Source organism: Lepisma saccharinum, chromosome 29 (assembly GCF_977018435.1).
Source record: "Lepisma saccharinum chromosome 29, izLepSacc3.1, whole genome shotgun sequence".
NCBI classification, from domain to species: Eukaryota; Metazoa; Arthropoda; class Insecta; order Zygentoma; family Lepismatidae; genus Lepisma; species Lepisma saccharinum.
Genome location: NC_139257.1, coordinates 25,514,165 through 25,586,253, shown reverse-complemented (window position 1 = coordinate 25,586,253; position 72,089 = coordinate 25,514,165). Strand labels below are relative to the sequence as shown.

At 38.3% G+C, this 72,089-nt stretch overlaps 2 long non-coding RNA genes across 2 annotated transcripts; both read left to right on the top strand.

The window, feature by feature from the left end:
- The first annotated feature begins 12,831 nt into the window (after positions 1 to 12,831).
- Positions 12,832 to 18,500, top strand: LOC145981212 (uncharacterized). Its single transcript, XR_014440937.1, has 4 exons — positions 12,832 to 12,926; positions 17,271 to 17,292; positions 17,987 to 18,004; positions 18,396 to 18,500. It is a non-coding gene; the product is annotated as an uncharacterized LOC145981212 (long non-coding RNA).
- A 31,822-nt stretch (positions 18,501 to 50,322) lies between these two features.
- Positions 50,323 to 59,228, top strand: LOC145981285 (uncharacterized). Its single transcript, XR_014440948.1, has 4 exons — positions 50,323 to 50,454; positions 57,993 to 58,014; positions 58,698 to 58,715; positions 59,093 to 59,228. It is a non-coding gene; the product is annotated as an uncharacterized LOC145981285 (long non-coding RNA).
- Positions 59,229 to 72,089: the final 12,861 nt, after the last annotated feature.

Here is a 72,089-nt window from a genome sequence, read left to right as displayed (position 1 = left end):
ATCGGTTCCTTGCTATCTTCGTCCGCTCCTGCCATCCAGTGCACGTAGTATGCGAAACTGCAAGGTATGTGATCGTGGTAGGCAGTAGTTGATGATTTCGCTGGATCTGGGTCGCAGATCCCCATGAGCTTCAAGAATGCCTCGAAGTTCGCAACGATGACAACGGGGACCTCCAGCTGGGACTTGTACTTTCTGAAGAAATGAGAACCACCAGGGAACACGCACCTGGATGGTTGATGCTGCAGGCATTCTCTGAGGTGCTCCTGCAGCCTCTCCTTGGCGGTTCTTGAACCTAGATTGCTGAAAAATGCCATACATCGATAACAGATTTCGATTTGTTGTTTATGTTTCGTTATCCCTCTCCTGACTAGCTTCGAAATATCACGGATGAGGCAATAATGATGCTGTTTCACATTTTTTATCAACAACATGAGCACTACATTCACCTCATCACCTACAATTTTGCTGATCCGAAGCGGAAAAATATCTACTTTTTTGTTGCTGATTGTATATCCGTACACATTTACACCGATTGGAATCTCGTTTTTTTGTTTATAGGCTTTTTCGAATTTTTCGATTTTCGTCAGCTGCACAGGAAATGGAACGTCTTCGAAATATTCATCCAATTCATTCTCGTACTGGCTGTAACTTCCAACGCGCGCAGCGTTTTTTGTTTTATGATGCAAATGGGCCAGGAGGCACCATTTGAAACACTGGTTGTCGTTGTTTTCAATGTTACGAACGGCTTTCTTGTTTTCGATCACCTGCGGGAGCTTCACGTAAGTCGATCCCGAAAGAGGCTTGTATTTGCTTATGTTGATGTTGATGATGTGTGTAGTGTTGCAAACACTCCAACCCGATCCTTTGCCTTGAAACTCTTCCTGCTTTGGGACGATCTCATTCACTAGCTCGTCGTAAAGTTCGCTTATCACCTCCCTCTCACTTTCCAGCAGAAGTTGTTGCTTTGTTCTACTGGAGAACACGTGAGTTTGTTCCGACGAATGCTTCTGGAACAACGAATCCAAAACCATGTCGAATTTGAAGGGGCCCTTGTCGAGAGTGGAAACCAAAATCTTAACCGCTTCTGCTTTCTTCTCCTCCAGGAAAATTTCGGCACTACAGGGCAAACCCCTATTCTCACTGCTGAGGCTGTAATTTGCCAACATATTCCTAAAGGCCGTTCTATTTGGCTTAATGCATTCTGGATCGCGTGCTTCAGCCGATTCTATGATCTTCGTTCTCTTTCCATGGCTAAACTGGTCATCGTTTGAAGACTGCTTTCGCTTTACCCCACTCTTCTGATTGACGGTCAAATTTTCTGTTGTTATCACTTTCCTGGATGTTGGGGAAGGATTGGTGATGCTGGCGGGTTCTTTCGACGAACCAGGCCGTTGAATACATCTTTGTTTATGTCGACTTAGGTTGGACTTGATTTGCGGGATATTACAGAAGGGGCAGGAAACTTGGGGTTGTTTCGTCTTCGGAACTGACGACGCAGTGGATGTGTCTTGTGGCTGCGACATTTTTCTGCTACAGAGAAAGCCAACTTTTCAGGGATAAGCAATAGACTATTATATACACATTGGGGCCATTGATTTGATTCAAATCTGTAAGTAAACAGTAAGACGCATCAAGATGCCGAACAATATCTTCGGTCACTCCAGAGGCGACACGGATACCGAGCCACTCGACAACACTGAAATTCTAAAACTCGACCAACGAGTGAAGAAACTTCGCAGCGACCTGCTGACTCTCCAGAACACTCTGTCCTCGAGCCTACAAGATGAGATCGCAAGTCTGCAGAAAACATTAGTGGATCCGATCCTGAAGATCGAAGCGGAATTCAAATCCCTGTTCGCCAAGTATGCTGATTTAGCATCCTTGGAAAGTTTGAGCGGTATTCAGGAAACAGTGAACAACCTGCGAGAGGAATTATCTAACCTACAAAAATCCAGAGACATTATTCAACTAAAAACTAAGTTTGAGGAACAGGAAACAAACATCCAAGCTAGCTTGAGCGAACTTCAAAATGTTACTTCTAACATTAAGATCAAACTTGAAACCAACCAGGCACCCGAAGACATAATTCTAATCAATCGAGCAGTGGCCGATCTACGAAACGAACTCGGTAGTTTTCGGGATGAAATCCCGTCTCTGATATCCTTTGTAGAACTTGAAAACTCGGTGAAAAACATCAGGGAGAAACTTCAAACCGTCGAAGAAGCCATTGCCAACTTTCCTTCGTCCGAGGAACTGAAAATTATAGGAAAGTCTGTGGCCAACATCAAACTGCAACTAGAGACGTACGAGGATTTCGGTAAAATCCAAGGCACCGTAAGCCACATCGAGGACACTTTGTCGACCATGAGAACTGATCTATCAACCGTGCAGGAAGCTTTGGAATAGAAATTGCCAGGCATAACGGAAACCCTGACCACCGTTCGACAGCAAATTGCCAAGCTGGAAAGCCTTAACACTGAAACCGAACTTTCACACTTCCATCACCTGATCGACGACATACAGAGCAAGTTGGAAACACTGCAGCAATCAACCCCTACACAGGACGACATGACGCGACTCCGGGATGCGCTGGGTACGGTAGCCGATGCCAGTGAGCTGGACACCGTGAGAAATGCTTTGACCGCGCTGCAGAATACAGTCGCCAACTTAACAACATCGCAGGAATTGAAAGCCGTGAAGAGGACAGTGAACCGTTTGCTCAAATCCTAGGACGTGAAAAACATTCAGATTGAAATCGTGCAAATTCGAGACGTCATCGCCCCGATGCCCACCAACCAGAACGTCAACGAGCTGCACACTCTGTTCGCAGAAATAAGAAATCAGGTTCACGACTTCGCGACACAAAACTCCAAACTGAGGCTCGTCGAAAGCTTGCAACAGATCATCGCAAACGTGAAACTTCAAATCGACGACGTGGAGACCGGTCAAGAGTCTGCTTTGGCTGATTTTGCCGACAAGCTTCGCGAACTGAACGAACACTTCAAGCAACTTCGCGTGGAAATCAAGATCAAACCTTCTTACGACAGCATTGCCAACCTCTTCAGCGAACACCTGGAGCCCGTACAGAACAAACTGGACGACGTGCAGGAGGAACTGCGAGCCAACGTCGGCAGTCTGAACGTTAGCCTCGACAACTTAAAATCGACAGTCATCCTAGAGATATTCAGCATCCCAAATCGAGAATTTCCGTCCCCTTTCAATCCACGAAGCAAACTCTACATGCTCACTCCTGTCAAAGCATACCACCAATTTTACCTCAGGGGAAAACTTCAGTTTGTCAAGGTAACTTACTGGTCGCTACTGCAAGCTCTTCACTATCCGACTATGACTGTGACGAATATAGGGGACGAACCTAAAGTCCGTAATGTAGAGATGGTTGATTTCACACATCCCGAAAGTGGAGAGACTGCATATGCAGAGGATGCTTCGCAAATCATAGACATTCAAGTCGGTGATAAACTGTATGTAGAGAACCCCACGCTCTCACCAGCACAAAATCCCATCGTCATCGTGTTCCTTTTCTCACACGACGTCCAGTAGAAGCAAGTAAAATTTTGTTATGTAAACTTATTAAAGATTAAACGTGACTTTCCTGATTAGCACCAAAATACACTGATATTGTGTAATCACGAGATAATTCGAGTTAATAATATGCAATGTAAAAGTAAATTCCAAGTTAACTCGGGTTAATAAAGCAAGTAAAAACATAATTGCTGTACTTACCTCTGTTGAAGTAAAGCTGTTCTTTCTCCTTCTTGCGAAAGTTTTCATGCAATTGAACACACCGTGCACCACAAGCACATATAGATCTCAGTCACTAGAGTTAATACAGCAAAAATGTCACTAACAATTCACGGCAGGAATGCTGTTAATATAGTCACTCGGTCATCTTCTCGCTAAGCACTGCGAAAAGTCGAGGCGATGTATGGCGTGGTAGGAAACAATATCGATCCGTCTAGGCTACATACATCGTATGTAATGTAAATAGCATTAGCGACGACTCCTATACAGATATTTTTACTGGTAAAGATTTTCTTTCGAAGCCCTTTTTTCCCTTGCGTAATTAACCAGAACAGTGCCGCCCGAACGGTGAAAAGATGATCATCGGTAGAGGAAATGCTAGAATTTGTATTGTTTCTTTGTTTTCGAAAGCATACTTCCTCCCCTGAAGAGCGCTCGTTTTGATTTGTTAGTTAAATTTAGCTTGCGGCTCAAACAACAGTAACACCAAGCGAAAAAGCCCTCGGTTAAAGAGCCAAAAGTGCCACTTATCATCGCTAGAAACAATATTGAAATTTTATTTTCACTTTTGTGTTGTACAGCATAAAAATATGAAATATACGGACTCACAAAAGACTTCGAGGCTCACGCGCACAAAATTGATCACAATAGACGCGCCATGAAATGTTCGGAGGGTGCACGCTGTCAGAGCCATTCACCATTGGGAGAGGTTAGGTTAGTTCGTGCATGATAGAATAAATGTTGCCAACTCACTAGGTTACTTTAACTCGTAAAATATTGTGGTGACATTTTTATGGCAGAGTTGGCAACGCTTACAGTAAGGTTAACGTACACCGTGAACTCTTGTAATATACAGCGTAAACAGCTACGCAGAGTTGGCAACACTGACAGTTACCTGCGTTAGGTTTGGAAAAGACCGTGAAGGAGGTTATTATTTTGGGCTGTTTGGAAAATAATCGTGAAGGTACTGCTCTATAGGTGCTTTCCCGTGAAGGTACTGGGTTAACCGTGAAGGTACTGCTCTATAGGCGCTTTCCCGTGAAGGTACTGTCATATAGGCGCTTTCCCGTGAAGGTACTGCTCTATAGGCGCTTTCCCGTGAAGGTACTGGGTTAACCGTGAAGGTACTGCTCTATAGGCGCTTTCCCGTGAAGGTACTGGGTTAACCGTGAAGGTACTGTCATATAGGCGCTTTCCCGTGAAGGTACTGGGTTAACCGTGAAGGTACTGCTCTATAGGCGCTTTCCCGTGAAGGTACTGGGTTAACCGTGAAGGTACTGCTCTGTAGGTGCTTTCCCGTGAAGGTATTGGGTTAACCGTGAAGGTACTGCTCTATAGGCGCTTTCCCGTGAAGGTAATTGGTTAACCGTGAAGGTACTGCTCTGTAGGTGCTTTCCCGTAAAGGTACTGGGTTAACCGTGAAGGTACTGCTCTATAGGCGCTTTCCCGTGAAGGTACTGGGTTAACCGTGAAGGTACTGTCATATAGGTGCTTTCCCGTAAAGGTACTGGGTTAACCGTGAAGGTACTGCTCTATAGGTGCTTTCCCGTGAAGGTACCTTAAAATATACAGCGTAAAAGGCTACGGTTCGCTACTACCCTATAGGTGCTTTCCCGTGAAGGTACCCTTAAAATATACAGCGTAAAATGCTACGACTCGTTTAAAAAATATCAGGTACCTTCGCGGTGAAAGCACCTATAGGGTACCCCAATTTTTCCGTATGATCCAGCTTCCCCATTTTCCTACTACTATCTTTCAGAAAATTTCTCAAAAAAAATCGAGAAGGTTTTCATAGCTCCTTAAGATCTGTTGCATACTGGAAGCTCTCAACGTCCACCGACGAGGGCAAAGTGGTCGCAGTCCAGTACTTCCAGCCTTCTCATTCACCTCAAAAATATTCCTAAATTTTTGCATTCTTTTAGGGGATTCCCAAACAGTCTTGAAGAAGTCGTTGGCTAAATTTATTATGTCTCAGATTAATATATGATAATTATATTCTTAGTGTATAGTAATAAGTCATGTGTTTTGGTGTCTCCGGTCATAGCCCCCCCAAAGTTGATGGTTTGGCGGTCTCAGCCCCCCAAAGTTGATGGTCTAGAACATTTCAAATGTGTATTTAAAGTTAAGATCATGTGGCACAATTCAGAGTAAACTTTACAAGAGAAGCAAAATAATACATTAGATCCTCTTAAGCAAAATTATTGGGGGAGCTCTGCCCCCACATCGTTAACATTGGGGGGGCTCAAGCCCCCCCCCCAAAGCCCCATGGAGTCGGCGCCTATGTATGATGTGAAAATTCGTGGCTTCGTCAGCTGGAACAACGTATCATGGCTGCCTTTGTGCAAATTTCACCAGATACCTTGCTCGGTGTCCACAGACATTGCGAGAAGCGTCTGCAAACGTGAATTGCCCAACACCAATAACGTGCGGAGCACATTCTGTAACAGGTTAACGTCACTTTCAGTTGCCAATAACTTATCGCCAAATAAAGTTACATGAAATCTGATTTCAGATTTGACATCCTGACGAAATTCTAGCATATGGTCATGTATCACATGATCCACCTATTATTTTAAATAAAAAAGTTGAATTCAAGATTGCGGAATAAAGATGACGGCCGTCCGCGTGACATACTTTACAAGGTGACACCCTAAGTCTAATATGTATCCCCATATCAAATTCCATGATAATACAATGAGTGGTAATGTTCTTCTGATATACCCTGTATTTTGTAATATTAATGTGTTCATCTTTCTTTCAAATTTAAAAAAATGAAATGGAACATTTTTTACATCTCCGTTGAATTTCCTTGTACGGTGTTCTTCTGTGTCCCTGAAATAATAATACACATTTTGTATACATATGTATATTGTACGTATGCATATGCACGTATATATAATGCATGTTAAATGGAATGCGTAAAGTTGACACTGGTAATCTTTACTGATGAATCTGATACTTGTCCAACGATATATCTGTCCTTTCTTTGGAATAAGCCAATCTTCGTGAAGATAGTGTCAAGAAATAATAGATAAATTCAAGAATTTACCTTGAGTTGATTTAGTAGCTTCTGCATTGAAATTTGATAATTTTCAATTTAAATGTTTTCTACAAGAATAATTTCAACTATGGCAATAAGGAAACATTTTCGTCAATAAGATTTCCGCTTCTTATAATATAGATTTCACATGTAGGAATTGAATGAGATATGTTTAATAAAACTTTCGCTTCCATATTAAAATGAAATTTGATTATGTCAGACTCCTCTCTGCACATTGCAATCTAACATGAAAGCGCACGAGTATTTAGAGTTAATGCTTCCTACATTCCCGATGTCGTCTATAGTGGTAAAGATAACATCAGCACCACACTTGAACGCCTATATGCCCCTCTTCCACCCAGGCATTCTTCCAAATGAAGAAAATGCAGAGGGACCATAGATCAGTGGCGGCAACATGGGTGTCGTGCTTGATTAGTTGTCCCTCTTTTGCAAAGGCACTAAGAGCTCTTAATGCTAAGCCTTGACTACAAAGAGAGAGTAAACTGTCCTCCTCCCCTTCCATTTCCCCAGGTTTGGCATTAAATTGCCGCAACAGATTTTGTTGTATGAATGATGCAACATTTCAGAAAATCTTGTCACAGGAAAGTCGTCCCTGTAGGTAGAGTTGAAATATATTCGTAAAATGCTTTTGGGGGGGGGGGTCAGTTGTTTTCCATGTTTCTTTTGTTAGGCTTCTTCCGATTTTTTTCCTTTTGCATAATTTGGCAAGTACGAATCTGGAAACCCACATCTGAAACTTCAACTGAAATAGGTCAGCCAAAGTTGGAAATAATAAAAAAAAATTGTTTGAAAAATCCAAAATATTCATGTTAGAAAAGGCCGGTATTTTATCAGTAAAAAATATTTCTTCTTTACTGTTGTCACAGGTTGATGATATATCATGCAAATAATGATCCTTGCCTAAGATAAGTCATTACGTAATCCGTGAGAGATTTTAAATGCCATGGCTGTGTTTTTTTCTTTTGCAAATCGTAAATATTCATCTCGAATATATGACGCAAGCAGTGAATGATGGTCATGCCATCCCAAATGATAATAGAGTACACAATTAGAGGGGGAAATTTTCTTTCCCTGGTTGGAAAGGAAATTTTAAATGTAGAGCCGTGGATGAAAATGTAGAAGGGGGAAATCCCTTGTCTTCCACCCTTCAATTCGAACATAGCTCCCAGAGACCGGTGAATTAGTGACCTAGTGAATCCAAGAGGCTGTTTATAAGAGGATACTTCCGGGGAATATTTCCTTTGAAATTATCTTTAATGATAAGTTTTTAAATTCGAAATTTGGAAATTTCTGATCTTTTCGTCGTGTCCCGTTGGAGTTCGAAATAAAAAGAGCCAACAGTATTGTATCTGATGGATTTCATCAAACAAATTTTCATAGAATGTTTACCTGAAAGTGCCAGTTTTTACTTGGCGATACAAAATGCCAGTATTTAACTGATTTGATCTTAAAATGTTTAGAGAAATAAAACAATTAATTACATAATTGAAGCATTGAACCGAATAATGCTCTATTGCACATTTCAGTGAATGCGAGAACAACGTATACAACCTGTTGTATGTTACTGCCCTATAGTAGAAATAAACATAAACGCTTAGGCAAACATAGTATCAATTTTTAGGCAACATCCGAACTTATGATTGGCCAGCTTGGATACTATAGCCGCAGGGCCGAAGCATGATTACACTGGTAACTCAGCACATTCTCAAAAGTGCCATACTCCGTTATTCGGTGGAATGCTTCAATTATCCGATCCATATCCGGTATTCCCTGAAATTTACGTTCTTGACGAAAATTTTCCTCATGTGAGATATTTGTGTCAGGTTATTCGGTGAAACGGGAATCGGCGAAATGAGATTCGGTGAAACGGGAGTAAATCCCATTAGGAACTTCATGAACATTGCTTTTTACATGACTGGAGTAAAAACATTTTTGCGCATTCAGCTCAGACAGAAGCGATTCAGTGAACTCATATGATAGGACATTAATGCATTATCCAGACACCGATATTAAATATTGAATATATGAATGCATATAAGTGTACAGTCAGCAGCAATACAAAGGTGACACAATAGATACTGAAATACATTCTTGATTGAAAGGCGTTGTGTTTTTTCCTAAATCTACGATTGAAATTGTCCTTGAAAATTTGCTATTGAACTCACTTATTGCCGTAGATTTAGACTGAGGCGCGCCCAGCATATATAGAAAAATAAGTAACGTTAGTTCAGAGCAAGAATAACTACACTACTAATGCAATATAGAAGCTAACATTAATAATGTACTAATGCAAGATACAAACTAACATTGATAGTGTAACATTTAGAAAGAATAGTTGAGCTCTTCTCCATGCTACTGAGCTACTAGAATTTCATTCAATTCAGTTATGAAATTCGATATCGATTTATCTGTCTAGAAAATGTCTGGACTCTAAACTCTTATGTATACAAAATCCATTCGAAGCGTTCAAGCTTTACTTACTTGAAGTTGTACATCTTCAAACAGTGAAACTGTTATGTGTAGTTTCAGGGTGTTCAAAAATTATCGCAGCCGATTCTTCGAATGTACTTAACTTCTGTAGAAAGAGCGATAGAGACAGAAAATTACACTAGCTATTAACTCGATGAATACTCACACAGACCATTGATACAGATGGACATTTTGCACAGCTGCTTATGATTCACATTTGTTATTACTTTAACTTGGAATGAAATCTTTCTTACACCTTAGTAACTTTTTCCGCATACCGAACCTTCATGTAGGACATAATATTCTTGTTTAATATATATTTTTTAAAATATCCATATAGAGTTAACATCCAGTGAAAATTTCATGTTTCTATCTCTCTTTGTACAAACGCTACGTAGGTTTCAAAATCTATTGCGTGACATTTTGGACAGCCTGTACTACGTGAAGTTACTTTGAGTGAATTAATAGAGGACACACCTCATACGCCTAGAGTTTGTGATAAATTTCCATTTTGTTTCATTGAACAGATTCTCACTCTTTTGGTAACAGTTATGTATCACAACTCGTACGGTTTGACATTTCAAATAAATGCAACTTGACTATTGTCTACTTACATGTCTACAAGTTTCTAAAATCATTCCAAAGATATTGCATGTTTGGAGATCTTCGCTCTATATCAATGGTTTTGAAACTGCAGGTGTGTGGAGCAGACTTCATAGCTTGAACACTCAACAGGAAAATAAATCTGAATTTGTCACTGACACTCTTATCTTTGTTTTATGTGATTTGAAATAAAATACTCCTTCGAAATCTATAATAAACTATGCAGACACACCCTACTCACTAGAAACTCCGAGGATGAGGATTTACAATAAAAAACTCCAAAATTATGCTTTACTGTTTGTTTACAAACGTAACTTTGTACTTTACTCTTTTCAGTAAATTTGGAAAAATATATATGAAAATTGGTGTTTTAAGTCCACTTTATGCACACCTCTATATGCCTTAGCCGAGTATCGAACCTAGGACCGCTTGACTACAAGGCGACGACGCTACTACTGTGCCATCGGGAGGCCCATATATATATACTTAGCATACATGTGTTTCACATTTTTTTTTTATTTTTCTGACCATTATAAAGATTGTAACCGTAAAATAAACATAGGATTCTAATGTTTATATGTTCGCAATCTTTCCACATACAGCTTCAAAGCCATTTTGTTCTATTGCAGATACACGCCTCTAACATATCAATAATGCCACACCAATCAGGCAGCCAAAAATACTCCTCAAACCCATTCGGAGGAAACATATGGTAGGGAGTACATTAGACGTTTAGGTACCACTAAAGGGTACAATGAGAGCCGCTGCTCTATCTCAACCAAAATGCATCGAGAGTTGTGCAATGCAATTTTCTACCACCTGGACCTCAACCATGTCTCGGCATAACAGGAAGACGAGAGAAGCTGCCAGGAGAACGAACATCACGCAGAACCCCATCGTGCTCAGAATGTGTGCAACTGTTAAACAATCGGTTGATGAAGAACTTCAGGTCAAGCGAAGTGGGTTTTTATACGAAAGTAAAAAAAAAGGTAAAAGGTAAAGTGCTCCCCTGTGCTTAGCACCACGCCAGTAAGGCGTATAGGGCGTGTGGGGGTAACGCCCCACACTTTCTTCATCCGGTCATGAGTAGGGGTGATGTGATCAGCATCACGCCCCTGACCGCCTTTATCCCCCAGGGTTTCCCCCAGGTAGCCATGTCATTCGACGCTGGATGGGCACCACGTTAGAAAAGTTCCTGGATTTGAACCGGCCGGGGTTCGAACCCGGGACCCTGAGCATGGTAGCCAGACGTGTTACCGACTGAGCCACCGGGGCCACTTTATAGGAAATTAGAGCAGGAAAATGTAATGGCTTTCTGAGAGACGTGGACCTTTCGAATCATTTAACAAATAGCTTTGTCCCTTGTTTAAATGAAATGGAACCACCTGCGCTGATGACTATCACGGATTATTCCTATGTCCTTTAGCAACCTTCAGAGCGACTGGTGCGAGTAGGTGTGTTGCTATGCTATTATAGTAATATCGAAATATATTGAATGAAGCCTCTCCGATGGAGCAGTGGTAACGTTCTCACTTTGAAATCAAGGGCTGCCGAGAGTGGAGGCACACGGTGGTTTGGATCCTACTCTAAACTGTAGGTATATAAAGGAGGGAACCCCCTGACAAACCCGCCTCCTCCCGCATATATTCAGGGGTATGCGCTTTATGCCCCGGTGCCTTCAAATAAAAACCAGGGCGTGAGTTTTCTCTGAATTACGGTTCCCTCGTTTATATATTCACAAAATTTATTTGAGCTTACATGTTAGTGAATACAATATGTTACAAATACAATTATTACAAATACAATTATTACAAATACAATTATTCCAGGCCTATTTTGGAAACCAGAAAGGTTATACTTTATAAACTGTAGGTCCAGTCAAGATTAGTCTAGTTGCACATAAAGTGAACTTAAACGTCAAATTGAATGGAATGAGGGAAGTGTATCCCCACACGTATAAGCCTAAAGCAGAATTGAGGTTCTTATTCTTCATTCTAGATGACCTCTACGTTTGTATCTTCGCAAAAACCACTGGTTATACCTATTCACGAACATAAAATAGTACTCTGAGACGGGTATCTTTGGAGCTTGGGAACGAAGACAAGTTAGTGACGCAAGACGGCTCCACCAATGAATACGTTAGAGGGAACGGGATTACGTAGAGGTGGAAGATAATGTAGGTATTAGCCGTCGCAGCCGCTTGTACTGTTTCGCTCTACCCATTTCCACCCCCTTCTCTTCCGATATGTGCGGTCTTGCTCCACATATTCCTGGGATAGAGTACAAATCCGAACGTTTCTATTGAAACAGATCGAAAATTGTAGGAAATGGTGTCTTAACATTAGGTGGCTTGCCCTGTGGAGAAGTGAAATATGGGGCTACTGGACGAGCGCAGGTTCAAGTCTCCTGGGGAAGCGTAACAACTTTTCTCCAGAGATTTAGGCTGGTATGGGACCAGTAGCCCCCACCACCGTAAGGAGATTGGTGAGCTATGAATGAGTATCGTGACCCAGTCTTGAAATCCTACAACGAAAGGGTGTTCGTCGTGCTGACCACACGTCACTCCGTAACTGGTTGGATAATCTTCCACCTATGCAGGTTGGAGTGAGGGCTTTACTCCTGGCCCCTACGGGCTATTGTGCCACGGGTTTATGAACGTATTTGATATTTTGCTGGTCTGCAAATTTAATATTAATATGTGAAAATCTTTTGGCAAATATTTAGGATGTGTGGGCATCGAAATTATATAATTCTTAAGTTATGTAATAGCCGTTTATATAAGCTAAATGTGCATTTGTTCCCGGTAGTCATCTACTGTGAACGCTTCCGTTCCATATGACTTTCAACACAGGAAATTTCTAGGTCATTCGTGTAGGAGTAGTATACCTATAAATACAGACTTCACGTTTGGAAACGCGTCATACATTCAACAGACATCATGGCGAAACTGCAGTTAGTTACTGCTCTTGTTCTGATGATGCTTTTTATCGCTGGAATGGGTGCAGCAGCTACAGCTAAACAAAAGAGGGATGTAAGTATAATATCGCTTTCACATTCTCAAAGGTTATTCTTAAATGTTACGTCACATTAATATTGTCTTTAAAATTCATCACAAATTGTCTCAAATCTTTGAGTTGATAATACCACAGATAAAGATATATAAGCAGATCTTCATTAAAAGGCATGAAAACAGCTGCACGGACCTCCCTGGGATCGTCCCTTCGCAATAAGCTTCGAAATAATACGTTGGGAAGTGTAGAGAGACACCACTCGAAATCTTGCTTCCAGGAAAAGACAAGAGATGGTACTGCTAAATTTCAGCAGCTCTCAAGCCTCACTTCTCTAGAACCATTGCTCTGAAGCGATGGATTCCGAGAAAACCTTCCACCTGCGAAGCCTCAGTGCTTCGACATTGAGAACTGGCCGCGAGTGAGTGGCTCTACTTTTACTAGTGGTTAGGAAACCGTAGTATGATGTACATCTATATAAAAAGTAGATTCTGGAAAATACCTGACTATTATACTCATTCCTAGCATATAAGAGGTTACTGAAGGAACAACGCTACCAAAACGAGTACTTTTTCAATGAACACTTAAGAAATTTACCACATATATTCTGTACGTAGCAACGAGATAAATCGTTTATAGATGTTTTTTGTTATCTTGAGTTTCTATTGCATTTTCGACATAAATACCACATCAATAGACATAAAAGACGTTACTGAGTGGATTCAATAATCGCAGCAATATTTCTGGACGGCAGTCTTACACCCTTTTCGAAAAACCACATGGGGACGAAATATTTTTTGTTTGTTTGTTTGAATTATTTTTGAATGACGAACAGTAACTTTCGAATACATATATCTTTATCTGTGAAAATATAACCAGTTATATTTAGAGTATTCTCGTTTTCAAGGTTTGGGATCCTGGGTAAAGCATAAATATGCCGTTTGTGTTTGACTCATCATCTGTTAGTTCAGACTTTCGCCACCCGCCTGTGCTGCACCCGCACAGTATATATAGCTCAGGTGACTGACTGCCAGATGCCAGCGGTGGAAGACCTGGACAATCTGCTGACAAGAGAGAACGCTTCAACCATATACGTACGCAGACCCTCTGATTAGGAAGGGGGCAAAAGCCTTGGCATTGTATTTTACAATTACATTCGGCGTGCAGGGCTTACTCAGGCCTATCTATCCTAGCTGAGGTTCTGAACTTGACAAGACTAAGATAAGCAAATATGCGAGCAAGAAAATATTACGCAATGTATTATTTTAAAATAAAATTTGATATCGAGGGGGACAATTGCCACTTTGTGAACCCTGCGGGTGCTATTGGGCATCAGGAAGAAATAATGCAAGAAAGACATGAAAACTAATTCCATCGTGCTTATCCTATTGTTCTGCTACTATTAGATTCTATTAGCCTTGCTTCCTTTTACTTCAATGTTTGCCCCCTAGAATTGACTTCCGTCTAAGGTTGGCCACATCCCTCCCTTACAAATCGAATGTCAACTAAAAGTATATATTTCACACGTATAATTTGATTTCAATAGTAGTAATTTACATTAATGTGATAATTTCAAATTCAAGTGGTGTTTTGTTTTGAGGGGCCAACATTATTACCGCGTAATATGTCCCATGGAAAAATGCCTTGTTCGTCCCTCCATGCGGACGTCCGTGATTGGGAAGGCATTGCCTCCCTCCCCTCCTCTTGTCCCCAGTGCAAACACTTATGGCTTCATCTCGCTGTAGACCTATGCCTGGCAGCCATATTATCACTTTCACTTTGCAGATGCAACGTTTACTAAATGGATGATATAGAACTGATTGCTAAACTGTATGTAGAAAAACTGCAAAATAGTAAATCACAAAATTTTGATATGAGTAGTAAATGTGCGCTATCCACCGGATGTTTACATTTCTGTACTTCCTTGGCGCGGGCGAAAACTTTACTTCCGGTTTTCAATTGAATAACATGGAGTTCGAAAATCAGAATTGTCTAACGCACATGTGTTTACTATATTTAAGATTGAAACTAACTGTTTATAATCATTCAGAATTCCAAAAATTATAATCTTATTATTTAATGTAATCAATATATACTTTATAATAAAATTTTTACTAACTTCTAAAGTCTTTTTCTTGAAAGGCAATTGAAAAGGTTAATAATAAAATAACAATAACTGTGCATTTCAGTACTGTAATTGTTGTACTGGATATGCACTCTAATATAATTATCAAGTAAGTAAATAATAATAAATTTAGAATACAACATGTTAATTTCATTAGTTTAGTAATTATTTATTGTATAACATTTATAACAGTTGTAATTATTATTATTTCTACTATTATACTTTTATTACTGGCCTTTACCCCCTACAAAAATTTCTGAATACGCTCTCTCTAAGCCATGAAATAAAAATAAAAGGGCATACATTTTACTATTGTAAAATTGAAGTATTTCAATGTTTATAACTAATGTCAGCTTTATTTCAACCTGCAGAAATCTTAACACGAAACTGTTGGTAGAAGATCAATATTGTCTTGGAAAATACTACTATTTTTCCGTAAATTTTCATCCAAACGATCCGTGAAAATGTCAATCTTTTCTAGGTTCCTAGTTTCTCTGTATCACTCAAAAATTTCAAGTCATCCATTTTGTATCCCATCTTTTATAAGAAAATAAGCTCGGTAACGATCTGTATTTCACTTATTTACATTGGAAAATTATCTAAACCGAAAGTTATTTCCGCGCCACCTATAATCAAATTGTCTGATCGATTATCTTTTGTTTACTCACTGGGTGGCTTCGGTGGCTCAGTCGGTAAAGCGTCTGAGTACCATGCTAAAGGTCCCGGGTTCGATCCCCGGCCGATTCAAATCCGGGAACTTTTCTAACGATGGGAGCGGCCCCGCCGCCTACCCAGCGTCGAATAAACTGGGTACCTGGGGGAAACCCTGGGGGGTAAAGGCGGTCAGGGGCGTGATGCTGATCACATCATCCCCACTCACGTTACCCCTATACCCCTTATACGCCTTCATGGCGTGGTCCTATGCACAGGGGAGCACTTTACCTTTTTTTACCTTTACTCACGAATAACCCTCATAGGTGGAAATCGTTGTGATGTTTGGTTGTCGTCTGCCTTCTGCTTCCGTGCTGTGCGCCTGCGCCACAGAGCGGGAAGGGTGACACATGGCATGAAAAGTGGCAACAGCACTGCCTTGTAGATTTGGACGACAATGAAAAGGACGGGATAGAACGGAACGGAGCGCTTGCCAATTCGGACACTGCCATGTTTCCGGACAAAGGGTCCAAGAACCAAGCAGCGAGGTGAAGGAGAATAATGATAAGATAAGAGCAACAGTAGCAGATAAGCTACACCCGTTTGGTGTTTCAAGTACGCCATCTTGAAATGCATTACCACACTCGATATGTAGATGGTAATGGAAAAGCTACGAATGATAGCATCACCGCCAAAACACTTCTGAGTGGCCCCATTCTCTCTTCTCCTTCTAAACCACTCACTGATTTTTTTTGTCAAATTTATTTCAGGTGATGCCTTTAAAATATTTACCGAATGCACTTAAATGCAATATCTGCTTCTTCATTTTCTTTAATTTAAGGTCGCTTTTATGCAACTTTTGACTAATCACGACAATGAGGACGAGTGACGAAGGGATCCTAACAGACAACACTGATGCCCAGGCCGGGATTCGAACCCGTAACTTGGCCACGATGGTCGTCATTTATATGCTTATTGCTTCAAAGAAAGTATAAACACTTCAGCTCTGAAACTTGATTTCGTTTTGACCCTACTTTAAAAAGTTCCATGCAGGCGATCATGTCTGTTTCAAATATAATTTCCATAACATATATTATTATATCTCGGCGGCAGCAGTCCGCCTGGGCATGGGTGTTTGTGAGTGTGCATTCATCATATCATCACTCATTCCAATCTTCGTAAATAGCTAACAGTGGCAAAAAAGCGAAGTAAAACAAACTAAATCAACCAATGAATCAATTAAATCAAAATTATTATTATATCTGAAACACAATAATTCATGAACTCCAACAGTGAAACACCATGTGTAACAATAGATCATCAACAACATTTGTTGGATGATGTAGGTTTAATTTCAACGCAACAATTCCGTGTTACTTGCTGTAACGCACCAACATTTACTTTCATTATATAAACATGCAATGCATGTACATAACCAGACATGATACACTGAAATCTGTCCGAGTTATGTCGATCTGATAATGCATTAATTCTACTTTATTTCCTAAGCTTTTCATTGTGTGTTAAATACTTAGTTGTATTATAAAATATGCTACGTAGACTTAACTAATTTCAGTATTAAATGTTACAGCCGATCGAAAAGGAACTGGCAGGTAACTATTATTTAAAAATACTTAGTGTAACATATTTCTTAAGATCATAATTTCGTTCAGTATATGATAAGTTATTATATTTACTACGAAGTTCAAAATATACGTATATTTGATATGCTTAATGGTGCCCTGCCTGGTGAATGGACATTGCACTGCAAGTCCAGCCCTATGTCAACAGAAATTTTATGTTCAACAAACTTTAATGTTAAATTTCGTATCTTACGTTGTTATCAAACACTTCTACTCTAATCCAAAAATGAGTTTCAAATTCACGAGCAAAAATGAGCGCCTCTACCACGAAAGTCTCTTCAAGACTTATAGAAGAACTATATGTTATAAACTTTATCTCAAAATTGCGTAAGAATTAGTTGGAACATTGATGTAATATTTCCACGGAACATTTGCACTTTTCTTTTCCTTTCTGGGGTTCCAGAGAGCACATGTTCTTAAGCCAATAGGTGGATTCTTATTTCAGATTTTCTTTCAGAATGTGGATAGAATTTCCCATTGTTGTTCACTAGCGACCATCCTATCGGAAATTTCGGTTAGCTTCGGGACTCATAATGAATGTTACATTTCATGTTATTTCTATGCATTGCGATCTTCAGGATAGGCTAAAAGTGGCATAAAATTCAAATTATAAGACCAAATGTTGGTAGTTTATTTACACTAAGAAAACTTAATATCTTTTCAGGTCTTTACACAGTTTAAGGTAAGTGTTCTTATGTTAGACAGCATAGACTATTTGATGCAAAAATTGTGTATCACAAGTTGAAATACGTGGAAGGTGCGTTTCTTTAATGCGTAATTTCTAACAAGCTTATTTTAAGAAATCACGTAAATTTATTAAAACTGAAATTATTTGAAACTTTTTTTCAAAATTTACCAACTATGATATCAACAATTTATATAAAATTTGAGCGAAAAACCTCTGATATTGAGTTTGGAAGAAGTAATTTATAGAATTCGTGCAATAACATAATTTGAGATTGATGCAAAATGGATTGTACACTGATTGTAAGGTTAATTCGGTGCCTCTAATGACTAACGAAAATGATACAATTTGAATTTTTTATAACAACATTTCTCTAATTGTATTTTAGGTGAATCCGTAAAGGAATATCATCTGATGAAAAAATGGACCACTTCAATGCAGCATTAGTACTATTTCTATATTATTTACCTCACCGTTAGAATGTATTCCTTATCACTGCAATAAAAGCATTTAGGTGCAAACATTTCATATTTCCTTAATTTGAAACATACACGTATACAATACTGGGCGTCCAACTCAAAAGATACCTGGCTCAAATACATTTGTCTATGAGGCAAATGACGGCTACATTGCAACAGGAAATTGGAATAGTTTATTGTTTATTTTTTTTTTAATTCGAGACGAGACTAGCGAAAGCCTGGTCTTCTCCCGAAAGTAAAAAAAAAAAAATAATAATTTAATCATTTGCAATTACTCATTTATTCGGAAAAACGTTTTCCTTGGAAACACAGACCAGCTTCTATATTTATGTGCAAGGAAGGTAATCAGGATGGTGATTGAATACCTAATCTTATTCTTAATAATCTTTCGAAACCCAGCGTTACCTCCCATTTTTCAATTCTTTCAATGTTAATAATTTTATGTTGTGATAGTAGTACAGGCACAACGCTATGCGGATGTTTGCGTTAAAGATTAGTAATAGAGAACTGTCCTCGATAAGTTCTTTGAACGGGTAGCTTATGAAAATTATTACAAACGTACGAAGAAAATCGTGGTATTTGTTTGCGTCAATATTGATAAAATTTAATTTGTTTATCCATTAAAAGTTGAAATGCTTTTAACGTCTTTCGAAGAGAAACGACTACTATCACCCGTAGGACACAGTTACACGGTGATGTCCCAACTCAGGAACTATAAGGAAAGTTCCCAATTCATTAACCGATATTTTCACACGGAATGTTCCCATTTCAGGAACCGATATTTTCACGTGGAATGTTCCCAATTCAGGAACCGATATACTCACGTGAAATGTTCCCAACTCAGGAACAGCTGCCCCGGAAGGGAAGAAGGAGAGGTAAGGGTCGGTTTCTGAGAGATTCTAATCGTTACTGCACGCTTCCCTGAAATACTTCGTTCATACAGTACAGGGTGTTCATGAATTCCCGGTACGATTACAAAAACATAGCTCGGAAACTACATGCAATAGAACAATGCTGTTGATTACAAAATAAGCTACAACTCTCTATGTTTATATGCCATACACCTCAATGTTCGGTAATCCACTTCTGCCCGTACACGCCCCAACATATCACCAGTAACAGGATACTATCAGTTATTCTCCTTAGAAGAGTAGCAACATGTAGAACAGCAGTGCTGTAAACACAATCTTTTGACATACCCCCAGAAGAAATCCAAGGGTGGCCAGGGAATAGGTCCATAACGGCCTATCTACCTGCCAGGGAAATGCCTATCCAGAAGAATTCGAACATTCTTGGATCAACGAGGGGTTGACTGGAATTCCTTCCAACTGAAGAAGAAGGTACTGTTCGAGCTATGTTCTTTTGTAATGGTACCGGGACTTTATGCACACCCTGTGTATCCATTTGGAGAGAAAGTACTATGCTTTACGGGAATTTCTTCTTTCCTGTAATTTTGAGTATCTTGCAGATCTTTTGCTTGTAGGTTAGGTTAAGTTAGAAGTAGTATTGGACTATATATATCGTCCACACGATATATCGCGACATTAAAAATACACTGGCTGACAAAAAAAGTGAAGCACCCAGAAGGAGTGGTCGAAGATTACCCCATTTCGGTATACCTGCATACCATTGATGTATGAGTAAATGATTAGATGTACAAGGATCTGTAATGTGTAGAACGCCCACCAGAGGGCATTTGTGACGTCACCTCCTGTTGCTGATAAGGTGGGACCAGTCACCTGCTGTGAGTCAGACAGTGCAGCACGAAGTTCAGAGAGGAAAACGAAGCACCGGCGATGCCTCGCAGACGCGTTAGACAGCCGATCCGGCAATTGACAGCATTTGACAGAGGCTGCATTGTGGGACTGCATGAGGCGGGTTGGCCGTATTGGACAATTGCCAGGCATGTGGGCCATTCAGATGTCACAGTGGCCCAATGTTGGAATCAATGGGTACATGAGGGCACCCATACACGTCGTGCATTTTCAGGTCGACCAAGAAACACCACCCTGAGGGAGGACCGTCATATGGCGCTCCAAGCAGTGCGGGATCTCACAACTTCGGCACCCGTCATCCGAGAACATGTACTGGACACTACAACATCCTGTGAGTTCCCGCACAGTGTCTCGACGACTCGCATCCGCCGGATTCGGGTCCTACCGCCGCATGCGCCGGTTGCCGTTGACACCACAACACCGACACCTGCGGTTGGTGTGGTGCCGTGCTCGGGAGGCATGGACAGAGGACGAATGGCGTCGCATCATGTTCAGTGATGAGTCCCGCTTCTCCATGACCTCCGATGACCATCGTGTGCGGGTGTGGCGGCGTCGAGGGCAGAGGGCACATCCTGCCTACATTGTGGAGAGACACACAGGTGTGACCCCTGGCATCATGGTGTGGGGAGCCATTGGATATGCGTTCAGGTCACCTCTAATAGTGCTTCGGCAGACTTTGACGGCACAGCGATACGTCACAGACATTCTGCGTCCACACGTCCTACCCCTTATGGCACAGCACCCTGGGACAGTGTTCCAACAAGATAATGCACGCCCACACACAGCCCATGTGTCTATGGACTGCCTAGAGCATGTTGAGGTCCTCCCGCGGCCAGCACGATCCCTGGACCTCTCCATCATTGAACATGTGTGGGATGACATTGGACGGGGACTCCGTTCTAGTGCCAACCTGCGGGATTTGGAGGGACAGCTGCAACACCTGTGGACGAACGTGCCTCAGGAGAGGATCCAAAGGCTGTTTGACACTATTCCGAACCGCATAAGGGCATGCATTACGGCCAGAGGGGGTGCGACACCCTACTGACCTGGCGCCACCATTCCACCTGTAACTGCCAACGGGCTTGACTCTTGCATCCTATATTGTAATCAGTTCAATAAAGGTACATGGACTTTCAGCATATGTAGTTTCATTCACGTCCAACCACTCCTTCTGGGTGCTTAACTTTTTTTTGTCAGGCAGTGTATATCGTCCAGACGATATCAACAATCAATATATCGTCACGAAATTTTGGCGATAAATCGTCACGATATTTAGTGATATAGTATATCGTATCGGCGATATATATTCACGATATTTTGGCGATATATATCGTGGAGACGATATATCGCCGATATTACGATACGGAAAATATTTCGTTTCGTATCGTGTGTGAGCATATTTTCTTGACCATAAATCGCAATATCAAATTTCCGATATCCCTAGTCAGTCGTTACACAGGTGTGCCTATTGTCAAGTATTTCAAACGCCAATTCATCGTCACCCGAGGCAATTTGTAGGATGTCCTGAGTTGGGAAGATATTTCACTGGAATATCCAACCAGTAAAAAGCAGTTCCTGAGATTGCACTGTTTTACCTAGGAATTGCCATAGTTCCTGACTTGGAAAATCCAGAATCGGGATTTCGTACTTTGAGTAACACCAAGAACATGTTAAGATGTGCGAAGAGAAAGAAAACCACGCTAGACTTCATTTAGGTTCCTCTACTCGTGTATGTGAACGACGGAGTTTGCTGGAGCACGTGGACTCATTAAAACTAGACAAGGAAACATCAAATGGCTTCTCGGAAAATAGACTTTCCCTTTGAAAGCGACAACAATTAATGGCGAACTGATTGTTCATATGATCCTCATCAACCTTCATAACGAATGACAGATATATGTGTCCCTCCAGGACGCCCACGACACTCACCTAACCATTCTGCCACCAATGGATGCGCTATCCTAATGATACACACCAGCACCGTATGGGTGCAAATCTTGAAGTGTTTGTTATTTCTTCTCGTTGAAAAATGTCTGATGATGTGATATACTCATAAGCTAGATTAGTGAGACACTGCGACTGCTACCATAGGCAGTTCACATAGAGGGGCAGATTTTATATATATTTACACATATGAAGTATTGTTTATGCAAGCCTTGCTCCCCCTTCCTAAAGGAAATTATCTTAACTTGGGGACTCTGACTGCCACGATTTTGTGGCTCAAACCATCATTTATCCAATTCCTCGATTCACCATAGACACTAAAGAGTGCAAATTATAGGGTGACCATAATATTTTGACCCAAAAACGGGACAAACAAAGTATATCAGTTTAGTGTTCACCTCCTTCCTGAAATATCAGTTAGATCTAATAAAATTATTGTTATTACTAACGTATTATTGTTATTTGTCACATACATGATAAAGAATAAGAGAAATATGATGTTTCGTTGTCAAAAGGTATTAATTATTATAATCTCGGTATGACTTCCATAGCTTTTATCTTCCCTTCTGATAACCTTTGACATTAGTCCTACATTGAAGTTGAGGAGTGACAGAAGTATTTATCAGAAGAATATCAACAAAACAAAAAAACCCGCGTAACAAGCTGATTTAAACAGTACACGGCTGTCTTCTCGAATTTATCGACGACAAATTAACATTTTGACTGTTATGAAGTGTTTGAAATGCAGTTCAACTGTTTTGCCACAGTAGTGTTTCCATTAGTTTAAACAATCCATGAGCTTCTTTGCGTGACATGTTTAATATTCAGACTTGGTTTTCAAGTTAAGTCATAGACTTTTATAAAACGGAAAAAATAGTGGGTTTTTAATAATATCGTAGGGACGATTGGAACATTCTTTTGGAACGGGACTGTCCCGGTCGAAAAGGGATTTATGATCAGTCAATACATTAGTGAGATACGAGATGTGGCAGAAAAGTAATGAGACTGGCAACACTAAGCACGAATCGACGACGCTGCTGCCTTCTGCTTCACATAGCAGTTACGTTAACCCCTGCCGTTGACTCCGTACAAGATTGAACCTGCTACAGTTGCCACGCGAATGTTGGGAGTGTCTGAAGTGAAGTTGAGTTTGTGAGGTGCGCTACGAAAATGGACTGGCAAAAAGTTTGAGCAACGTTTTTCCATTAAATTTTGTGTAAAGCTTATCGAATCCGCTAAGGTTGCCAACTGCTTAGAAATCAGGTTGCAAACTCATAAGAAATCATGTTGACAACTCATAGGAAATCAGGTTGCCATCTTTTAGAAAATTAGGTTGCCAACTCATCAGAAATCAGGTTGCCAACTCATAAAAAGTAAGGTTGCCATCTCCAGATTCAGCATCATCATCTCATATTATTAATAATATTTACAATTTCTGATCGAGTTTTCTACTGAATTTTATTCCCTAGACTTCAGGCTTCGCAGATAGCTTAGCTATCCTAGAATATGCGCTCTTGTGTGACTTATAAAAAGTTACAAAGGGCTTATGTTGAACATTCCCTATCCAGGACACAAGTGTTAGATGGCTCCAGCTCTTTCTAGAAGGTCAAGAATGGAAGACGAACATAGTGTGGCGTCCCAAAAAGGGACAACAATGTGGAAAAAGGGAGGTCTCTTGTGAGGTCAGATCGTCGATTGAGGTTCAGAATGATCAGTAGAGAGTTAAATTTTAGCACTTGGATGCTGCACCACGACAATACCCCATGTCACACGACTATCTCCAATAATTAATTTTTGGCTGAAAATAGTATTCCTGCGGTTCCTCGGACAACATATCGCCGGATCTAAGTCCCTGTGACATATTTTTATTCCCCCGGCTCAAAACCACTTGAAATTGCGCAATTTTGATATTTTGGATAATATCCAGAAGAGCGCAAGCGACGAGCTGAAGAGTATTCCAGCAGAAGCCTTCCTGCACTGCTACAAACAATGGAAACAATGCCTCTATCAGTGTGTAGCTGCCAAAGAGAACTATTTTGAAGTGGATGGAGATGAATATGAATTCGAACCTGTAAGTAAACAATATATTTAATCCAATTATACGTATCTACCACTTACGGAAAGATAAATTCATGAAATTCATGAAAGAATGGTGATCCATCAGCACGAGCCTGATCGTCCCCACTCAACTCGCTTCACATTTGAAGAAACTGGGGTGGGAAGTTCTTCCAGACTCCTCATACAACCTTGATCTGGCACCATCAAATTACCATCTGTTTCGATTTATGAAGGATCATATTCGAGGCCAACGTTATAAGACAATGGAGCCATTTCAGAAGGAAGTACGTTAGTGTCTTCGCCAGGCTGGAACGGAGTTCTGCCGTAGGGGCATATTACCTACTACCTACTACCACCCTCTCTCACCTGATCCTATTCATTCAACTAACCCGACGTGGAAGATCATCCAACCAGTGACGTGTGGTCAGCATGACGAACCCCAAGTTGTAGGTTATTCATGACCGGCTTACGCTCCCTATTTCCTCACGATGGTGGGTTGCCACCGGTCCCATACACAGAACGAAATCTCAGGAGAAAGGTTGTTACGCTTCCTCCAGGAGACTCGAACCTGCTCGCGTCATTTAGCCGGAGCCCAAAGCATGACGCCTAAAGCTTGACGCCCACCGAAATACCGGAAGCGCGACAACAGAATGCAACAGAACCATTTCCGGCGTCTCAGTGGGCGTAAAGACTTAAGAAAACTCCCAGACTTCTATCACGGACATTCCGGCTTCTGTTCCGCGCTTTTCCCTGTAGTGGGTTTTACACCATTTGATTTAAATAGAAGCAGACAACAGAAGTTCTGTTGTCGGATATTTCCGTGTTTTGCTCGCATTAGTGAACGTCAAGCTTTAGACCGCAAGATTGAAAGAGTGGCCTGTTGTGATAAACTTGGAAATGACCTGAGGTATGTGCAATGTTTTGATTGACATTCGTGGTATCATGTTTCATGTTTGAAGCTTTCCGTAACACATTGGACTATTTATTCTACCACTAAGGAAAAATACTGTTGTAACAAATGTGATTCCAGTTACGATCCTTACCAACTGCCGTGTATTTGGAAAGTATAAATCCTAATTTAAATGACATACTAAACAGCATCAGAAGCATACAATTAGCTGTTGCAAGTTCTAACCAAGAACTTAAGACTCAGTTTGAACAGTCTAATAATTAATTTAAGACTCAGTTTGAACAGTCTAATCAGGAACTTAAGACTCATTTTGAATAGTCTAATTAGGAACATAAACAGTCTAATAAGGAACTTAAACAGTCTAATCAGGAACTTAAGAATCAGTTTGAACAGTCTAATCAGGAACTTAAGAATCAGTTTGAACAGTCTAATCAGGGACTTAAGACCCAGTTTGAACAGTCTATTCAGTAACTTAAGACTCAGTTTGAACAGTCTAATCAGGAATTTATACAGTCTAATCAAGAACTCAAACAGTCAAAATTTGAAGCTGTTAATCATGACATTAGTCATGTTAACAATCGGCTCAATATTTTAATGTCTGAATATAAGGACAAAATAGAAGTGGTTAGTACGGCGTGTTTACAATCAACTACACGTCCTGAATCTGTGTTTGATAATAAAGGTCGTAATGTTGATGTCAAAATATCTGAATTTAAAAATAAGCAAGAATCATTGAAAGAACACGTTCTTGATTATAAACAACGTTTAGATAATCTCAATTCAAATTATAACGACTGCTTTGCTAATATAGTTGATCTTATATCTAGAGTCACTATTTTAGAAAGTGAAACCGATGTTAATGTTGCTGTACATAAGCATATTTCTTATTGTACAGAAAAGTTCCAACCGTTTAATTCCCGTATTGAAGGTATAGAACAAAATACGTATCAAAAAACATCAAGCTGATGGCAAGGATTTAACAGTCAAAGTTAATTCTAACGATAATGATGAAGGTAGCGTAGCCCTTGCACGTAATTCCTCTGCTCGTAATTCTGTTGTTACAAATAGAAATAGTAGTACAAAATCAATTGTTGTGGATAATACAGAATCTAGTACATGTCGGAATGGAAGAACCCAGTGTGATGTTGTACTCAGTACTTCGTCTAGTGATGTATCAGATGATTCTTCTAGGACAGTTTCCGGTAAGAAGAATGTTACTAACAGTCGTGCTCGTAAACATGTCCGTTGGAAGCACAAGTATAATATATCTGTAAGATCTGGCTCTGAAGAAACTTCCGTAAAGAAATTCCGAAGTGACGACGCAGAAGGTCCATTCCAAAAACGAGAGTTACGTGCTGAGAAATATAACTACACTGATGCTTGCTATTAACTGTTTGGTACAAATGGACATCCTAATTCTAGTTCTGTGTTTACTACGAAAAACGACAATGTTAGTAATGTACATAATAACCCACATTGTCATCTGAATCAAAGCTTTAATTCTGCTTGTATGTAGTGTGAATTTAATTAGTGTGAGGTAATGTTCACGGCTTTTAAATCCTTCCGGAGGTTTAATTTCTCACACAGGGAGTGGTTCACAGTTGACTGGGCCACGTGGAGTAGTGTGGCCATCACACGTTGCGTCGGGAGGTTTCCTTTAGTGCCATTCGATGCAGCTTCCGAGACACGGGTGGCATCACTGCAGTGCACGCTCCCTTCCTCGTCCCCCTGGGGGGCGACTGAATAGCTGGAACTTCGTGGTTTTTATGCCGCTTGATTATTTTCTTGATGGTCGTCGAACCCAAGGCACATCCATGTTCTTTGAACCGTTTCTGAATTTTTGACACCGAATATTTGGCGTGGAAAAGTGCAATTACGTACCCTTCCCAAAAGCGGTTCACCTGTGGAGCCATGATACACACAACACACACTCGTGATAGTGCCACGATACTACAGGCTCTAACCGTCCTCCCCCGCTTTTAACAGCTTGGATCAGTCGATTCTGTGCACAGGAGTGACGGTTCAAAATCGGACACATATACGCGCATCGACCTTCTGTATTACTTTAATTCCTATGACCAGTTTGTACAAGAATTCATCAATCAGTTTGCTTCTTCGGAAGTTATTCAATCACAGCTTTCCGTATTGAGAAATCGCAAATACGAACCCAGTGTACATGGCAGTTTAGAGACTTTTGCTTTAAAAACTCACTCCAGTCATTGCAATTTGGTTGAAAATCCTCAAGATATAGATGTTGTACAGTTAATACTTAGCCAGTTACCTCATAATATTGCCAATCACATTACTTGTCACGAAATTCGTTCTGTAGATCAACTGACTAGCATGTTGAGAAGGTTAGATGACATAAAATTTAGTAGAAAGGGGATTGTTGTTCTTCCTAATGAAGACAACGAACGTGAGAATGATAAATGCTATGCAAGGTTCTGTAGCTGTAACACAAGTTCCGGTGACAACCGTACCGTATAGAAGCAAAGGCTCGTGGTCAACGTGATAAATTGCAATATAATAAGTTACTCATAAATGGAAAACCACATTCTTTGGAAGAACTGAAATCTCCTAACAACGTCTCGTCAAAACCACTTCCAGCATGTTCCAGAAACACAGAAGTAAATTTGGCTACAACTTCGAACAAAGGACCCCGATCTTCTCCAGGATAGAAGGAAGTCGTCGTCCTCGGAGGAAACAGATGGACTCCCCCCGCCCCTACACACAGTGGACAATCGCCAGCGTCTGGAACTGCATCTGATAGAACGTGGACGTCAAAAACCCCCAGGCCATGAGTTTCGGAAGGTGCGTGCAGCATCTATGGAGGGATGAAGACGATGGCAGAATCTCGGGAGCAAGTTGGAAGAAACAGTCGCAGCATTATATTATTACTTGCAACTCAATTGACAACTTGATGTATTCGATCAAGGAAATGAGTAATCATGTAGCTATATATGAATAATTACGGAGTTTCCAACCGAGATAATGAAAAGAAATATTTGAAGAACAGAAGATGTAAGTGCATATGTAGTATTTCTTGACTGTCGTGTATTAGCTACATCTATAAATTACTAGTGCTGAAGAAATTATTCAAGATTTAGTGAAGAAGTGAAGTAAGAAGGTTTGAAGGTTTTGAGAATTACTTCGGACCATGAGAAGCTATAAATAAAACTTGAGATGCAATAATTTATGTTAACGATTGTTTCCATTCATTAATATTGTTTATTCATTTAATGTACTGAATACATGCAACTAAAACAAAATGTAGAATATGTCAATCAAGTTTGACTCACGGAGTTCATAGTGAACTGAATTAATATTGTTTGAAAAAATAATAATTGATGTTATAATTTAAAAATGGAATGTTCATAAGTTTGGAACTACGAGGGTCGTTCAAGTCAATCGGGGACTTTTTTTTAAAAAAATAGAAGAACAAATTTCAAAGTGTGGTAACTGGATTTATTTTTCCACATAACCTCCTGCTACAGTTATACACTTACCCAGCATTTAACTAACGCCTGGAATGCTGCGGCATAGAAAGATTTATCATTACGGCGGAACCATTGTAGGACAGCATTCTTCACTTCATCATCAGTGTTGAAATGTTTTCCTCCAAGGAATTCCTTCAGGGGTCCAAACAGGTGAAAATCACTTGGCACTAAGTCAGGACTATAGGGGGGTGTGGTAATATCTCCCAGCCGATTTCCTGGAATGTGCGTTGAGCGGTATGCTGTCGTGCATTGTCTTGCAAAAAGAGAACACCCTTTGTGATGAAACCCGGACGTTTCTTCCATAAACTCTTATGCACATCACGCAGAACACTGCAGTAATACTCACTGTTGATAGTATAGTATTGATACTTGCAATTTCACGACAGGTTATGCGACGATTGTCCAGGATCAGCTGCTCCACGCGCTGAATGTTCCCAGGAATGACTGGCGTGGGCTGTGATCCACCACGACCGGGATCGTCAGTAATAAAGATACGGCCATCTTTGAAGCGCTTACACCATTCAAATGTCTTACTGCGACAGAGTGTCTCATCACCGCACTGAGCCTGTAGTCTTCTGTAAATTTCAGCAGGTTTTCTGTCCTCGTTCACTAAAAAACTTCATCACAACACGATGTTCCATGTAGACGTCCACACTGTTGTCCGCCATCTTGAATAACGGTCTATGCAGAAGCGTGGGAAATAAGCGCCGCCTACCAGTAATAGCACACAGTTGCCAGTTCCTACTGCATACAAAACCTCCAGCCTAGGCGTCTATTTAAACCTGGAAAAAAAATAAGTCCCCGATTGACTTGAACGCCCCTCGTATATGTGGAAAATTTTTGATATTTACAGAACTGAAATAAATCGAAAATTTTCACCCACAACAGTTGAGAATTGTGACTTACCCAAAAATGTTCATTTATTTAATTTATTATGTATGTTTAATTTGTGTTTAATACGCACGATGATATATCTACGTTATCAATTTCTGTTTTGTTATATTTTGGATAACGTTGTTGCATTCATATGATGAATAATTAATTATTATCAAATTCTTGATAATGTAAAATTACGATGTATACATTTCCATATACATTCTTGACCATAGTAACGATAAATAAACAAATGAGAGTAAATCAATAAGTGATAAATTATATGGAAATTTTTAATAGTGACGTCCTAGTTTCATTGAAGTTATAAAAATCCTAATTGCTATTTCGTAAAGTGAATACTAGGATGCTTCGTGGAAGTTCAAGTAAAAGGCTTGCTTTAGTTTCAACAATGTAAGTTCTGCTAAATTAGCTTAACATTCTGCAAGCTATCATCATCAATTCAAATTATGCTGAAGTTGAGATAGAGGGAATCAAATTTCTTCAAAGCGCTGTAGAGACCATTCTTCTATTGATACATTCCACACATAACCTTCAATCAGAAGGGAACAATCAATGAAAATCAACATGCACAACTGAAAATGTATAAATTGACGTTAATATGCATAATAATTTTCAATCCAATAATACACAAAGCACATAAACAGCTAATGATTGGGTTGAATTGTTGTTTTAAGTCATAAACAGCTAATGATGCAACAAATAGTGCTTTTACGAACTGCTCTTCCTTTTCATTCACTAATATTCATCAATTGAACATATCAGACAAAATCATTTCAAATAAACCAAGCTTGTACATGCCAACGGATGCACCAAATCTTAGATTCAATGCATTTATAATTCAGTGTGAAGTTATATTGGAAGTTTATTATTTGAGTTAAAATGCTGCTTTCACCAACGCATTAATTTAGTAGTCAAGTAAATTTTTGGCAATGCACATTGGAAATTTGATTATGTTAGCGAGAACTGAATACATATATTTCATGACGCTCTTATCCGTAGGCTAAGTAAAATGAAACTACGAAATATTCAAGTATGAAACCTTGTTGCTAAAGGAATTCTAACTGATTATTTATTCTTTACTTCAGAAATAACAGACAGTGAAGGTATAAAGAAAGCGAGGTGTGCTCCGCCTCCGGCTAACAATGTTCATTGTTGTTGTTGTAATGTTTTATTGTTATTTGAAGATATTTAATAAAGCCTTTGTAGTTAGAAATATAATAGTACTTATTTATTCCAATTTGATTTCTTGCAAATGTAAAACTGAGCACGTGGAAGCACAAACTTTCATTCAGTTCTCTTCTATTTTTCTTTTTAAAAAAATGAAGTAAGTGTGTGAATAATATAACAAATAAGTAGTATAATTGATGATACTATAAACTCAACAAATGATGAACCCCCCTCAGGCAGATTTGGCTACACTTAAACCTTGCTCAAGATGAGCATATGAGCTTTTTGCTCAAGTGTAGCACCCTGTCTAATCCAAGATTTTTGTAAAAATGCCCTCGGGAATTTTCCGAAACTACAGTGTACAAATGATGAGCCCCCTCAGATTGATTTGCCCATACTTACAAAAGTTGCATCAGCCAGATTGTTGTCCATAAGCTTGATAAAAATATGCCCCTTTTTTATATTGTTTTGGATACACTTGAAATTAAGCCAAAATCCTCATAAAACACACACACACACACACACACACACACACACACATACACACACACACCCACCCACACACACACATGCTTACTTCTGGTTTATTTCTATTGCATCATGCTGTGCAACAAATTATTATCCAATATTATGCATGTGCTGTTTTCTGATTGGTTAATTATGACATAATGTGATGATGTGTTATATTCTGATTGCTTTGTTGTTTCAGATACCACAGGGCCTTTTGAAAATTTTCAATTGATGGTTTATTTATTTGAGACATATATCTAAGAACAGATAAACACAAATGTCCACAATTGACATCTTTGAAATTTTGACACGGGCATTATTGTAATAAAGATTAGCTGATTTTAGATATTTTACTAAATTTTCAGGTGGAACACCTCCAAATGAATCAAACACAAATGCCTCTAAAATTTTTGATGCCCAGTGGCTTGATTAAAGCTTCAATATCTTGGTTTGTAAGCGGCTCTTGTTTTTTTTAAACTTATTCATGGCTCTCTTAACACCTTTGCCTTGTTTCTCCATGGCCAGGTTATGGCGCTTCAATTCATCTAATTCTGCCCTATTTTTCTTGGCATCTATTACTGTTTTTGCTATGGCAGCTGATCCCCCAGCCAAGCTCCCAACAGCCCCAAGTGCTGCTAAGATGGCCGGGATAGTAAATATGAAACCCCCCACATGTGATTTTTTCCTGGATTGCTGTAATTTTTTTAATTGGGGGGTACTAAGCAACAATTTCATACCATGGCCCTTGGCAATACAAGAGCTTTTTTTCTTGCGCTGCTTTTTGGTTAAAAGACTATCAATAGTTTTAAGAGATTTAAGACCTGCATAAGGTATTTGATACATAACACCCTTGGCCTTCATTGTAGGTTTATTATATACATATTTTCACAGCCCCCACCCTAGTTTTTGTTTGGTGTTCATAGCTATGGTGGTCCCCAATGCTGCTATTTTTTAACTTAAAGAAGCATCTTTGCTTACAAATCTACCAAATGCAGCCTCTTCTAATTTCTTGTCTGCAACATGTCTCTTGTCAAGATCAGAATGTGTGTTGTATGCTATGTCATGGTCTCTACAAGCAGCATCTAGGGGATTAACACCAGGATCACCTCTGTTTAATCTATGGTCCAATTTTGTGCCTGGACCACAATACTGATAGCCTGGAATGTGTAGTTCAAATGGCAGCTTGTTTATAATGTCATTAACCAACCCCCGGCCCTCAGAAATATTCCAAAATTTAGGTGGTAGAGTATTAATAATTTTTATAAGATATCCAATCCCCTTAGTGTCATTCACTATAAAATTAGACAATTTTGTGCTTATCATTTCCATAATTCCAACCCTTTTCATTGTAAAAATTGTGGTTGCAAGCATTTTCCTCCCCAGCTATCACCAATAACCTGTCTACAAGTTTCCTGACATCATCAACCCAGGCAAATTCTTTAGGCAGGGTGTTGTATTGTTTGATTCCACTGCCAGTCTTAATTTGTGACCATATGGGCTTGATTAAATTGTTGTATTTTGCTCCACTGCTAGACTTGACTCTTTTTTGTGTGGGATCATTGTTCTGGTATAGAGCATCTGATTTTATTAATATTTCTTTGTAGTGCTCATAGTCTTGATCTGTATAGTTGCCAGGCCTTTTCCTAGTCATCAGTTCCCACAACCCAGGTGTGCCGGGATATTTAACAAAACCACCTTTTTCTCCAAGATGAGATTCTGAATATACAATGAGATCATCTCCCATAAATGTTACTCTGAAATTGCCAATTCTATGTATGATGCTACCATCACGCTCTGTGTCAGCATATAAGCCAAAAACCTCATCTTTGTTGTCTTTAGGTGTGCTTAAATATTTTTGAGCAAGAAGGCCCAATTCAATAGGATCCAGAGAAGCTTCAATTCTTCGAGGAGCAACAGGACTAGGTGTATGAATACTGGAAAGTGGGGTGATTGGATAATCTAATATGTTCCTTGCAGCTACAGGTACAAGCTCTGTGATCAAATTTTGATTTTGCTCTGTAACAGTTTTCATATTTTTACCTAATTCACTAATAGCATCAATAATAGGCTGTTATGTTTGTTTGAGTTGTTCATAAATTCCTCGGTTCTCTGATTTCCATCCCTTAAATCTTTTTACAAGATAATCTCTTAATTTAAGATCATCAATGATTGACCTTTTCATGGTTATTTATATATGTTTCAATGTCTAGAAAATTGTTAATTTTATTTCTATATTTACCACTATTGGGTTTTCTTGTCATATCAATTGTGACAAACCCATAACTGTTTTGATTCCAGCACCTACTGCAAAACTTGGAAAAATCATTGTAGCTCAAGTCCCCACCTACATATTCATCATGTATGTGTTTGATGTTGGTATGATCTTGATGAAACACACATATAAAATTGCTGTTGTCTCGGATCAGCTGCTTCGGTATTTTTGAAAAAGTCTGTGCCAGGTAGAAGCAATCAATGTTTTTGTGCCGCCCCTGTGTAAAGAAATTTCTAACCTTGTTTTGATTATCCAGTATAATGTCATCAAACACAACAACAGAATTATCGAAACATTCATGGAGTGGCTTAACATCTGGTTCAAAAGTGGCTATATCCAAACCATCATATAGCTTCATCAGCTGCTGATATTTTAATTGTTCCAAGCTCTTAGAGAAGACATACAAGTGCCTGTTTTTCCAGTCTAACCAGTTGGGTGCCAATAAAAAATTATCAATCATTAGTGTAGTTTTACCACAAGCTGATGGCCCAACAATAAGACATCTAATATAATCAGGCAGCAACTTGCCATTTCTCTTAATCTGCTGTTCAGGTTCTGGCAGCCTTTTTATAACATCCCAGGTGCTCATATTATCACTTTGTCTGCATCGATCCAGCTGTGTTCTGGAAGTCCTAGCCATTTGACAAATAACTTGTTGCCTTTTCTGCGGATGATTTTTTCTTTGAGATATGTGTCAGGCTGTTTAGTTTTGCTGAGTTCTTCTTCATAGAATCTGCCTTTGAGAATTTCTCCTCGGTGATCTTTTATTATATATGTGTTAAGGATCCCAGGTTTAACTTGAACCACTGTAAATAATTCAGTGCTCCAGTTTCTTGTAAAGCCTCTTTTGAATAAGTGCTTATATTTGCTGATTCTTACTTGATCACCCACCTTGTATTTGGCCTTTCTTGTTGTTGGCTGGTATCTAGGATAATAAACAGTCCTGATCAATTTTTGCTCATCAGATGAAGTTACTTCAGAGGGTTTCATGTTGATTGTGGAATGAACCGAGTTGTTATATTTATGTAGAAGTTCTGGAAGAATATTAAGCCATTTATAATTACCTTGAAGTGTAAATTGTTTATACATAAGATTTTTTAGGGTTTTGTTGAATCTCTCTACAATTGAGGCTTTGAGATCACTGTAACTCGAATAATGTTGTATTGACTGGCTTTTAATAAATTGTTGGAACACAGAATTATAAAATTCTTTGCCATTATCTGTTTGCAAATAGTGCGGTGATCTTCCACTCTGATTGATGATTGTCCTGAAGGCTTCTGTAACACATTTTCCAGTCTTGCATTTGAGTGGCACAGCCCAGGCAAATTTTGAAAATGTGTCTATTACAGTAAGTAGATACTTGTAGCCCTTGTTGATTTTGTCTAAGTTTTTCAGCTGTCCACTTGCCATCTCAATCAAGTCGCTCTGCCATAAATCATCTATGCCTTTTGTGACTACTGGCAGTCTCTTATAATTATGTCTGGCTTGTCTGTGTAATTCATCAACAATAATTTGTCTAGACATAATATGAAAACAAGAATATTGCAACTATGGGGTGTTCAGCAGCTGATACTACAGGATTTTCTAAATATAATTTGTCTCCTATTTGTATATGAAATTCCAGAGAGCCATCATCTTCAGCAAAAGATGTTTCTAATGTATTGGGATCTGTAAAATCTTCTAACTCTACACTGGTGATTTTTGGTTTGTTGTCAGCATTTGTTATTGATAAGGTGGGGTAGTGGTGTGCCTGTGGTTGAAGCCAATATTTGATCTTGATTGGTCTCAGTGTGCCCCCAACAAAAAACTGGTAATAAAATTGAGCAGGGGACGGCATCTATATTTTGCCACCTGGTGTAAATGGTGAATCATATTATTTGTTGGGGATGCTGTACAATTCAAGAATTACTGTATGTTTTGGATTCTCAATTATGCCGGTTATTTCTTTTTCTGCTGTAAGCAATCTGCTTGTTACAGATTCAAGGTGCTCATTGATGGTCCTAACAACATCATCATGGCCTGGCTTGATTTTTATGTCCACAACAAGTTTCTTGTATTGTTGCACAATTTCTTGTAGCTGGGTGGCAAAAACAGACAAAGCATTTGCTTGATTGGATTCCATGGTCCCTAGCTGTTGCTTGATATTAGCTACAATTTGTTGCAAATTTTCAATAACTGCCAATTTTGAATTTTGAGCAGTAAGATCATGGACTTGTCTTCTGATATCCTCAAACAGGGCAAGCAGTTCATTAATATGTTGATTAGTTGGTAGAGTGGCCACTGTCTGAGTAAGTTGTTTGATCTCTGTCTGGATATTCTTGATATCTTCTGATTTCAAAATGCGATTCACAGCTCTCTTAATATTTTTAAGTTCCTGTGATGTAGGCAGATTTGTTACAGTATTTTGCAAAGATTCAACTGCCAATTTCACATTATTTAATTCAGAAGCATCAGCCACATTTTGCATAGCATTTTGGAGCAGGGCTATATCTGCCTGAGTGGGTGTTGATTGTTGTAAAATTTCAAGTTTTGTTTGGATATCATCGATCAAGTGATGAAAATGAGATAGCTCAGATTCAGTGTTGAGGTTTTCAAGCTTTGTGATCTGTTGCTGGACACTGACAAGTGTGTCTACAATACCAGGCAAGCGGGATTCTTGTACATTTGTCAAATCACTTTGCACTGCTGCTATGGTACCTTCAAGATGGGTTATGGTACTTTGAATTTTCCCAAAATCTTCATATGTTTCAAGTTGCAGCTTAATGTTGGCAACACTCCGAGTTATTGCACTCAAAGCATCAGAAGATGGCAAGTTGTTCATAAAATTTTCAAGTGTCTCAATTTTTTCTTTGACCTCGGCTATGGCATTGTTCAAGGGGTCCAGATTAGGTATTTGGAGTGATTGAATCTGTTCCTTTAGAGTGGAAATCACTAGATCAAAATCTTCTTGTGATTTTATGCTTTTGACAATTGTTTGGAGCTGTGTCTGGACATTATTTATCTGCTCTTCCAATTGCTGTTTCAATTGCTCAGAGTTGGTGGCCTGGGTCTTAAATTTGACTTGAAGAGCTGCTACAGCTTCTTCTAAACTTTGAAAATTATGCAATGTGGCCAAATCAGTATATTTCTGAAGCAGCACTTTGAGTTATGAGTCAATTTTAAGAAGAGGGTCCATGCATTGTGATTGTAAATTTGTAATTTCTAGTTGAAGACTGGCATTGAGTGTGGTTTATAAAGCTTGTAAATCACTTCTTAATTTCTTGACTCTGACATCAAGCATCAGAATCTCATCACTGTGATCTTCATGTCTTGTATGGCCAAATATATCATTAGGCATTTTTGTTTTAGTGGTTATTTATTATTGAATATCTGATTCTTAATTCTATAAAAAAAGGTATAAGCTTGTCATAGGATCCAGGGACCTCAATATATAAGCAGTCACCAGCAGAAACAGTATATACAGTGCCAGAAATCATGTTTGAGTGCTTAATTCTATAAATATTTCTCCCTACTGAAATCTTGACATTACCCTCAGGGGTTGTAATAAATTGCAATTGACCACCTACAGGTAATTGGTAATGATTTAAATTATTGTTAAATATGTACAATGTTTTACCTGTTTCATCATCAACATCTGTAAGTATGCTGTTCAGATGAATAATTAACAAAGCACTTAGTTTAGATTAACTACATCTGCAGATGTATTACATTCATGGGCCATACCATCTATAGGAATTAAGATGGATGCCACTCGCGTGAGCCAGGTTGGTTTCTATCTCTTAATATTAAGAGTGTTTTAGTACGAAAGGACCAAATACTTATATTATATATGTAATATTGATTAATAATAATTACTGTTATGGCAGAAAAGTGCATCTCTAGCATGCTCATTCTATTGATCCTTGGGTTCATTCATGATACAAACCTAAAAGTAAAATTAATAAAAATAGGAGTCTAACACATAGTCAATATATTAATTTTGAATTAGTAATAATAACTGTTATTGGTAAAAGTAATAGTAGGGTTGTGGTGTTGGCAGGTCCATAATAGCCTGTTTTTTGAACCCAAATAAGTTCATAGGCATGTTTATTTATTTCAAATCATGCTCTGTAATTGGGCATTGTTTGCCACTTTTCAAATCACAATGACCCCATGGTAAAGTATGTATGCCACATGACAAAATGCATCTCTTATCATCATGTGGGTCCAGAGCCACTTTTCTTACAATATTTGTAGTCAACAAGTGATCCACACTCTGAATTCTGGATTCTGATGTTCTGATTGTGCTACATAATTTGAGGCAATTTTTGTAATCTTCAAATTCAAGCTCTTTGTCTACAGTCACTCTGCCAATGCCCTTGGCTTTTTTTGCAACAGTGCCACTACATGTTTCAAAACTGTACATCTTGGCCCTTAACCCAGCAAATGCCACAATAACATCACCAAGTGTCTCATCTTTTAACTTGCCAGGCACCTTTTTGTTGTGGTGTTTAATTTTTGAATGTTCAGTGGTATCAAAATATTTAAACAATTCAGGCTGTGCTATATCTTGATAAACATCTTCTGTTTGAATATCAAGAACAAAACTATCTGTGTCCATGTACATCAGTTTTACACGATCCTTATAAAAAGGCTTCAACACATCATAATACAATTTTAACATGTGTAATTTGGCCAATTCCAATATCACAGCCCCTACATAAATAGGCTTATCAAACTTAATCTTTGTTTTTTTCATGTTGAAAAGTGCCATATTTTCATCATAAATTCTTCTGTAATTGAAGTTGGGCTTTGCTATCAATTTTTTGCTCCGGCTGGGGTCAGTAATTATTTTAACATCAATATGTTTTCTGACATTTTCAATTGTTTTGCCATACACTGAATTGACCATCAATTTAAACAAGGTCTTATCAAATTGGCTCATTGCAGATGTTCGAAGCTCTGTGTTTGTATCAATATATGGCTTCAACCATCTTGAGTGCCTGAACCTCAAAACTTTTCCAACTTTGGTCACTTGAACACCATGATTCATCAGGAACTGGAGGTTTTTGTAATATATGACATAATCCTGTTTTAGCTCCAGAGTCATCATCAATTTCTTCTGTTTAGAGCCAGGTGAGCACTCAACCTCAGGAATTGGGGGCAGATCAGAAAATGTGTTGTGTAAATCATCAGGAATTGTCAGATCAACCTCTAAGAACAGGCCATAGTTACTGTCATCAAAATCATGAAGATCTTCAATATTGAAATCTTCAACCCACTCAAGCCCTGCATATGGCAATTTATCCATCATAGCATAACCATAGAGGATGTTTGCATCCACATACAGTATATAATTTGATGGCAGTGCTGGATCATAATCAGGAATATATTTGTTATTTGCTCTGGCATATCTCTGAGAACATTGCACCATGCCTCCTCTTATACATTGTTCCATAAACAGATACATATCTTGATCCTGGATCAGATCCAATTGCATTTTAGTGTTTAAAAACATTGCAGACCATGCTAGGCCCGGAGCACTGTAAAAATACATTGGATCCAGCTTATAATTTTGCATGGAAAATTTTCTGAATGCCTGCAGTATATCAGCTAAGAGGGTCACATCAAGTTTTAAATAAGCCTTGTGATAATCACCAAATGTCTGGCATTTTAAATTGTTCCACATCAACTGGGCATGGTGATAATCTTCATCAGTGATTCCAGATCCTCTGATTTTGCTGTAAAACTCTTGTTGTGGTGGCAGAGAACACTCATCAAATTTAGAAAAATCTGTAACATAATCATATGGATATACACCCTTCCGCCTAATTAATTTCAGGTCCTGATTTGGAAACAAAGCACATGTGATTTTGAATTGATCATCAGATAATTGAGTGGCCAGTGTAGCCAGGCAAGCAGACAGAATTCTGTATGAATCAAGAAATTTTAAGTGAATAGGAACACCATTAACTTTAATTATTTTGCTAATGGCAATATATTTTTCATTATTTTCAGCTAAAATATTTAAATTCTGCTTGTCAAACCCCTCGTACCTGATCAAATGATGAAAATCATAATTGGATGCACAATGGCAAAATATGGGGATAAATTTTGGTCTCTGGATCTTAATATTACAGCTATTACACAGGGCCATTAAGAATTTACCATCTGTATGAGAATGGTGATGAACCTTGATATTTGTATCTGAAAATTCAGAATCACATACCGGGCATTTTTCTGCATTGTTGAAATCTTCAATCTGTTTCTCTGTTAAAGGCAACATAGGTTTTGATTTTAATAAGACATTAGATGCTATGTCATGGCACTCACTTTCTATTCTTTGTGCAAATTTTTTGATGGCATCTGCTCCCATGTATAAATCTTCTTTACTAACAACCCCATCCTGTACAACCACATAATAAAAACTAGAAGGTTCATGTAGCTGGTATGATGTAATTGAAAGTTCATCAGGATCTGGGCTACAGAATGCAAGAGGTTTGAGGTTTGATTCAAAATCATAGACTATATATGCTGGGTGTTCCAACAAGGCTTCAAATTTTTTGAATTTGGCATTTTCACTTGGATTAGGCATCACCATATGAACAGGTTTATGGTTGCCACAGTATTTCAGATGCTCAATTAACTTGTTTTTAGCAATTTCTGCATTCTCTTCCCGAACCCCATTCACCATTTTTTGACCATCAAATACAAACAAACATCTTCTGCACAACTTGAATATTCTATGAGTTTTGTCTAGTTGTGTTCTGACTAAAGCTTCAAGATTATGTATCAGAGTATAATGGCGTGTATCATCCCCTTCAATTAAGAGCAGATCAATCGCAACAGCAGAATCATCATCAAATGTACTGATTCTGAGAGGTGCTATCAAGCAATTGCCACGGCCAGTAGAACAAGTAAATACATTAATAGATAATTGTTTACCATTGATATTCCTGGCCTTTTTTTCAAATTTATCAATATTCTGAACAGACATTGGATATTCTAAGCCCTTCATTGCTTCATCAAAATTGTGTTCATGCTGTTTATAATAACTTATTCTCTCAGGATTCCTTAAAACTGGAAACAAAGCAGCTAAAATACACTACAAAAAGCATTTCTCATCATTATTTTCTATGTTAACCACGGCTCTTTTGTTTTTAATATTGGCAGGTAAAGGCACATATGTGGAACCTTGTAATGGGCTGAATTCAGAAATATTAACATAGAGCTTGTGTGGAGATCCGCATAGGCTCCATCCAGACTCTTTTGCCGCAAATTCAGAGTGTTTAATATTCAATTGATCTATCAAACTGCTTATTATTTTGTCTGAATTTGCATTTGAATATACCGGTACAGTTTCTGTTATGTGGGGCTGTGTAAATTTTGTGCCATTTGGCTTCTTATATTGTGTAAACAATTTGAGGGACAGCTTATAAGAGCCATTTTGTGCATTTAGAATTGCCTGCGCATCAGAATTTATACTGTTCAAAAAATTCTTAATGTCACATCTTGGCTCTGATACAAAACGGTGATCCCTTAATTGGCCGTTAAAACTGCTATGGATGGGTTCATAGCGTGGCTGCTTTGCTGGTCCAGCATTAACAGGTGTTTCATGCTTCCTTTTCAGACCAGATGTAGATGGTTGTGGGGGCAATATTGATGACTGTGCTGAACAAGAGCCTACATGTCTATTGAAATATGCCTTGCTAAATATTTTATGGCATTTGGGGCATATTTTTGTGGGAGTTCTATATTTGCCTGGGTCACAATTTTTTTGGTGCCTAGCAAAATTGGGACTGCATATATTTTTATTACACTGATTGCAATATTTTTGATTTGGCATTTTTTGTTGTTGGTTTATTATATAAGATTTCCTGGGGTTCAATTCAAAATTTTGTACTTAATATATATATATATATTTTGTTCAGCTGTGTGCTTTGTATATTTCTTGCGTATATTTAATATGTTAATATTATTAATTTTTATTCTCGGTTTATTATACAAAATTTTTTGGGTTTTAAATCAAAACTCTCTGCTTATTATGACAGGTTGTAAAGCTAATAGCCTACAGGTGGAAAAAGAGAATAAATATTGATCTACACTGACCTTCCGCAAATGCCTGCACAGACATGCATGTCCTAGAAAGGCAATGACCTAGCACTGTGTTATGTATTGATTTTTTGTATAACAGGCTGGGACAGATATAAGCCTGACTCTAAATAAGAGTGGATTACAACAAACAAGCTGGATGCAACAAATATCAGATTTTTTATACAAAATATAAGCCCTTTTTGTTCAATATACCAGAAATATATTTAATATGAATAATAAGAAATATTATATATTAAACCAAACAGGCCTGTAAGTATGAGAAGCACTGTAACAACACATCTGTACTCCTCAGCCACTCTCACAATACTGGCTGATATGTAATGCAAAATCTCTTTATATACCCTAAGCATGGATTAAAACATCTGAAACAACAAAGCAATCAGAATATAACACATCATCACATTATGTCATAATTAACCAATCAGAATACAACACATGCATAATATTGGATAATAATTTGTTGCACAGCATGATGCAATAGAAATAAACCAGAAGTATGCATGTGTGTGTGTGGGTGGGTGTGTGTGTGTGTATGTGTTTGTGTGGGGGTGTGTGTTTTATGAGGATTTTGGCTTAATTTCAAGTGTATCCAAAACAATATCAAGAAGGGGCATATTTTTAACAAGCTTATGGACAACAATCTGGCTGATGCAACTTTTGTAAGTATGGGCAAATCAATCTGAGGGGGCTCATCATTTGTACACTGTAGTTTCGGGAAATTCCCGAGGGCATTTTTACAAAAATCTTGGATTAGACAGGGTGCTACACTTGAGCAAAAAGCTCATATGCTCATCTTGAGCAAGGTTTAAGTGTAGCCAAATCTGCCTGAGGGGGTTCATCATTTGTTGAGTTTATAGTATCATCAATTACACTACTCAAATAAGGTAATGAATATAAATAATGCACAAAATTCTTGCGTAGCTGAACTTTATTGCAAGATTTTGTAAATGCAAAAGTATATATACTGAGGGTATCAATGGTGCTGACAAAATGTAATGGACTTCTTCTGGTTGGAGCGCATTATTGAAATCAGATCTTGGTGCCGGTCATCATTCTGAAGTAGAATATTAATTGGATATTATTGTATACATAGTTCTTATTACGATTCCTAATTACAGTGAGTACATACACACACACATACATATAGATACATATATATATATATATATATTAGAGAAATGAATTAAAATTTATGAGTGCCTGAGAATATATGGTGAACCTTTTTACTCAAATAATGTGGTCTGTTCATGAAGTCATTCTCAAAATATAGAAAAATATCTTATTGTATATTAAATACAATACAGATATTAATAGAATTATGATCATGTTGTGTTAAAATGGATTTACAACGATATTGACTTTTATACATTTGAACTAAGAGCACAGATTGTTCTTGATACAATTCACTTCTCCAAGATTATTTAGAATTATGACATTTACTTGTTTAATTTGATTTAAATTTTAGTAAATTCGTGGAAATAGGATCACTGCTGTTTCACCCATAATAATTTTAATTATCAAAGCAAATAAACAAAGTGAACAAAGTAAAATTGAATTGATGCACGATCATAATATAATTGTCACTGGAATTATAATGTATGTAAAAACAAATATAGTCTTTCAAACTAGCAACATTTTGTACACAAATTCCATTCACAAGCAACAAATGAAATGTACTAATCAGAGGGAGAAGTTTAATAACAATATCTAATAAATTGCGATCAATGTTTGATTTGCATTTTTGGTTGAAGTTTAGACTTAGAGTGCTGCATCGAGGTCTACTTTCAAACAAAAGTAATGCATATCCGCAAAAAAGTAAATTCAGAAAGCTGGGTAATATAGAAACAAAGCCACTATCCGTGGATTCAAAGCGCTTCATGTTATTAATATGCAAGATTTGGTGAATGACGTATAATATACTACAATATTCGATGATACAAACTTTACAATCAATTTAATGCTCGCTTATGATTATGCGATACATATTATGGAATTCCACTCGTAGAATTCATTACAGAATTAAAATGTGAACTTCATTTGTAATATTTAATAATTTCATAATTTATTACATAGTATTAATTTGATTATCTTAATTTCAATTTAAGAAAGGAAACTGAAGATTTTCTACAAACACTTGGAAGTCGGTAAACATGAAACAATAATTTAATATTAGTTGTTATTAAAATAAAAGCGTTCTTTAAATCAGATAAGTAATGGTATGTAGATACACTAAATTCAGTGAATTGTGTTGGATAATTTTAAAAATTGCCTTCACTTTATGTAAAATACATGAAATTTAGTCGGTTAATTTGTAATATTTCAAAATGTATTTTGTAATATTAATGTGTTCATCTTTGTTTGAAATTTAAGAAAAAATGAAATGGAACATTTGCATCATCTCCGTTGAACATCCTTGTGCGGTGTTTTTCAGTGTTCCTGAAATAATATACACATTGTGTATACATATGTATATTGTATGCAAATGCACGTATATATAATGTATTTTAAATGGAATGCTTATAGTTGACACTGGCAATTATCACTGATGAATGTGATACTTGTCCAACGATATATCTGTCCTTTCTTTTCAATAACACAATCTTCATGAAGATAGTGTAAAAAAATATAGATACATTCAAAATTTAACGTTGAGTTGCTTTAGCAGTTTCTGAATTCAAATATAATAATTTTCAATTTAAATGTTTTCTACAAGAATAATTTCGATTATGGCAATTAAGAAACATGTTCCTCAATAAGATTACGCTTCTTATAATAAAGATTTCAAATGTAGGAATTGAATTATACGTTTTTATTAGAACTTTAACTCCAATAATAAAATGATTTCTTTTTATATCAGACACTTATCTGCATATTGCAATCTAGCATGAAAGCACACGAGTGTGTAGATTTAGGGCTTCCTACATTCTCGATGTCGGACATAGTGGAGAAGATATAATATCAGCACCACACTTGAACGCCTTTATGCCCCTCTCCCTCCCAGGCATTCTTCAAAATGAAGAAAATGCAGGCGGACCATGGATCAGTGGCGGGAGAAAAGGTGTCGTGCTTGAGTAGTTGTCCCTTTTTTGCACCTGCACTATGGTCTCTTAATGCTAAGCCTTGACTACAAAGAAAAAGTTAGCTGTGTCCTATCCTTCCATTTCCCCAGTTTTGACATCCAAATGCCGCAACAGATTTCCAAGTATGAATGATGCAGCATTTCAGAAAATCTTGTCACAGGAAAGTCGTCCCTGTAAGTAGAGTTGAAATATATTCGTAAAATGCTTTTTGGGGGGGTCAGTTGTTTATCATTTTTCTTTTGTTGGGCTTCTTCCGATTTTTTTCCTTTTGCATAATTTGGCAAGTACGAATCTGGAAATCCATATCTGAAACTTCAACTGAAATAGGTCAGCCAAAGTTGGAAATAATAAAAAAAATTGTTTGAAAAATCCAAAATATTCATGTTATAAAAGGCCGGTATTTTATCAGGAAAAAATAATTCTTCTTTACTGTTATCACAGGTTGATGATATATCATGCAAATAATGATCCTTGCCTAAGATAAGTCATTACGTAATCCGTGAGAAATTTTAAATGCCATGGCTGTGTTTTTTTCTTTTGCAAATCGTAAATATTCATCTCGAATATATGACGCAAGCAGTGAATGATGGTCATGCCATCCCAAATGATAATAGAGTACACAATTAGAGGGGGAAATTTTCTTTCCCTGGTTGGAAAGGAAATTTTAAATGTAGAGCCGTGGATGAAAATGTAGAAGGGGGAAATCCCTTGTCTTCCACCCTTCAATTCGAACATAGCTCCCAGAGACCGGTGAATTAGTGACCTAGTGAATCCAAGAGGCTGTTTATAAGAGGATACTTCCGGGGAATATTTCCTTTGAAATTATCTTTAATGATAAGTTTTTAAATTCGAAATTTGGAAACTTCTGATCTTTTCGTCGTGTCCCGTTGGAGTTCGAAATAAAAAGAGCCAACGGTATTGTATCTGATTGATTTCATCAAACCATTTTTGATAGGATGTTTACCTGAAAGTGCCACTTTTTACTTGGCGATACAAAATGCCAGTATTTAACTGATTTGATCTTAAAATGTTTAGAGAAATAAAACAATTAATTACATAATTGAAGCAATGAACCGAATAATGCTCTATTGCACATTTCAGTGAATGCGAGAACAACGGATACAACCTGTTGTATGTTACTGCCCTATAGTAGAAATAAACATAAACGCTTAGGCAAACATAGTATCAATTTTTAGGCAACATCCGAACTTATGATTGGCCAGCTTGGAGACTATAGCCGCAGGGCCGAAGCATGATTGCACTGGTAACTCAGAACATTCTCAAAAGTGCCATACTCCGTTATTCGGTGGAATGCTTCAATTATCCGATCCCTATCCGGTATTCCCTGAAATTTACGTTCTTGACGAAAATTTTCCTCATGTGAGATATTTGTGTCAGGTTATTCGGTGAAACGGGAATCGGCGAAATGAGATTCGGTGAAACGGGAGTAAATCCCATTAGGAACTTCATGAACATTGCTTTTTACATGACTGGAGTAAAAACATTTTTGCGCATTCAGCTCAGACAGAAGCGATTCAGTGAACTCATATGATAGGACATTAATGCGTTATCCAGACACCGATATTAAATATTGAATATATGAATACATATAAGTGTACAGTCAGCAGCAATACAAAGGTGACACAATAGATACTGAAATACTTTCTTGATTGAAAGGCGTTGTGTTTTTTCCTAAATCTACGATTGAAATTGTCCTTGAAAATTTGCTATTGAACTCACTTATTGCCGTAGATTTAGACTGAGGCGCGCCCAGCAAATATAGAAAAATAAGTAACGTTAGTTCAGAGCAAGAATAACTACACTACTAATGCAATATAGAAACTAACATTAATAATGTACTAATGCAAGATACAAACTAACATTGATAGTGTAACATTTAGTAAGAATAGTTGAGCTCTTCTCCATGCTACTGAGCTACTAGAATTTCATTCAATTCAGTTATGAAATTCGATATCGATTTATCTGTCTAGGAAATGTCTGGACTCTAAACTCTTAAGTATACAAAATCCATTCGAAGCGTTCAAGCTTTACTTTCTTGAAGTTGTACATCTTTAAACAGTGAAACCGTTATGTGTAGTTTCAGGGTGTTCAAAAATTATCGCAGCCGATTCTTCGAACGTACTTAACTTCTGTAGAAAGAGCGATAGAGACAGAAAATTACACTAGCTATTAACTCGATGAATACTCACACAGACCATTGATACAGATGGACATTTTGCACAGCTGCTTATGATTCACATTTGTTATTACTTTAACTTGGAATGAAATCTTTCTTACACCTTAGTAACTTTTTCCGCATACCGAACCTTCATGTAGGACATAATATTCTTGTTTAATATATATTTTTTAAAATATCCATATAGAGTTAACATCCAGTGAAAATTTCATGTTTCTATCTCTCTTTGTACAAACGCTACGTAGGTTTCAAAATCTATTGCGTGACATTTTGGACACCCTGTACTACGTGAAGTTACTTTGAGTGAATTAATAGAGGACACACCTCATACGCCTAGAGTTTGTGATAAATTTCCATTTTGTTTCATTGAACAGATTCTCACTCTTTTGGTAACAGTTATGCATCACAACTCGTACGGTTTGACATTTCAAATAAATGCAACTTGACTATTGTCTACTTACATGTCTAAAAGTGGCTAAAATCATTCCAAAGATATTGCATGTTTGGAGATCTTCGCTCTATATCAATGGTTTTTAAACATGCATGTGTGTGGAGCAGACTTCATAGCTTGAACACTCAACAGGAAAATAAATCTGAATTTGTCACTGACACTCTTATCTTTGTTTCATGTGATTTGAAATACTCCTTCGAAATCTATAATAGACTATGCAGACACACCCTACTCACTAGAAACTCCGAGGATGAGGATTTGAAATACTCCTTCGAAATCTATAATAGACTATGCAGACACACCCTACTCACTAGAAACTCCGTGGATGAGGATTTACAATAAAAAACTCCAAAATTATGCTTTACTGTTTGTTTACAAACGTAACTTTGTACTTTACTCTTTTTCAGTAAATTTGGAAAAATATATATGAAAACTGGTGTTTTAAGTCCACTTTATGCACAGTAAGGCTAATCGGGACTGGACCTACAGTTGAAAGTTGGATCCGAACCTCTATATGGCTTAGCCGAGATTCGAACCTAGGACCGCTTGACTACAAGGCGACGACGCTACCACTGTGCCATCGGGAGGCCCATATATATATACTTAGTATACATGTGTTTCACATTTTTTTTATTTTTGTGACTATTATAAAGATTGTAACCGTAAAATAAACATAGGATTCTAATGTTTATATGTTCACAATCTTTCCACATACAGCTGGAAAGCCATTTTGTTCTATTGCAGATACACGCCTCTAACATATCAATAATGCCACTCCAATCAGGCAGCCAAAAATACTCCTCAAACCCATTCGGAGGAAACATATGGTAGGGGGTACATTAGACGTTTAGTTACCACTAAAGGGTACAATGAGAGCCGCTGCTCTATGTCAACTAAAATGCATCGAGAGTTGTGCAATGTAATTTTCTACCACCTGGACCTCAACCATGTCTCGGCATAACAGGAAGACGAGAGAAGCTGCCAGGAGAACGAACATCACGCAGAACCTCATCGTGCTCAGAATGTGTGCAACTGTTAAACAATCGGTTGATGAAGAACTTCAGGTCAAGCGAAGTGGGTTTTTATACGAAAGTAAAAAAAAAGGTAAAAGGTAATGTGCTCCCCTGTGCTTAGCACCACACCAGAAAGGCGTATAGGGCGTGTGGGGTTAACGCCCCACACTTTCTTCATCCGGTCATGAGTAAGGGTGATGTGATCAGCATCACGCCCCTGACCGCCTTTATCCCCCAGGGTTTCCCCCAGGTAGCCATGTCATTCGACGCTGGATGGGCACCACGTTAGAAAAGTTCCTGGATTTGAACCGGCCGGGGTTCGAACTCGTGACCCTGAGCATGGTAGCCAGACGTGTTACCGACTGAGCCACCGGGGCCACTTTATAGGAAATTAGAGCAGGAAAATGTAATGGCTTTCTGAGAGACGTGGACCTTTCGAATCATTTAACAAATAGCTTTGTCCCTTGTTTAAATGAAATGGAACCACCTGCGCTGATGACTATCACGGATTATTCCTATGTCCTTTAGCAACCTTCAGAGCGACTGGTGCGAGTAGGTGTGTTGCTATGCTATTATAGTAATATCAAAATATATTGAATGAAGCCTCTCCGATGGAGCAGTGGTAACGTTGTCACTTTGAAATCAAGGGCTCCCGAGAGTGGAGGCACACGGTGGTTTGGATCCCACTGTAAACTGTAAACTGTAGGTATATAAAGGAGGGAACCCCCTGACAAACCCGCCTCCTCTCCCATACATTCAGGGGTATGCGCTTTATGCCCGGCTGCCTTCAAATAAAAACCAGGGCGTCAGTTTTATCTGAATTACGGTTCCCTCCAAACTTTTTTTGAGCTTACACGTAAGTGAATACAATATGTTAAAAATACAATTATTCGTGGCCTTTTTTGGAATCCAGAAAGGTTATACTTTATAAACTGTAGGTCCAGTCTCGATTAGTCCAGCTGCGCATAAAGTGTACTTAAACGTCAAATTGAATGGAATGAGGGAAGTGTATCCCCACACGAATAACCGTAAAGCAGAATTGGGGTTGCGGTTCTTCATTCGTTACTCTAGATACTCTACGTATCTATCTTCAGAAAAACCACCGGTTATAGCTATTCACGAACAAAAATAAATACGCTGTCCTGGGTATCTGTGGAGTAGTGACGCAAGACAGCTCCAACAATGAATACGTTAGAGGGAACGGGATTACGTAAAGGGGGAAGATAATGTAGGTATTAGCCTTCGCAGCCGCTTGTACTGTTTCGCTCTACCCATTTTACCCCCTTCTCTGCTGCTTTGTGCGGTCTTGCTCCACATATTCCTGGGATAGAGTACAAATCCTACCGTTTCTATTGAAACAGATGGAAAATTATAGGAAATGGTGTCTTCACATTAGGTGGCTTCCCCTATGGAGAAGTGAAAAATCGGGCTACAGGACGAGCGCAGGCTCAAGTCTCCTGGGGAAGCGTAACAACTTTTCTCCAGAGATTTCGGCTGGTATGGGACCAGTAGCCCCCACCACCGTTAGGAGATTGGGGAGCTATGAATGAGTATCGTGACCCAGTCTTGAAATCCTACAACGAAAGGGTGTTCGTCGTGCTGACCACACGTCACCCCGTAACTGGTTGGATAATCTTCCACCTATGCAGGTTGGAGTGAGGGCTTTACTCCTGGCCCCTACGGGCTATTGTGCCACGGGTTTATGAACGTATTTGATATTTTGCTGGTCTGCAAATTTAATATTAATATGTGAAAATCTTTTGGCAAATATTCAGGATGTGTGGCCATCGAAATTATATAATTTTTAAGTTATGTAATAGCCGTTTATATAAGCTAAATGTGCATTTGTTCCCGGTAGTCATCTATTGTGAACGCTTCCGTTCTATATGACTTTCAACACAGGAAATTTCTAGTGTGTTTAAGTTACTTACAGCAAGGTCATTCGTGTAGGAGTAGTATACCTATAAATACAGACTTCACGTTTGGAAACGCGTCATACATTCAACAGACATCATGGCGAAACTGCAATTAGTTACTGCTCTTGTTCTGATGATGCTTTTTATCGCTGGAATGGGTGCAGCAGCTACAGCTAAACAAAAGAGGGATGTAAGTATAACATCGCTTTCACATTCTCAAAGGTTATTCTTAAATGTTACGTCACATTAATATTGTCTTTAAAATTCATCACAAATTGTCTCAAATTTTTGAGTTGATAATACCACAGATAAAGATATATAAGCAGATCTTCATTAAAAGGCATGAAAACAGCTGCACGGACCTCCCTGGGATCGTCCCTTCGCAATAAGCTTCGAAATAATACGTTGGAAAGTGTAGAGAGACACCACTCGAAATCTTGCTTCCAGGAAAAGACAAGAGATGGTACTGCTAAATTTCAGCAGCTCTCAAGCCTCACTTCTCTAGAACCATTGCTCTGAAGCGATGGATTCCGAGAAAACCTTCCACCTGCGAAGCCTCAGTGCTTCGACATTGAGAACTGGCCGCGAGTGAGTGGCTCTACTTTTACTAGTGGTTAGGAAACCGTAGTATGATGTACATCTATATAAAAAGTAGATTCTGGAAAATACCTGACTATTATACTCATTCCTAGCATATAAGAGGTTACTGAAGGAACAACGCTACCAAAACGAGTACTTTTTCAATGAACACTTAAGAAATTTACCACATATATTCTGTACGTAGCAACGAGATAAATCGTTTATAGATGTTTTTTGTTATCTTGAGTTTCTATTGCATTTTCGACATAAATACCACATCAATAGACATAAAAGACGTTACTGAGTGGATTCAATAATCGCAGCAATATTTCTGGACGGCAGTCTTACACCCTTTTCGAAAAACCACATGCGGACGAAATTTTTTTTGTTTGTTTGTTTGAATTACTTTTGAATGACGAACAGTAACTTTCGAATACATATATCTTTATCTGTGAAAATATAACCAGTTATATTTAGAGTATTCTCGTTTACAAGGTTTGGGATCCTGGGTAAGGCATAAATATGCCGTTTGTGTTTGACTCATCATCTGTTAGTTCAGACTTTCGCCACCCGCCTGTGCTGCACCCGCACAGTATATATAGCTCAGGTGACTGACTGCCAGATGCCAGCGGTGGAAGACCTGGACAATCTGCTGACAAGAGAGAACGCTTCAACCATATACGTACGCAGACCCTCTGATTAGGAAGGGGCCAAAAGCCTTGGCATTGTATTTTACAATTACATTCGGCGTGCAGGGCTTACTCAGGCCTATCTATCTAGCTGCGGTTCTGAACTTGACAAGACTAAGATAAGCAAATATGCGAGCAAGAAAATATTACGCAATGTATTATTTTAAAATAAAATTTGATATCGAGGGGGACAATTGCCCCTTTGTGAACCCTGCGGGTGCTATTGGGCGTCAGGAAGAAATAATGCAAGAAAGACATGAAAACTAATTCCATCGTGCTTATCCTATTGTTCTGCTACTCTTAGATTCTATTAACCTTGCTTCCTTTTACCTCAATGTTTGCCCCCTAGAATTGGCTTCCGTCTAAGGTTGGCCACATCCCTCCCTTACAAATCGAATGTCAACTAAAAGTATATATTTCACACGTATAATTTGATTTCAATAGTAGTAATTTACATTAATGTGATAATTTCAAATTCAAGTGGTGTTTTGTTTTGAGGGGCCAACATTATTACCGGGTAATATGTCCCATGGAAAAATGCCTTGTTCGTCCCTCCATGCGGACGTCCATGATTGGGAAGGCATTGCCTCCCTCCCCTCCTCTTGTCCCCCGTGCAAACACTTATGGCTTCATCTCGCTGTAGACCTATGCCTGGCAGCCATATTATCACTTTCACTTTGCAGATGCAACGTTTACTAAATGGATGATATAGAACTGATTGCTAAACTGTATGTAGAAAAACTGCAAAATAATAAATCACAAAATTTTGATATGAGTAGTAAATGTGGGCTATCCACCGGATGTTTACATTTCTGTACTTCCTTGGCGCGGGCGAAAACTTTACTTCCGGTTTTCAATTGAATAACATGGAGTTCGAAAATCAGAATTGTCTAACGCACATGTGTTTACTATATTTAAGATTGAAACTAACTGTTTATAATCATTCAGAATTCCAAAAATTATAATGTTATTATTTAATGTAATCAATATATACTTTATAATAAAATTTTTACTAACTTCTAAAGTCTTTTTCTTGAAAGGCAATTAAAAAGGTTAATAATAAAATAACAATAACTGTGCATTTCAGTACTGTAATTGTTGTACTGGATATGCACTCTAATATAATTATCAAGTAAGTAAATAATAATACAGGTTGGTTATTTCAGTCGTTCACCGCCAGAGTGACGGCCGTTCGGCGGCCCCTTCATGCAACAGGTCCCGGCAAATTGCATTACAGGAAGTCCGTAACAGAAACCGCTTGTTTTCTAATGTTTCCACTTTTCACAATTACAGTTACAATTACAATTGAAATAAGCACGTACCTTGTCGCAAGGATGCTGCAAAAGGTGCCCTCCCAAATACAAATATTTCTGGCACCTTATTTCTGACATCTAATCTTAGATTAGACATCGCTACTTTATCCTCAGTTGTCGCGACAGCGCCGGCAACATATCGGAGGTTGGGGGAGTTGTCAGCCGCGAGAGGGCGCTTCAAACTGCACGTATCGGCATTGATGCCAACCGTAGGGACATGTCCCTACGCATAGGGACTTTTCACTAAATTTCGCCCGCGTAGGGACGTAGGGACAGATTTTGCCAAATGAGGGAAATCGTAGGTACTTTTTTCAATCTTGGAAAATTACATTTTATGTATTAGTTTATCTGGATACTTTAGCGAGGAGGAAAAAAAAGAACTAACTGACAAGTCTCCATCAGAATTTTGGAACATGTTATCGGTTACCAAAAACTTTCAAGGCACGTTCTTTTTTGAAAACATTTCCACTCTCGCGAAAATAGTGCTAACATTGCCCCATTCTAACGTGGAAACGGAAAGAATATTTTCAATGTTAAGTGATACAAAAACAACAAAGGGAAATAAAATGGGACCAAAATTGTTAAAGACTGCAGGAAATACAGCATATATCACCAACCAACATCTATCTCTTCACAGCAACACCATGTATGACTTCAAATAACATAATCAATAGTAAACGACTCAACGTTATTCATTAGGGGTGTGCGGGATCCCGAAAAGTCAGGACCGGGATCGGGAAAAAAAATTACCGTCCCAATCCCGACTTCGGGAAATGACTTCCCGACTTTTCGGGATCCCGAGGAGTCGGGAAATACCGAATGTTCACTTTAAAAAGTCGTTAATTCTCGACGTTTTCTGCATTGTAAGTTTTTGGAACTTATCGAAAATTGTAAATTTTTATTCTAGAAATGCAAAAACAATCACTTAAAGTGAAAATGACTTAAATTTCCAGTGCTTCGGAAAATTTCGAACATTTCCCGTCCCGAAAATTTTCCGACTTGGTCGGGAAATTGCAAATTTTTCAGTCCCGAATGTCGGGATTTAAAAAAATTACCGTCCCGATCCCGTCCCGACCCAAAAAATTCTGTCCCGCACACCCCTATTATTCATTAAGGCAAGAATTTACAATACCGGACCCTTCTGTAATTTCTATGCTACGTCTTATACTCACGAAATAATTAGTCGTGATGATTTATCTCAAGTTAACATGTTGGGGTGAGGTGAAAAAATTGTTCATTAACGTGTAGAAATTGTAAAATAAGCTTTTCAATTCTCGCAATGATTCTCCGTATACAAGTATGGTAGCCATATTTGTTGATATGAACAATTGACGTTTGCAATTAGTTACGCTTTCTACAGCGTTGCCACACTGTTGATTTCATACTTGGAGAGCATGAATTGTGTAATAATGGCGGAAGAGAACAGTAAAAAGTTGTTCATGTTGTACAGATTGATAGGTTGAGTGTGCAGGAGGATGGCTGTGGGCTAATTAATAAACTTATGGATTTCAGTATATTGCCCAAAGAACGTCCTTACATGTGACAGCGACAATCACGATGTAGAAGAACTGATTTGATTACAGGTAAATTTGGCAACAGTACATCAATCATAAAATTGCAGGATACGAAAATGGCGTCTTCGATGATGAACGTTTGCCGTTAAAGTGCTACGAAAATAAGATTTTTTATCGGTTCGTAATCACCATTAGCGCAAAACCATTCACGGATAGCCCCACTGACCATTCTCGGTAAGGTTAGGTTAAGTTAGGTTAGGCAAGGCAACCATAGTTAAAATTTGGGCTCGAAAAAAACATGCACGGGTAGCCCAACAAACCATTGACGGATAGCCCCACGAACCATTCAGGTACGGTTAGGTTAGGATAAGCAAACATAGTTAAAATTTGGGGTCGTAGTAATATCATGAATGTATATTTCGTTTTTTAAGTATTGGAAACACAAAATCTTCCGGTAAATAATGAGCAATCGTGCCGATCGCGGACCACTCAATTTAACTTATTTTGCAATTTCTACACGTGACCCACAAATTTTAACTTCAAATTCGTGATTAGGAGGCCTCAATTAGTGAGTATGCCAAATATTACAAAAATCGGGGAGGGGTCCTGTACTGTAAATTCGCTCCTTCATTAATTGTGGAAGCACCGAGCAGAAAGATTTGGTAAGTAAATGTGTATATTTTATCTTCTGTCTTGCATGCTCATGAGGTGTTTTTTTTTTTAGTCGCTTTACGTGGAGCAGGAACATTTGGTCAGTTGTAGGGACATTTTGACTACGTCTGTAGGGACATTGCCGAAAAATGGTTAGCAACACTGTCAGCTACCAGACGTAGTCACTGTACGTTCATGTTCACTTCTGTTTGCGTTTATCAGTACGCGTGTTGTTTATACTGTGTTATTGTAATGTGCTACTCATGGCCAGTGTTTATTGTGTGTTAATTGTTATTCATTCATTACTTATGCCGTTAAACAAATATACTCTTGAACAGAGAGTTTTTATGTACGATAATTACGTGAAAACGAATTCTTGCAGAAAAGTGGTCAGGGAATTACGAGAGACAGGATCTCTTGAACCTAAGAAGGTTCAAGGAGGTCATTTTCAACATCTCTTATAACACAGGAGGTTAGTGATCATCATTATTATTACTTTTAAATATCATTTTACGCTTTCGGTTTGCTTTATGCGCCGGGATGCTGTCTTCCCTTAATGTCAACTGAGGATAAAGTAGCGATGTCTAATCTAAGATTAGATGTCAGGAATAAGGTGCCAGAAATATTTGTATTTGCGAGGACACCTTTTCCAGCATCCTTGCGACAAGGTATGTGCTTATTTCAATTGTAATTGTAACTGTAATTGTGAAAAGTGGAAACATTACAAAACAAGCGGTTTCTGTTACGGATTTCCTGAACGCAATTTGCCGGGACCTGTTGCATGAAGAGCCCGCCGAACGGCCGACACGCTGGCGGTGAACGACTGAAATAACCTCACTGTAAATTTAGAATACAACATGTTAATTTCATTAGTTTAGTAATTATTTATTGTATAACATTTATAACAGTTGTAATTATTATTATTTCTACTATTCTACTTTTATTACTGGCCTTTACCCCCTACAAAAATTTCTGACTACGCTCTCTCTAAGCCATGAGATAAAAATAAAAGGGCATACATTTTACTGTTGTAAAATTGAAGTATTTCAATGTTTATAACTAATGTCAGCTTTATTTCAACCTGCAGAAATCTTAACACGAAACTGTTGGTAGAAGATCAATATTGTCTCGGAAAAGACTACTATTTTTCCGTAAATCTTCATCAAAACGATACGTGAAAATGCCAATCTTTTCTAGGTTCCTAGTTTCTCTATATCACTCAAAAATTTCAAGTCATCCATTTTGTATCCCATCTTTTATAAGAAAATAAGCTCGGTAACGATCTGTATTTCACTTATTTACATTGGAAAATTATCTAAACCGAAAGTTATTTCCCCGCCACCTATAATCAAATTGTCTGATCGATTATCTTTCGTTTACTCACTGGGTGGCCGCGGTGGCTCAGTCGGTAAAGCGTCTGAGTACCATGCTAAAGGTCCCGGGTTCGATCCCCGGCCGATTCAAATCCGGGAACTTTTCTAACGATGGGAGCGGCCCCGCCGCCTACCCAGCGTCGAATAAACTGGGTACCTGGGGGAAGCCCTGGGCAGGGGCGTGATGCTGATCACATCATCTCTACTCACGTTACTCCCACACCCCTTATACGCCTTCATGGCGTGGTGCTATGCACAGGGGAGCACTTTACCTTTTATTACCTTTACTCACGAATAACCCTCATAGGTGGAAATCGTTGTGATGTTTGGTTGTCGTCTGCCTTCTGCTTCCGTGCTGTGCGCCTGCGCCACAGAGCGGGAAGGGTGACACATGGCATGAAAAGTGGCAACAGCACTGCCTTGTAGATTTGGACGACAATGAAAAGGACGGGATAGAACGGAACGGAGCGCTTGCCAAAATATTTACCGAATGCACTTAAATGCAATATCTGCTTCTTCATTTTCTTTAATTTAAGGTCGTATTTATGCAACTTTTGACTAATCACGACAATGAGGACGAGTGACGAAGGGATCCTAACAGACAACACTGATGCCCAGGCCGGGATTCGAACCCGTAACTTGGCCACGATGGTCGTCATTTATATGCTTATTGCTTCAAAGAAAGTATAAACACTTCAGCTCTGAAACTTGATTTCGTTTTGACCCTACTTTAAAAAGTTCCATGCAGGCGATCATGTCTGTTTCAAATATAATTTCCGTAACATATATTATTATATCTCGGCGGCAGCAGTCCGCCTGGGCATGGGTGTTTGTGAGTGTGCATTCATCATATCATCACTCATTCCAATCTTCGTAGTTAGATAAAATTGCAAAAAAGTGAGGTAAAACAAACTAAATGAACCAATGAATCAATTAAATCAAAATTATTATTATATCTGAAACACAATAATTCATGAACTCCAACAGTGAAACACCCTGTGTAACAATAGATCATCAAAAACATTTGTTGGATGATGTAGGTTTAATTTCAACGCAACAATTCCGTGTTACTTGCTGTAACGCACCAAAATTTACTTTCATTATAAAAACATGCAATGCACGTACATAACCAGACATGATACACTGAAATCTGTCCGAGTTATGTCGATCCGATAATGCATTAAAAAAAAAAAAAAAGGTAAAGTGTTCCCCTGTGCATAGCACCACGCCATGAAGGCGTATAGGAGGTGTGGGGGTAACGCCCCACACTTTCTTGATCCGGTCGTGAGTGGGGGTGATGTGATCAGCATCACGCCCCTGACCGCCTTTACCCCCCAGGGTTTCCCCCAGGTGCCCATGTTATTCGACGCTGGGTAGGCGCCGGGGCCGCTTCCACCGTTAGAAAAGTTCCCGGATTTGAACCGGCCGGGGATCGAACCCGGGACCTTGAGCATGGTAGTCAGACGCGTTACCGACAGAGCCACCGCGGCCTTCCGATAATGCATTAATTCTACTTTATTTCCTAAGCTTTTCATTGTGTGTTAAATACTTAGTTGTATTATAAAATATGCTACGTAGACTTAACTAATTTCAGTATTAAATGTTACAGCCGATCGAAAAGGAACTGGCAGGTAACTATTATTAATGTAACATATTTCTTAAGATCATAATTTCGTTCAGTATATGATAAGTTATTATATTTACTACGAAGTTCAAAATATACGTATATTTGATATGCTTAATTGTGCCCTGCCTGGTGAATGGACATTGCACTGCAAGTCCAGCCCTATGTCAACAGAAATTTTACGTTCAACAAACTTTAATGTTTAATTTCGTATCTTACGTTGTTATCAAACACTTCTACTCTAATCCAAAAATGAGTTTCAAATTCACGAGCAAAAATGAGCGACTCTACCACGAAAGTCTCTTCAAGACTTATAGAAGAACTATATGTTATAAACTTTATCTCAAAATTGCGTAAGAATTAGTTGGAACATTGATGTAATATTTCCACGGAATATTTGCACTTTTCTTTTCCTTTCTGGAGTTCCAGAGAGCACATGTTCGTAAGCCAATAGGTGGATTCTTATTTCAGATTTTCTTTCAGAATGTGGATAGAATTTCCCATTGTTGTTCACTAGAGATCATCCTATCGGAAATTTCGGTTCGATTCGGGACTGATAATGAATGTTACATTACATGTTATTTCTATGCATTGCGATCTTCAGGATAGGCTAAAAGTGGCAGAAAATTCAAATTATAAGACCAAATGTTGGTAGTTTATTTACACTAAGAAAACTTAATATCTTTTCAGGTCTTTACACAGTTTAAGGTAAGTGTTCTTATGTTAGACAGCATAGATTATTTGATGCAAAAATTGTGTATCACAAGTTGAAATACGTGGAAGGTGCGTTTCTTTAATGCGTAATTTTAAGAAATCACGTAAAGTTTATTAAAACTGAAATGATTTGAAACATATTTTCAAAATTTACCAACTATGATATCAACAATTTATATAAAATTTGAGCGAGAAACCTCTGATATTGAGTTTGGAAGAAGTAATTTATAGAATTCGTGCAATAACATAATTTGAGATTGATGCAAAATGGATTGTACACTGATTGTAAGGTTAATTCGGTGCCTCTAATGACTAACGAAAATGATACAATTTGAATTTTTTATAACAACATTTCTCTAATTGTATTTTAGGTGAATCCGTAAAGGAATATCATCTGATGAAAAAATGGACCACTTCAATGCAGCATTAGTACTATTTCTATATTATTCACCTCACCGTTAAAATGTATTCCTTATCACTGCAATAAAAGCATTTAGGTGCAAAAAATTCATATTTCCTTAATTTGAAACATACACGTATACAATACTGGGCGTCCAACTCAAACGTAGCCTGGATCAAATACATTTGTCTATGAGACAAATGACGGCAACATTGCAACAGGAAATTGGAATAGTTTATTGTAACGTGAACCGTGGCACGTACTCAAGGTCATATCTTTTCATGATCCTTGGCATGTAACTGTTGATTGGATAGCCGCCATCTTGGAATCACCTTCTTTTTGTATAATGGAAAGGTGCTAATGTTGGTTACAAGACATTTCCAGTTTCGTCAAGTATCCAGTCTCGAAAATAAGACGGAATTTTTTTTTTAATTCGGGACGAGACTAGCGAAAGCCTGGTCTTCTCCCGAAAGTAGAAAAAAAATAAATTAATCATTTGCAAATACTCATTTATTCGGAATAAAGTTTTCCTTGGAAACACAGACCAGCTTCTATATTTATGTGAAAGGAAGGTAATCAGAATGGTGATTGAATACCTAATCTTATTTTTAATAGTCTTTCGGAACCCAGCGTTACCTCCCATTTTTCAATTCTTTCAATGTTAATAATTTTATGTTGTGATAGTACTCCAGTCACAACGCTATGCGGATGTTTGCGTTAAAGATTAGTAATAGAGAACTGTCTTCGATAAGTTCTTTGAATGGGTAGCTTATGAAAATTATTGCAAACGTACGAAGAAAATCGTGGTATTTGTTTGCGTCAATATTGATAAAATTTAATTTGTTTATCCATTAAAAGTTGAAATGTTTTAACGCCTTTAAAAGAGAAACGACTACTATCACCCGTAGGACACAGTTACACGGTGATGTCCCATCTCAGGAACTATAAGGAAAGTTCCCAATTCAGGAACCGATATTTTCACATGGAATGTTCCCATTTCAGGAACCGATATTTTCACGTGGAATGTTCCCAACTCAGGAACCGATATTTTCAAGTGGAATGTTCCCAATTCAGGAACCGTAATTTTCACGTGGAATGTTCCCAATTGTGGAACCGATATTTTCACGTGGAATGATCCCAATTCACGAACCGATATTCTCACGTGAAATGTTCCCAACTCAGGAACAGTTGCCCCGGAAGGGAAGAAGGAGAGGTAAGGGTCGGTTTCTGAGAGGTTCTAATCGTTACTGCACGTTTCCCTGAAATACTACGTTCATACAGTACAGGGTGTTCATGAAGTCCCGGTACGATTACAAAACCATAGCTCGGAAACTACATGCAATAGAACAATCCTGTTGATATGCAAAATAAGCTACAACCCTCTACGTTTATATGCCATACACCTCAATGTACGGTAATCCACTTCTGCCCGTACACGCCACAACATATCACCAGTAACAGGATACTATCAGTTATTCTCCATAGAAGAGTAGCAACATCTAGGACAGCAGTGCTGTAAACACAATATTTTGACATACCCCCAGAAGGAATCCAAGGGTGGCCAGGGAATAGGTCCATAACGGCTATCTACCTGCCAGGGAAATGCCTATCCAGAAGAAATCGAACATCCTTGGACCAACGAGGGGTTGACTGGAATTCCTTCCAACTGAAGAAGAAGGTACTGTTCGAGCTATGTTCTTTTGTAATGGTACCGGGACTTTATGCACACCCTGTGTATCCATTTGGAGAGAAAGTACTATGCTTTATGGGAATTTCTTCTTTCCTGTAATTTTGAGTATCTTGCAGATCTTTTGCTTGTAGGTTAGGTTAAGTTAGAAGTAGTATTGGACTATATATATCGTCCACACGATATATCGCGATAATAAAAATATATCGTCCAGACGATATCAACAATCAATATATCGTCACGAAATTTTGGCGATAAATCGTCACGATATTTAGTGATATAGTATATCGTATGGGCGATATATATTCACGATATTTTGGCGATATATATCGTGGAGACGATATATCGCCGATATTACGATACGGAAAATATATCGTTTCGTATCGTGTGTGAGCATATTTTCTTGACCATAAATCGCAATATCAAATTTCCGATATCCCTAGTCAGTCGTTACACAGGTTATTGTCAAGTATTTCAAACGCCAATTCATCGTTACCCGAGGCAATTTGTAGGATGTTCTGAGTTGGGAAGATATTTCACTGGAATATCCAACCAGTAAAAAGCAGTTCCTGAGATTGCACTGTTTTACCTAGGAATTGCCATAGTTCCTGACTTGGAAAATCCAGAATCGGGATTTCGTACTTTGAGTAACACCAAGAACATGTTAAGATGTGCGAAGAGAAAGAAAACCACGCTAGACTTCATTTAGGTTCCTCTACTCGTGTATGTGAACGACGGAGTTTGCTGGAGCACGTGGACTCATTAAAACTAGACAAGGAAACATCAAATGGCTTCTCGGAAAATAGACTTTCCCTTTGAAAGCGACAACAATTAATGGCGAACTGATTGTTCATATGATCCTCATCAACCTTCATAACGAATGACAGATATATGTGTCCCTCCAGGACGCCAACGACACTCACCTAACCATTCTGCCACCAATGGATGCGCTATCCTAATGATACACACCAGAACAGTATGGGTGAAAATCTTGAAGTGTTTGTTATTCCTTATCGTTGAAAAATGTCTGATGATGTGATATACTCAAAAGCTAGATCAGTGAGATACTGGGACTGCTACCATAGGCAGTTCACATAGAGGGGCAGATTTTATACATATTTACACATATGAGGTATTGTTTATGCAAACCTTGCTCCCCCTTCCTAAAGAAAATTATCTTAACTTGGGGACTCTGACTGCCATTTTTTTGTGGCTCAAACCATCATTAATCCAATTCCTCGATTCACCATAGACACTAAAGAGTGCAAATTATAGGGTGACCATAATATTTTGACCCAAAAACGGGAAATCCAAAGTATATGAGTTTAGTGTTCACTTCCTTCCTGAAATATCAGTTAGATCTAATAAAATTATTGTCATTACTAACGTATTATTGTTATTTGTCACATACATGATAAAGAATAATTGAAATATGATCTTTCGTTGTCAAAAGGTATTAATTATTATAATCTCGGTATGACTTCCATAGCGTTTATCTTCCCTTCTGATAACCTTTGACATTAGTCCTACGTTGAAGTTGAGGAGTGACGGAAGTACGTATTTATCAGAAGAATATCAACAAAACAAAAAACCCGCGGCACAAGCTGATTTAAGCAGTACACCGCTGTCTTCTCGAATGTTATCGACGGCAAAGGAACATTTTTACTGTTATGAAGTGTTTGAAATGCAGTTCAACTGTTTTGCCACAGTAGTGTTTCCATTAGTTTAAACAATCCATGAGCTTCTTTGCATGACATGTTTCATATTCAGACTTGGTTTTCAAGTTAAGTCATAGACTTTTATAAAACGGAAAAAATAGTGGGTTTTTAATAATATCGTAGGGACGATTGGAACATTCTTCTGGAACGGGACTGTCCCGGTCGAAAAGGGATTTATGATCAGTCAATACGTTAGTGAGATACGAGATGTGTCAGAAAAGTAATGAGACTGGCAACACAAAGCACGATTCGACGACGCTGCTGCCTTCTGCTTCACATAGCAGTTACGTTAACCCCTGCCGTTGACTCCGTACAAGATTGAACCTGCTACAGTTGCCACGCGAATGTTGGGAGCGTCTGAAGTGAAGTTGAGTTTGTGAGGTGCGCTACGAAAATGGGCAGGCAAAACGTTTGAGCAACGTTTTTCCATTAAATTTTGTGTAAAGCTTATCGAATCCGCTAAGGTTGCCAACTGCTTAGAAATCAGGTTTCAAACTCATAAGAAATCATGTTGACAACTCATAGGAAATCAGGTTGCCAACTCATAAAAAGTAAGGTTGACAACTCCAGATTCAGCATCATCATCTCACTGATATTATTAATAATATTTACAATTTCTGATCGAGTTTTCTACTGAATTTTATTCCCTAGACTTCAGGCTTCGCAGATAGCCTAGCTAGCCTAGAATATGCGCTCCTGTGTGACTTATAAAATGTTACAAAGGGCTTATGTTGAACATTCCCTATTCAGGACACAAGTGTTAGATGGCTCCAGCTCTTTCTAGAAGGTCAAGAATGGAAGACGAACATCGTGTGGCGTCCCAAAAAGGGACAACAATGTGGAAAAAGGTAGGTCTCTTGTGAGGTCAGATCGTCGATTGAGGTTCAGAATGATCAGTAGTGAGTTAAATTTGAACCGTCGATCAAATTTTAGCACTTGGATGCTGCACCACGACAATATCCCATGTCACACGACAATCTCCAAAAAATAATTTTTGGGAGAAAATAGTATTCCTGCGGTTCCTCGGACCCCGTATCGCCGGATCTAAGTCCCTTTGACATATTTTTATTCTCCCGGGTCAAAACCACTTGAAATTGCGCAATTTTGATATTTTGGATAATATCCAGAAGCTGAAGAGTATTCCAGCAGAAGCCTTCCAGCACTGCTACAAACAATGGAAACAATGCCTCCATCAGTGTGTAGCTGCCAAAGAGAACTATTTTGAAGTGGATAACCTTGATTTGTAAAAGAATAACATTCATGGTTAAAATAAAATCAGTCTCATCATTTTTCTGCCACACCTTGCATTCAGTCCATGCCCCCCAGATGCAGCCAACACCAGATTCCCAGTTGCATACATAAGCAGCAGTTCGCATCCCACATTAAGGATTATATTCATTTTAATATCTGAGCATAATGTTGGTCTTAAAAAATACCGAAGTTGGCACAAGAGCTATAACATATTTAGTCGCTCTTATTCGCAGATGTAAGTCACTTTGAATGTCGCTCTTCCGTTATTCAAATAAAAGAGCCGATATGAAATAATAGCATCGTAAATTCTTATGTCTCTATGACTACAGACACTAATATCATATTTCCACGATTCTTGCCAATGGGAGCAGTAACAATTACGTGTCCTTCGATAAGGAACACAGGGTGTTTATTTACAATTATTATTTCGTTGATCAAATCGTAGTGCCCTTGTTGCAAGGTTATTCCTATAAATTCAGGTGACTACTTTTAGAGAGAATCAGACATTCAAGAGGATTCAGAATAATGTCGGAACTTATTTAAAATCTTCTGTTCATCTCGATCTTTGCTATTCTAACAGTTAATGGAGATGAATATGAATTCGAACCTGTAAGTAAACAATATATTTAATCCAATTATATCTACCACTTACGGAAAGATAAATTCATGAAATTCATGAAAGAATGGTGATCCATCAGCACGACCCTGATCGTCCCCACTCAACTAGCTTCACATTTGAAGAAACTGGGGTGGGAAGTTCTTCCTGACTCCTCGTACAACCCTGATCTGGCACCATCAAATTACCATTTGTTTCGATTTATGAAGGATCATATGCGAGGCCAACGTTATAAGACAATGGAGCCATTTCAGAAGGAAGTACATTAGTGTCTTCGCCAGGCTGGAACGGAGTTCTGCCGTAGGGGCATATTACCTACTACCTACTACCACCCTCTCTCACCTGATCCTATTCATTCAACTAACCCGACGTGGAAGATCATCCAACCAGTGACGTGTGGTCAGCATGACGAACCCCAAGTTGTAGGTTATTCATGACCGGCTTACGCTCCCTATTTCCTCACGATGGTGGGTTGCCACCGGTCCCATACACAGTACGAAATCTCAGGAGAAAGGTTGTTACGCTTCCTCCAGGAGACTCGAACCTGCTCGCGTCATTTAGCCGGAGCCCAAAGCATGACGCCTAAAGCTTGACGCCCACCGAAATACCGGAAGCGCGACAACAGAATGCAACAGACCCATTTCCGGCGTCTCAGTGGGCGTAAAGACTTGAGTAAACTCCCAGACTTCAATCACGGACATTCCGCCTTCTGTTCCGCGCTTTTCCCTGTAGTGGGTTTTACACCATTTGATTTAAATAGAAGCAGACAACAGAAGTTCTGTTGTCGGATATTTCCGTGTTTTGCTCGTATTAGTGAACGTCAAGCTTTAGACCGCAAGATTGAGAGAGTGGCCTGTTGTGATAAACTTGGAAATGACCTGAGGTATGTGCAATGTTTTGATTGTCATTCGTGGTATCATGTTTCATGTTTGAAGCTTTCCGTCACACATTGGACAATTTATTCTACCACTAAGGAAAAATACTCTTGTAACAAATGTGATTCCAGTTACGATCCTTACCAACTGCCGTGTATTTGGAAAGTATAAATCCTAATTTAAATGACATACTAAACAGTATCAGAAGCATACAATTAGCTGTTGTAAGTTCTATCCAAGAACTTAAGACTCAGTTTGAACAGTCTAATAATTAATTTAAGACTCAGTTTGAACAGTCTAATCAGGAACTTAAGACTCAGTTTGAACGGTCTAATTAGGAACTTAAACAGTCTAATAAGGAACTTAAACAGTCTAATCAGGAACTTAAGAATCAGTTTGAACAGTCTAATCAGGAACTTAAGAATCAGTTTGAACAGTCTAATCAGGGACTTAAGAATCAGTTTGAACAGTCTATTCAGTAACTTAAGACTCAGTTTGAACAGTCTAATCAGGAATTTATACAGTCTAATCAAGAACTCAAACAGTCAAAATTTGAAGCTGTTAATCATGACATTAGTCATGTTAACAATCGGCTCAATATTTTAATGTCTGAATATAAGGACAAAATAGAAGTGGTTAGTACGGCGTGTTTACAATCAACTAAACGCCCTGAATCTGTGTTTGATAATAAAGGTCGTAATGTTGATGTCAAAATATCTGAATTTAAAAATGTGCAAGAATCATTGAAAGAACACGTTCTTGATTATAAACTACGTTTAGATAATCTCAATTCAAATTATAACGACTGCTTTGCTAATATAGTTGATCATATATCTAGAGTCACTATTTTAGAAAGTGAAACCGATGTTAATGTTGATGTACATAAGCATATTTCTTATTGTACAGAAAAGTTCCAACCGTTTAATTCCCGTATTGAAGGTATAGAACAAAATACGTATCAAAAAACATCAAGCTGATGGCAAGGATTTAACAGTCAAAGTTAATTCTAACGATAATGATGAAGGTAGCGTAGCCCTTGCACGTAATTCCTCTGCTCGTAATTCTGTTGTTACAAATAGAAATAGTAGTACAAAATCAATTGTTGTGGATAATACAGAATCTAGTACATGTCGGAATGGAAGAACCCAGTGTGATGTTGTACTCAGTACTTCGTCTAGTGATGTATCAGATGATTCTTCTAGGACAGTTTCCGGTAAGAAGAATGTTACTAACAGTCGTGCTCGTAAACATGTCCGTTGGAAGCACAAGTATAATATATCTGTAAGATCTGGCTCTGAAGAAACTTCCGTAAAGAAATTCCGAAGTGACGACGCAGAAGGTCCATTCCAAAAACGAGAGTTACGTGCTGAGAAATATAACTACATTGATGCTTGCTATTAACTGTTTGGTACAAATGGACATCCTACTTCTAGTTCTGTGTTTACTACGAAAAACGACAATGTTAGTAATGTACATAATAACCCACATTGTCATCTGAATCAAAGCTTTAATTCTGCTTGTATGTAGTGTCAATTTAACCCACAAATATCGGAACCTAATCCACAAAATGATTGTGTTAGTTATATCTATCGTGATGCAAGAGTACCTTGTTCAGTTTCTAACAATCACGATGATCCTCATTCTTCTGTAAATGGTTCGAGATTGGATAACTGTTTTAACACATGTTTAAACGGAGCAAATCATATTTGCTATAATCGACCGTATAGTTCGAGAGGTAGAAGTGATCATCCTATAAGTTGAAATACATGCAATGGAGAAGGAAATGCAAGAAGTGGTCGTTTAAAATTATGTGAATTATCTAAATTGCCTACGTTCTTTGGCAAGATAGAGCAACAATCAGCAAGAGAATATATTGAACAGCTGGATATCATATTAAATGTTGTAGGAGTACCAACAGAAATGAAACTGCAAAGTATTCAACAATGCTTCATTGGGAGAGCTGGTTATTGATTTCGTACTCATAAATACAGAAGGTCGATCCGCGTATATGTGTCCGATTTTGGACTAGCACTTACCTTATGAAAATCCACGGGATGACCATCGGTTGGCCTCAATGTGATCACCGTGTGTCTTGGCAATAGCCCTGCACCGTAACTTCCATTGTAGGAGGCTACGACGAAGTACAGGAAGTGGAATCTTCTGCCATTCCTCCAAACTGGCTTTCCACAGGTCCCGGAGAGTGGTGACACGATGAGAGAATAGTGCCTGTTTCAGTAGACCCAACCCACAGAAATTCATGGGACTCGCATCCGGTGACTTCACCAGTATATCGTGAAATGGAATACCCCGAATGCAGATGTCTGTCGCCATATGTGGCAGAAAGTTCTTAGTAGAACGAGATGTATGTGGTGAGACCTTACACCGATAGGCCTCACTGAGGTAATGTTCACGGCTTTTAAATCCTTCCGGAGGTTTAATTTCTCACACAGGGTGTGGTTCACAGTTGACTGGGCCACGTGGAGTAGTGTGGCCATCACACGTTGCGTCGGGAGGTTTTCTTTAGTGCCATTCGATGCAGCTTCCGAGACACGGGTGGCATCACTGCAGTGCACGCTCCCTTCCTCGTCCCCCTGGGGGGCGACTGAATAGCTGGAACCTCGTGGTTTTTATGCCGCTTGATTATTTTCTTGATGGTCGTCGAACCCAAGGCACATCCATGTTCTTTGAACCGTTTCTGAATTTTTTACACCGAATATTTGGCGTTGAAAAGTGCAATTACGTACCCTTCCCAAAAGCGGTTCACCTGTGGAGCCATGATACACACAACACACACTCGTGATAGTGCCACGATACTACAGGCTCTAACCGTCCTCCCCCGCTTTTAACAGCTTGGATCAGTCGATTCTGTGCACAGGAGTGACGATTCAAAATCGGACACATATACGCGCATCGGCCTTCTGTATTACTTTAATTCCTATGACCAGTTTGTACAAGAATTCATCAATCAGTTTGCTTCTTCGGAAGTTATTCAATCACAGCTTTCCGTATTGATAAATCGCAAATACGATCCCAGTGTACATGGCAGTTTAGAGACTTTTGCTTTAAAAACTCACTCCAGTTATTGCAATTTGGTTGAAAATCCTCAAGATATAGATGTTGTACAGTTAATACTTAGCCAGTTACCTGATAATATTGCCAATCACATTACCTGTCACGAAATTCGTTCTGTAGATCAACTGACTAGCATGTTGAGAAGGTTAGATGAAATAAAATTTAGTAGAAAGGGGATTGTTGTTCTTCCTAATGAAGACAACGAACGTGATAATGATAAATGCTATGCAAGGTTCTGTAGCTGTAACACAAGTTCCGGTGACAACCGTACCTTATAGAAGCAAAGGCTCGTGGTCAACGTGATAAATTGCAATATAACAAGTTACTCATAAATGGAAAACCACATTCTTTGGAAGAACTGAAATCTCCTAACAACGTCTCGTCAAAACCACTTCCAGCATGTTCCAGAAACACAGAAGTAAATTTGGCTAAAACTTCGAACAAAGGACCCCAATCTTCTCCAGGATAGAAGGAAGTCGTCGTCCTCGGAGGAAACAGATGGACTCCCCCCGCCCCTACACACAGTGGACAATCGCCAGCGTCTGGAACTGCATCTGATTGAACGTGGACGTTCAAAACCCCCAGACCATGAGTTTCGGAAGGTGCGTGCAGCATCTATGGAGGGATGAAGACGATGGCAGAATCTCGGGAGCAAGTTGGAAGAAACAGTTGCAGCATTATATTATTACTTGCAACTCAATTGACAACTTGATGTATTCGATCAAGGAAATAAGTAATCATGTAGTTATATATGAATAATTACGGAGTTTCCAACCGAGATAATGAAAAGAAAGATTTGAAGAACAGAAGATCTAAGTGCATGTAGTATTTCTTGACTGTCGTGTATTAGCTACATCTATAAATTACTATTGCTGAAGAAATTATTCAAGATTTAGTGAAGAAGTGAAGTAAGGAGGTTTGAAGGTTTTGAGAATTACTTCGGACCAGGAGAAACTATAAATAAAAGTTGAGATGTAATAATTTATGTTAATGATTGTTTCCATTCATTAATCTTGTTTATTCATTTAATGTACTGAATACATGCAACTAAAACAAAATGAAGAATATGTCAATCAAGTTTGACTCACGGAGTTCATAGTGAACTGAATTAATATTGTTTGAAAAAATAATAATTGATGTTATAATTTAAAAATGGAATGTTCATAAGTTTGGAACTATATGTGGAAAATTTTTGATATTTACAGAACTGAAATAAATCGAAAATTTTCACCCAAAAGGGGTGCGAATTGTGACTGACCCAAAAATGTACATTTTTTTAATTTATTATGTATGTTTAATTTGTGTTTAATACGCACGATGATAGATCTACGTTATCAATTTTTGTTTTGTTATATTTTGGATAACGTTGTTGCATTCATATGATGAATAATTAATTATTATCAAATTCTTGATAATGTAAAATTACGATGTATACATTTCCATATACATTCTTGACCATAGTAACGATAAATAAACAAATGAGAGTAAATCAATAAGTGATAAATTATATGGAAATTTTTAATAGTGACGTCCGAGTTTCATTGAAGTTATAAAAATCCTAATTGCTATTTCGTAAAGTGAATACTAGGATGATTCGTGGAAGTTCAAGTAAAAGGCTTGCTTTAGTTTCAACAATGTAAGTTCTGCTAAATTAGCTTAACATTCTGCAAGCTATCATCATCAATTCAAATTATGCTGAAGTTGAGATAGAGGGAATCAAATTTCTTCAAAGCGCTGTAGAGACCATTCTTCTATTGATACATTCCACACATAACCTTCAATCAGAAGGGAACAATCAATGAAAATCAACATGCACAACTGAAAATGTATAAATTGACGTTAATATGCATAATAATTTTCAATCCAATAATACACAAAGCACATAAACAGCTAATGATTGGGTTGAATTGTTGTTTTAAGTCATAAACAGCTAATGATGCAACAAATAGTGCTTTTACGAACTGCTCTTCCTTTTCATTCACTAATATTCATCAATTGAACATATCAGACAAAATCATTTCAAATAAACCAAGCTTGTATATGCCAACGGATGCACCAAATCTTAGATTCAATGCATTTATAATTCAGTGTGAAGTTATATTGGAAGTTTATTATTTGAGTTAAAATGCTGCTTTCACCAACGCATTAATTTAGTAGTCAAGTAAATTTTTGGCAATGCACATTGGAAATTTGATTATGTTAGCGAGAACTGAATACATATATTTCATGACGCTCCTATCCGTAGGCTAAGTAAAATGAAACTACGAAATATTCAAGTATGAAACCTTGTTGCTAAATGAATTCTAACTGATTATTTATTCTTTACTTCAGAAATAACAGACAGTGAAGGTATAAAGAAAGCGAGGTGTGCTCCGTCTCCGGCTAACAATGTTCATTGTTGTTGTTGTAATGTTTTATTGTTATTTGAAAATATTTAATAAAGCCTTTGTAGTTGGAAATATAATAGTACTTATTTATTCCACCCTGTCTAATCCAAGATTTTTGTAAAAATGCCCTCGGGAATTGCCCGAAACTACAGTGTACAAATGATGAGCCCCCTCAGATTGATTTGCCCATACTTACAAAAGTTGCATCAGCCAGATTGTTGTCCATAAGCTTGTTAAAAATATGCCCCTTTTTTATATTGTTTTGGATACACTTGAAATTAAGCCAAAATCCTCATAAAACACCCCCCCCACACACACACATACACACACACACACCCACCCACACACACACATGCTTACTTCTGGTTTATTTCTATTGCATCATGCTGTGCAACAAATTATTATCCAATATTATGCATGTGTTGTTTTCTGATTGGTTAATTATGACATAATGTGATGATGTGTTATATTCTGATTGCTTTGTTGTTTCAGATGTTTTAATTAATGCTTAGGGTATATAAAGAGATTTTGCATTACATATCAGCCAGTATTGTGAGAATTTTGAGTTAATACTATACCTCTGGGTAATTGAGCATTTAGAGTGGACAGATTATATTGCCCTGGAGTGATGACAATTTTTTGATCCCCTACTGCAATTTTGTTGTTGTGATGTGTAATATTAGGGATCAAGTACATGCCATAAAGTGCTCTGAGAGCTATTGTTTTGGGATACACTGTATCATCATGTAATTTGAGTTTCAATATTGAATTTTGGCTGGTGAGATGGAATACCCCCATGATGTTTCAGATACCACAGGGCCTTTTGAAAATTTTCAATTGATGGTTTATTTATTTGAGACAAATATCTAAGAACAGATAAACACAAATGTGCACAATTAACATCTTTGAAATTTTGAACACGGGCATTATTGTAATAAAGATTAGCTGATTTTAGATATTTTACTAAATTTTCAGGTGGAACACCTCCAAATGAATCAAACACAAATGCCTCATTTTTTAAATATTTAAGATAACAGATCCAGTGAGTGCCCTGATTTTTGTACTTATCCAAATTAACAATGCCACACTCTTTGTTGAGTGGTTGCTCTGGCAAAGAATCAGACATGTACACACCTCTAAAATTTTTGATGCCCAGTGGCTTGATTAAAGCTTCAATATCTTGGTTTGTAAGCGGCTCTTGTTTTTTTTAAACTTATTCATGGCTCTCTTAACACCTTTGCCTTGTTTCTCCACGGCCAGGTTATGGCGCTTCAATTCATCTAATTCTGCCCTATTTTTCTTGGCATCTATTACTGTTTTTGCTATGGCAGCTGATCCCCCAGCCAAGCTCCCAACAGCTCC